This window comes from Glycine soja, chromosome 7 (genome assembly GCF_004193775.1).
Source record: "Glycine soja cultivar W05 chromosome 7, ASM419377v2, whole genome shotgun sequence".
Lineage (NCBI taxonomy): Eukaryota > Viridiplantae > Streptophyta > Magnoliopsida > Fabales > Fabaceae > Glycine > Glycine soja.
The window spans coordinates 10,741,002-10,801,949 of record NC_041008.1 but is presented as its reverse complement, the minus strand read 5'-3'; the positions used below and the strand labels follow the sequence as shown (position 1 = coordinate 10,801,949).

At 34.8% G+C, this 60,948-nt stretch overlaps 4 protein-coding genes across 6 annotated transcripts in view; 3 read left to right on the top strand and 1 right to left on the bottom strand.

The window, feature by feature from the left end:
- Positions 1-8,459: 8,459 nt before the first annotated feature.
- On the top strand, positions 8,460-28,598 carry LOC114418729 (CCR4-NOT transcription complex subunit 1-like). 2 transcript variants are annotated; one of them, XM_028384210.1, is made up of 51 exons: positions 8,460-8,716; positions 9,316-9,613; positions 9,764-9,992; positions 10,374-10,710; positions 10,828-10,941; positions 11,042-11,170; positions 11,247-11,438; positions 11,531-11,725; positions 11,944-12,081; positions 12,234-12,356; positions 12,447-12,700; positions 13,489-13,592; positions 14,488-14,582; positions 14,662-14,901; positions 15,748-15,939; positions 16,333-16,417; positions 16,536-16,603; positions 16,839-16,984; positions 17,723-17,831; positions 17,914-18,060; positions 18,144-18,191; positions 18,271-18,399; positions 18,547-18,786; positions 18,884-19,024; positions 19,126-19,211; positions 19,295-19,400; positions 19,664-19,759; positions 19,850-20,002; positions 20,790-20,972; positions 21,061-21,275; positions 21,359-21,488; positions 21,575-21,700; positions 21,789-21,833; positions 21,978-22,055; positions 22,226-22,342; positions 23,058-23,184; positions 23,280-23,380; positions 23,453-23,578; positions 23,703-23,786; positions 24,131-24,277; positions 24,366-24,494; positions 24,580-24,609; positions 24,746-24,892; positions 25,173-25,234; positions 26,001-26,154; positions 26,255-26,446; positions 26,539-26,643; positions 26,900-27,034; positions 27,663-27,899; positions 28,054-28,155; positions 28,277-28,598. In XM_028384210.1, exons 1-51 carry the CDS (start codon positions 8,600-8,602, stop codon positions 28,409-28,411), a joined length of 7,218 nt encoding a protein of 2,405 aa, XP_028240011.1. In that variant the 5' UTR covers positions 8,460-8,599; the 3' UTR covers positions 28,412-28,598. The 2 variants fall into 2 exon arrangements, with proteins under 2 accessions (XP_028240011.1, XP_028240012.1); XM_028384211.1 differs by having other exon boundaries at positions 8,461-8,716; positions 15,751-15,939.
- A 3,977-nt stretch (positions 28,599-32,575) lies between these two features.
- Positions 32,576-36,483, top strand: LOC114418728 (protein FATTY ACID EXPORT 3, chloroplastic-like). 2 transcript variants are annotated; one of them, XR_003668086.1, is made up of 6 exons: positions 32,576-33,200; positions 33,935-34,102; positions 34,201-34,250; positions 34,358-34,549; positions 35,253-35,357; positions 35,878-36,483. XR_003668086.1 is itself a non-coding variant. In XM_028384209.1 (6 exons), the coding sequence occupies exons 1-5, from the start codon at positions 32,690-32,692 to the stop codon at positions 35,341-35,343; spliced, it is 858 nt and encodes a 285-aa protein (XP_028240010.1). In that variant the 5' UTR covers positions 32,579-32,689; the 3' UTR covers positions 35,344-35,357; positions 35,878-36,483. The 2 variants fall into 2 exon arrangements, 1 of the variants encoding a protein (XP_028240010.1); XM_028384209.1 differs by having other exon boundaries at positions 32,579-33,200; positions 34,358-34,395.
- A 17,589-nt stretch (positions 36,484-54,072) lies between these two features.
- On the top strand, positions 54,073-57,301 carry LOC114418725 (putative receptor protein kinase ZmPK1). The gene is made up of 2 exons (XM_028384207.1): positions 54,073-55,018; positions 55,485-57,301. Exons 1-2 carry the CDS (start codon positions 54,076-54,078, stop codon positions 56,999-57,001), a joined length of 2,460 nt encoding a protein of 819 aa, XP_028240008.1. The 5' UTR covers positions 54,073-54,075; the 3' UTR covers positions 57,002-57,301.
- A 208-nt stretch (positions 57,302-57,509) lies between these two features.
- LOC114420347 (vacuolar-sorting receptor 1-like) overlaps positions 57,510-60,948 on the bottom strand; it is a 5,809-nt gene continuing 2,370 nt past the window's right edge. The window contains exons 3-12 of the mRNA XM_028386264.1: positions 60,925-60,948; positions 60,751-60,820; positions 60,584-60,667; positions 60,306-60,382; positions 60,118-60,199; positions 59,931-60,013; positions 59,762-59,828; positions 59,244-59,372; positions 58,807-58,913; positions 57,510-57,941 (exon numbers count right to left, since the gene is read on the bottom strand). The exon at positions 60,925-60,948 is cut by the window's right edge and continues 65 nt beyond it. Coding sequence (XP_028242065.1) covers positions 57,846-57,941; positions 58,807-58,913; positions 59,244-59,372; positions 59,762-59,828; positions 59,931-60,013; positions 60,118-60,199; positions 60,306-60,382; positions 60,584-60,667; positions 60,751-60,820; positions 60,925-60,948 — 819 coding nt within the window. The 3' untranslated portion in view covers positions 57,510-57,845. The remainder of the gene's footprint in view (positions 57,942-58,806; positions 58,914-59,243; positions 59,373-59,761; positions 59,829-59,930; positions 60,014-60,117; positions 60,200-60,305; positions 60,383-60,583; positions 60,668-60,750; positions 60,821-60,924) is intronic.

Here is a 60,948-nt window from a genome sequence, read left to right as displayed (position 1 = left end):
TTATGTAATATATTAATACTTTAATTTCTATTTCATCTTTCAGATAGGCTACACACTACCATCAAATAAGCGAACATTTTGAGATGTTTTGCAAAGGCAAACCAAATCTTTATCTGCTAACCGTTGTTCGAATGATGATTTCTAAATCACATTATGTGCTATTATTAATCTTTTATTTAGGATTTTTAAATTTTTGTTTGTAATATAATAAATTTGATCTGCATCTATGATTGTTGTTGTTTTTTATGATATGATTGTTCTTTGTAACACCTCAAATTCTTTTTCAAAAAAAACTTTAAAATTGTTTAAATAATAAATATTGCAGAATACACGACATTAAATTGAAAAATACCTCAACATGTGTATATTTTTTCTTTTGAAAAAAAAAGGAACACACACACACACATATACATATTGCGGTTGATTAACACATGTACATATAATTAAAATGCTCATGAATAAAAGGTATTGTCCAAATGTGTTCTCTATAAAAAAAACATTTTGAAAGTTGTGGCCCTTTTTTTTCATGTGTCCTTACACAACACTATAAAAAGTACGGATTAGAAAGAAATAACTTGCACAATAATTAAATGATGATAAGTTGGAAGAAATACATAAACACACATATTGAGCCTCGCGGTCCTTAAGATTTAAACATAGATGTATCGAGGTTACTACAACTGTTAGCAAGAAAATAAAATATACAGTCTCTCAAAATATCACATAGTATTGCCAAAAGGTTTAATATAACAAAATACCACGACATTAAGCATAAAAATCTTCTCACCCTAAATATACATTGAAAAGGGAAAATAGTCCTACAGTTAGAGCAACCATTACCCAAGACCCAAAAGTGATACATAGTGTATGCCTCTACGGTGGTCGGTGGTATCTAGAGCTCATCTAACAACAAAAAATGACATCTAATGTAACCAAAATACGCGTGGAGGCACGCCTCTCCCTCCACCATATAATGGTAGCGGTATCTACTGATCCACATGAGCATCCACTATGGATGTTACATGACCTCCCCCTGAAATTGGTATTTGCAAGGATGAGTCCTCTGCTCCACAAACGCCACAAACAATAGGCAATAACAAAACAAAATTTAAAACATACAATCTACATAACCACTGTGTGTGGTTATCTTAACCATCAACACTCTCACATCCTAAGCGTGTAATTATCACACTTAATTCACAATAGGTCCCAATCACTACCACCAATCCTCCCAGGTCTTGATGGTCTTATAAAATCGTATGGATGACTGCTGAGAGTGATCACTACATATGGATACATCGTACACCAACTCCTCACCTCTCAACTCAAAAAGCATGGTCTCAAAGCTGGTCAAGAGTAGCGAAGTGAGGCATGTGAGTTACCCTCAATAAATGGGTGCACCAAATGTCGGGTAGTCACCACTTTATAATTTCCATAAGTTCTTCGAACCTCTTTTTCCCACTATACCCTAGTGTATCTATGTCCATCATCCACTTCCTTAACATAACCTCACATTCTCATAGAAGGAAATAGAACCATTGGTTCCTTAATCTCTATCCAATCCTCTTGACTATTACTGTTGCATCACATGTGTAGCCCCCGTGCCATATGCATTAACAAATGCATACAAACAAACAAACAAGAAAGAGAGATGAGGCTTAGACCTAGTATTACTCTCTGGGAACCAATCATGATCTCTTATGCGGTAGAATCCACTTGTCACACAAACAAACGAACAACATAACAGTTATAATTATAGTTATCTAACCAAACATAGCAAGCAATTTGCCAAAGGTTAAACACCTCCGGACCTAAACCACAACATGTACAAATAAAAAGGACAATATGCAAACATATATATAATAGAAAATAAATTTGCATGTCACAGATAAAATTGTGGGAGTTCACACTATGTCGGTCTTATCATTCAATAATGATAATAATAAATATAGACACACATTTCAATAATTTTATCAGCAAAGAATCATCACAATTCCAGAACATGCATCAATCATCAGATCTTGTAGTTAGCTTGACAATATAATATCAAATAAATCAGCAATTCTAGAAAATAAATAATTCTAAGATAATTTACACAGAGGCACAGATTCCAAAGTTAACTTTTCTACTCTCTTAAATCACTATGTCGCTCGGGTTTTTTTCAAGGTTTCATTCCTAACTTATTTTTAGTGATCTCAGTGCTCTAGGAATCAAATTTTCGTAAATCTTATATGCTATCATACATTTTCAAACCTAACAAACTAATTTTTGAGGTCAAAACTTAAATAAAAAAATTTGTTCATACTATCGTAACACTTAGTCTAACTTTGTGACAAACTTTCATTTTTACAAAAGGTCCTTAAACTTGTGTTATTCGTAGCTTTAGTTAGGAAACTCCGATTTAAGTGAAATTTAAGGCTAACCCTGTGACACCCTCTACCTCATACATATATATACTAATAATAAAAGGAGAAGAAATCATAATTAATTAAAAGTTCTTAAAACACATTTAAATAAAATCCTTTCAACAGGATAAAAGGCTCACATTCACTTTTTTTGGCGTCATATTCAAACTTGTCCAAATAAATAATAAAGTCATCTCGGCTCAAACAAGGTCATCTAAGACTTCATACAATTAATATAGAAACCTATACCCCAATGTCGCATCCTATCAGGGCATTGTGTTCTCGCATCCTCTAGCGTGAGGTTCTCCATAGTCATTCACCTAACAATCTGCTCCCATGAATACAAAGTTCGAGATTATCACAGGTTCCAAACACAAATAGCACACAGGGAGTGAGTTATCACATTCCTAGCAATAGAGAAACAACACGACTATATATACATATCATATAAATGAGATACAACTTACTTAAATATAACTCACGTAATTCCACCACTTTGTCATTTAAAATTCACTTTTCAATCATCAATCACATTACACATGAATCACACATCAAGACATAATAACACTCATTAATTTCATACTAAACAATTAGCAAGTGTCATGCAACAATTATGCTAAGACTCAAGCCTATATGCAATGTGGTACCATATCAATGAAAAACCACCTTGGGGCTCTTAGGAGTACACAACAAGACACACCATAAAATGTGTATATCAGGTCACTCTCACTAAGTAAAATTATAGGGAGACCTGTCAGGATCACGTTGTTTTGCGAGAATGCTCCAACCATGTGGGATCGCCACATGCTTAAAGGAGCACTTAAACCGAGTGTATTTACCCCTAAGGCCTACACTTCGAAGAGTTCGTTAGGACCTCTCCCTCCTGATTCAGGTCCAACCCCTAAAACAATTTTTGCATGCAGACCTTGCTCATGAATTATACAATACTCATGACCTTACACTCGTGTTTTAAATACGTTCAACACATTGCGCTACAATTTAAAACTGGTTCCTAAATAGGAAACCTACACTTTCCCTTTAACACTGCGCATTAACACTTTTCTCAAGATAAATAATGGTCGGGTTATTGTATAATTCAAAGTTCACAACATAAGTAATGTCACATCAAGTGTTAACCACAAATTTATTCACAACTAAAACTCATGTTCACAATTTTACATCTTATAATGTCACAATCCACCATCACATGTATTTCAAAAATTAACACATGTTCAACTTTGCACTTATACTCAATCTCAATAACAATATTATAATTTCAAAGCAACATATTATTCCACAATTCATCACATATTCTATTTATACACACTGCTCATGAATTATACTATACCTACGACCTTACATTTGTGTTTCAAACACGTTTAACACATTGCGCTACAATTTAACATTGGTTCCTAAATAGGAAACCTACATTTTCCCTTTAACACTGCACATTAACACTTTTCTCAAGATAAACACTAGTCAGGTTGTTGTATAATTCACAACTCACAACATAAGTAATGCCACATCAAGTGTTAACCACACACTTACTCACAACTAAAACTCATGTTCACAATTTCACATCTAATTATGTCACAATCAACCATCTCATATTTACATGTATCTCACAAATTGACACATTTCACTTTGCGCTACTCAATCTCCATAACAATATTATAACCTCATTATAATAATTTATCATGCCTTATAACTCATATACATATCACACAGTAATAATATTTGCATGACACAACATATATATATATATATATATATAGTAAATCAAACTACATCAAAAGAAATTAATTTAAGATTACATCAAAAGAAATTACTACTAAGCATTAACCCTACAACTTTCTTAAATTTATTATTTTAGTATTACAATATACACACACACACATAACATGTTGATCATCATCATGGGAAAATTAGAACAAGGTAATAATTTGTATAAAATAAATTATTAAAGAATATTATTTAGAGTATAATTCACGAGAATAAAAAGAACTCAATTTTTTTAAGGGTTCACACTGAACACAAGAACACATCAATTTCATAGAAATTTCTCATTTGGGCATCAATTGGTTCGTCAAACATATATAATTCACATTTATAATTGTAAGGATAGAATCAAAAATTTCAAAAACACCCAAAAACTCATTCCAATGGATACTCTAAGGATCCCTACACATGTTCTCACTACTCCCCAATTGTGAATAACTCATCCCTTATATCTAAGCGGGCTCACGTGTGTATTGTGACAGCAATAGTGGCATCTCTAGTAGTTTCCTGGGATTCCTCAAGTTTTTTCTCTGATTACTCTGATAGGGTTCCCAAACATTAGAGAAAAGGAGAAGGGATTGAAGCCTCCATTCTACAGTCTATGTGCGATGGGTATTTCTCCCTTGACATATATGATTTTCAAATCCCAACGATGAAGATGTGCAAAAATGAATATCGACCCACATATCAAACTTTCACGACAATCAAGCGGTTAAAGAGTCCAGGATCGTAGTTTTACTGAGACAATTTTGGGTTTCTATGGAAAAAGAAAAAGCTATGATGCAAAGGATATTTCTCTTAGCTCCAACATGCTTTTGTAATTCCCAATGGTGAAAATATTTGAAAATGAGTTCCGATCCAGGTGCTCAAATTTTACGACAATCTAACGGTGAATGTGTTCGAGATCGTCATTTTTCTGAGACAGATTTGGTGGTATGCGAGAAAAAGAGAGGGTTTTGAAAGGAGGAGAATGGAAAATGAAATTGAGAGAAAGAGGAGGCATAGGGAGTATCGTCAGTCTAAAAATTGACTTAAGATGTCTCTATTTATAGCTAGGGTACTCATAGCCCGTTATTTACTCTATTTATTTATTTATTATTTTATAAAAAGAAACTCTATTTTATTTCCTATCAAATGAATAAATCAAATATTTTTTTCTTCAAATCATTATTTTAATACAATTATTTCTCTTTATTTATTTAATTATAAAAACCTCACCATTTTCTAAAACTTTATTTATTTATCTAATTATTTTTACTAAAAACCTTTTTAATTTATTTATGAAAAATGGGATGTTACAAATCCTATGTTTTAATATGCAAAGAACTCATTTGTGGCATCAACAAATCAAGGAAAATAGCTTAGCACACATATCCAGGACATGGTAGCAAGTACAAAAATTTCAAGAATAACATGTTCAAGGAAGTTTAACAACAAGTAAGAGTTGGAGAAATTCCCTTTACTTGTTGACGAACTCACAAAATCTTGAAGAAAGAATGAAAAATGTTTAGTTTTTAAGGTTTCCCTTCATGAGTAAAATAAAATGACAATTTCAAGTTATTAGAGAAGCTAGAACAAGAGAATGAAGATGAATCAAGTCCAGGATGAAGAATGGAACTTATTTACCTAAGCTTGATGGATCAATGGCTCAAGAACACTAGAAACAAGCTTGGAAGAAAAAGAAGCAAAACTAGACTCCCATCCCTCAATGTAGAACTCGTGCAAAAATGGTGAATGAAGGCTTCAAATTTTTTTTTCATAGTGAATAAGAAGATAAGGCATAGGCTTTAAGGTGACAAGGCTTTTTGACACTTGAGTTGTAGAAGCATATGCTGTATGAAGCTTTTGATGATGCCAAAAAGAGGAAAAACTATTCAAGATTCATCAAAGTCAAGATCAAGAATTCAAGAGAAACGATTAACAATTAGTCCATTGTATGTTAAGAGAATCCCTTAAAAGAGACTGCAAAGGTTTGACCTTAGGTTAATTCTTCAAAACATCTTACAAAAGTTTTTAAGTAAAACTCCTGTTTTTGAAAATATGTTTTTCTTTCTGGTAATTGATTACCAGGGGTTGTAATCGATTACCAGAAGCTAACATAAATTTTAAACTGTTTTAGAAAAAAATGAATTTGAATTTTTGAATGTGTAATCGATTACAAAGAGATTGTAATTGATTACTAGAGACAAAACTGTTTTAAACAGCTTTCAGAAAGTTTTGAATTGAAATTTTAAATCTGTAATTGATTACAACAGTTGTGTAATCAATTACCATTCATGAAATTTTGAAATTCAAATCTGAAAAGTCATAACTTCTCAAGATTAACTGTGTAATCAATTACCACATATCTATAATCGATTACCAGTGAAAAAATTTTAAAAATAACTCTAAAAAGTCACAACTGTTCACAAGTTTTTGAAAGGCTACCAAAGGCCTATAAATATGTGACTTGAGTTCGAAATTCTCGAGAGTTTTTTAGAACAATAATTGTCCTATCCTCTCAAAAGAAAGCCTTGGCCAAACACTTACAATATCATTAATGGTTTTTATAAAGATCTTCATCTTGTAACATTCTTCTTTACAAGAGAGAAATATTCTTCTTACTTTAAAGCAAACAATTGTTGTTCAAGAGACAATGAGTCTCTTGATTTGTAAGGATCTCTGAACACAAGGGAAGGGTATCCCTGTGTGGTTCAGAATTTGTAAAAGGAATTTACAAGTTAGTGGAAATCTCAAGTGGGTTACTTGAGGACTGGACGTAGGCACAGAGCGTGGCCGAACCAGTATAAAACTGAGTTTGCATTTCTCTCTTCCCTAAACTTCTTTAATTTATTGCATGTTATTTTTGCTTTGCTTATTTTAAAGAAGTATCAAATTCTTCACTTCGTTCATATTAAGTTTGCATATTCTATTTCAAGAGAGAATTAAAATTTGATTAGGGAAAATTTTTTAAACTTAATTCACCCCCTCTTAAGTCAATATTTACTATTCAAATAAGCATATGACTACATAACCCTAAATCCTAAACCCTAAACACTAACCCTAAACATCTACAAAATGTATAAATAGGAATAACATATGACTACTAACATTTTGGTCAGATCTTCATTCCATTACTAAACCACACAAATTCATCACAATATAATTAATAGGCTAAATATTTATCTAAAGTATCTGCTACACATTTAGTTTAGGTATCTCAATGAAATTCTCCATAACTACTTATAGCATAAGGAATTAAAAAGGTAAAAAGATTGACATTTCTTTAAAGTCATTTGGCTTAAGGTATTCACTTATTCAAACATGCGACAACACCATGGTATCCATTGAAGTAAAAAGTAATACAAACTAACCAAATTTCAAAGCAATATCAACTTGTTCAAAGAATTCAAACATAATACAATAGAAACCAAACTTTTGAGCATAATGAAATTTCAAAGCAATATCAACTTGTTCAAAGAATTAGAGGATAATTTTAAAGTTATTTGAATATTCATTTGTATTCTACTTCACCCTAAACCCTCAACAATAACCCTAAACCCTAATAAAAAACATTTTTAAAAAATTAAATACCTATTTTACATTTTTTTAATTAAAAAAGGGTCTTACGGATCAAGTTGATCCATATGAGTCTTAACGGATCAACTTCATCCGTAAGACTCATACGGATCTTGATCCGTATGAGACTAACGGATCAAGTTGATCCTTAAACCTCATACAGATCAACTAGATTTGTATGCACAAACCTAATTCCTACTTGATCCGAATGCATAAACCTATTTTCTACTTCTAATGCGAATCAACTACATCCGTATGAAAGACAAAACCAGGAGTAGAAGTGACAACCATTAACAGCGAAAAGAAGCTTACCTCGACGGTGGAATAGCCCGTTCAATGCACTTCCTCAATGCCGACACCCAATGGAGGAGAAGAAGCTCCAAAGGCCAACGAAAATGACATGGCGACACAAACGCAGAGAAGAAGAATAGCGGCGACGCAAATGGAGGTTGAGCTTCGTGTACGAAAAGCATGAATGGTGGATGGGTGCACCAAAATCTTTTAAATTAAAGCCATGGATATTTTTGACCTTTCAAATTAAATACTGGGCGCATCAATAATATTGCTGGATGCACCTGGCATCACCCTCAAAGTGGGCAAAGCCTAGGGTCTCATGCATCCGATCCAAGGACTTAACACTATCACATAAGATCATTTGGCATCTTCTTCCTGCAGTATAATGTTGAAATTGTGAAATTCTGCTGGGGGTAAAAAAAAAAAAAAAAGATAGGTGCACAGAGAAAACGCCATATCATTTTCACTTTACCCGTTTCCCATTTCTCATTTCCAACACCCAAAGCAACCTTCTTTTCACTCAAATCTCACGCATTCTGTGTACCAATTTCAGCTTCCCTGTGATGACACTTCTTCATTCCTTGCCCACCATGGCCAACTTCTCTTCCAACCAGATTCGCTTTCTCCTCAGCACCTTGAACGAAGTCAACTTTGACTCCATTTTCCATCAACTCTCTCAGGTCATTCTTTCATTTCCCTCTCTTCTTCCTCCTCCTCCTCAAAACCCCTATCTTCTTTTTCCGCACAATTTTTCTGGGTTTCTCTCGAATTTCGTGTTCGTGCTGTGTGATTGATAAAGTCTCTTTCTTTCTCATGTGGGGTTGCGGAAAATATCCTTTGACGGAATCGAATTTTAAATTGACTTCACCTGCTTGTGTGTGTGTGTGTGTGTCTGTTGAATGCTTTAATTTTGCGACCGTGGTGTGCGTTTGCTGAATATACTGTGTGCGGAAATGATTTTGTGGATTTGTGTAATTGGACGTGTTTAGGGTTTATAATACGACACGTTTGACTATTATTTGTGTATGCCATTTCTATGCTATTATTTTCTGAATGCTTTATAGACTTGCATCTTTGTTTATCTTCTGTCTCTTTTTGCATTTTGCTCTCCTGTGAATTACCCTAATTTGTGGAATAATAGGCAGAAGTTAGTCTTGGCAGACCTTAGTAGATTGCTTTGGGGTGCTCTTTAATTTTTAATTAATTCATATTTGGAACCTTCTCTGAATTGTCAGAATGATTGGATTGGTTATTGACGTGTAATTTCTTCCGCTGACAGTTTGCGGAATTTGGAACTACTGGGTGCATTTTGCTGCTTCAAACTTGCTTGGATCACTATGGCTATGCCAGAAGAGATATGAAAGACATCCAGCATGAGCCAATTCTTGGGGCAGTCATTAAGTACCTCTTGGACAAACCAAACTTCAGCACAGTGTTTTCTGAGTCGATGAAGAATATAGAAATTAATGAAAGTTTTTTAGAAAGTTTTTGCAATGGATTGCCGTTATCTTTATTGGAAAAAATTATCATCAGTCTTGCTTTATCTGATTCTGAGAATCCCGATGTCAGGCTGTGTGGTAAGTATGAAGTTAATTTCTTGTTTCAGTTCTTTCTCATTGTTTTTCCTACATGCATTTATTTTACTTGAAAAATATTGTTTTGTAAAGCTAATTTCATGGCCATCTGTGTGTATTATAAATTTGACTGGAAATGTTGCTCATGTATAGGCAAATTTTTTTGCATGGCTCGGATTGAGGAATTGTGTGCCAACCCTGGTTCTCTGAGTTTCCATGAGCAAATGCACAATGTTATCATGTTCCTAAAGCAGTCTGAGGGTTTTTCCAAGCATGTGGATTCCTTTATGCAGATATTGTCACTTGTGCAGTTCAAAGACACGCCACCTTTTGTCTTGACTCCATTGCTTCCTGATGAGATGCATGAGGCTGATTTTTTAAGGTGGTAACTTATTTAGATATCCTTTTTGAATTGTATGGTGACTGTGATACAGTTGTGGACAAAAAGTCATGGTAATCATAGATCACTTACTGATTACCATTTTATTAAGTTAAACTACTCATCATTCTGTCAATAATATTGAAAACATATTTGATTTAACGACTGAAATAAATGGTTAACACGAAACCTTTTGATCATTAATTTAAATTTAAAATGTTGGTAAAATAAAACTGACATCCACTTTTGAATATAATTGTATGTTTGTTTTATATTATTAACTATTAATAATATTTAATTCAATCATGAGATTATGATGTTGCTATATCTGCAATTTATGTTCAATCACATGCCTGCTTAGTAGCTTTCCCTGTCTCTTTACAGGAATATGGAGTTGTTCCATGACAGTGGAGAAAATGATTTTGATGCTATTTTGGCAGACATACAGAAGGAAATGAACATGGGTGATATCGTGAAGGAACTAGGCTATGGATGCACGGTTGATGTCTCACAGTGCAAGGAAATATTTTCACTCTTTTTACCTTTAACTGAAAATACACTCTCTAAATTACTTGGTGCAATTGCTTGCACCCGTACTGGGCTGGAGGACAGCCAAAACACATACTTAACTTTTCGTGCAGCCCATGGATACAATGTGTCTGAGTTGCCACCACTGAACTCTTGGAATATTGATGTCTTGATTGATACACTTATGCATCTTGTGAGTTTTCTTCAACAAAACTTAAAATTCCATCTTGTTATAAGCTTGTATTCCAGTTATTAGGATAAATGAAGTAAATGATCAAATGCTTTCGTTTTTCTGTGCTTTCTGGTACAGGCACCTCATACTAATTGGGTACGCGTTATTGAAAGCCTTGATCATGAAGGGTTTTTTCTTCCTAGTGAAGAAGCGTTCTCTTTTCTCATGTCTGTATATAAACATGCCTGTAAGGTATAATATTTGAACTTTACATATGCTTTTTCTGGAGCTTAATTGATCTACGTGCAAACTCTGGCATAAAATTCTGAATGTATGAAAATGATCCTTGCAGGAACCATTTCCTCTCCATGCCATCTGTGGGTCCATCTGGAAGAATACTGAGGGTCAGCTGTCTTTCCTTAAATATGCTGTATCAGCACCACCGGAAATTTTTACCTTTGCACACTCGGGAAGGCAGCTGGTATGATGATCTGTTTGCACATTGGCTGTTTCTTGTTCCCATCTCAAAATTTTTATGACAATAAATTGCTGTGCAGGCATATGTTGATGCAATTAATGGCCACAAGCTTCAAAATGGACATGCAAATCATGCATGGCTGTGTCTTGATCTTTTAGATGTCCTCTGCCAGCTAGCTGAGAAGGGTCATGCCAGTATTGTTCGATTAATCTTTGATTATCCCCTTAAACACTGTCCTGAAGTCTTGCTTCTTGGGCTGGCACATATTAATGTACAATTTAATAGATTCATATTTGCTGGTTCTCCACAGTAGCCCATTTTATGTCTTCTCTTGATATGAAGTTTGCATTGTTGTTCTTGCAGACTGCCTACAACCTCTTGCAGCAGGAAGTATCTCTGATTGTTTTTCCCATGATTTTAAAAAGTGCTGTAGGCAGTGGGATGATTCTTCACCTTTGGCATGTTAATCCCAATCTGGTATTGAGAGGGTTTATTGATTCTCAAAACAATGATGCAGGCAGTATTGTAAGAATTGTTGAAATCTGCCAGGAGCTAAAGGTTGTAAAGTGTGTATTTTTCATTTTGGATGTTTTCTTGATAGATAGATTTCATGATTTTTCTTTGAATCTAAATTTTGTTAAAATAAGCTGTTCTAACTTTCCTTGGGCCCCTTTAGTTACTTTGCAATAAGCTTTTAAGTTTGTTATCATGAATGCTAATCTCTTGTCTTTGTTATTGTTTTTTGCCTTTTTTAACTCGTTTTATTTGTTTTACAGATTCTATCATCTGTGGTGGAAATTATTCCCTATTATTATAGTATAAGGTTAGCAGCTGTTGCATCAAGAAAAGAATTTCTTGACCTTGAGAAGTGGTTGAGTAGCAACTTAACTACATACAAGGAAGCCTTTTTTGAGGTAATAATGCCTTCTCTCATGCCTTGATTTTAAATTTTTTAAAGACAGTAGTATTACAGATTTATGCAGTCTTTTGGCCTTGTGTATTTTTAGTTGTACTCTGAATCTATTGTAGCAGAAAAGTGGCTGACATTGTTAGGCTTATTCTGCAGGAGTGCCTCAAGTTCTTAAAGGATACCCATTTTGGTGGATCGCAGAACCTTTCTGGCAAATCATTTCATCAGTCTGGTGCTGTTCTGAGTCTATATGCCGAGGCAACTGCTACCATCTTGAAGGTCATACTTCAATCATTTGCTTTCTCTGCCTGTCCTAGCCTCATTTGATTTTCATTTTTTACTGTGGGATCTGACCTTTTCTGATTACAGGTTCTTAAATCTCATACTGACTTGGTTGCTTCTAGACAACTTTCTGAGGAGTTGGAGAGGCTTCATATATCTATGATAGATACAAATCCAAGGCTTCAGAATGGTGGGACAGCTGATTCATCTACTTCTGATGGATATGCGGATGACATTGAAGCTGAAGCAAACTCTTACTTCCATCAAATGTTTTCTGATCAGTTAACCATTAATGCAATGGTACAGATGCTTACACGATTCAAGGAATCTTCAGTGAAGAGGTGATGTTTTTTAAAATTTTCATCTGGCGAATCCATTACTGTAAATAACATTGTAGTGTTGTATTATTTTTTAAGCTCTAATAAACAAAAAAAAACTTAACTTTTTGTTGATGTAATAGGCAGTACCCTTTGTATCGAAGTTTTTTATGCTCACTCTATCTGTTAATGCTCCTTAGTTCTTACCTTAGTGAACATAAATTTAAACTTTCACGGTCAAATTCATATCTGTATGTTCTTGTCCCTTGTTTGCAAATTCTGTCAATGGCATCTAATGTATTTTTATTGCTACAACTTTAGATACTAGATATAGAACTATCTACTTTTTATATTTTTGCAAATCATTCATTAAAAAAATACAGTAATGTTTGATCCTTGAACCTGTTGAAGATCACAATTGTTAATCAATTTCTTTAAGTTTTCAACTTAATGTTATATATGATTGGACCAACTAAAATTCTATCATGTGGGCTGTAACAGATCTGTATATTCTTGTCCCATTGTAGTTTGTTACCACTGTGCTTGAGTTGAAAACGTGCACAAATTCTTTATAATAAGAAAGTTGATTCTTACTATGTGGGTTCATTTTTAATTGTATATATTATTATATTTAATATTAAAGGAAACTTTAATTGGGAGTTTTACAAGAATTATATATTGTTAAGGAAAAGGTGTGTAGGGAATGTTTATATGATCTCTTTTTTTGATATCCTTTGTTTCCAAATAATGTAATTATTGTTTGGTCTATGGTTAAGTGCTAAAATTGCGTCAATGTTGGTGTGAGTTAACAGGGAGAAATCAATTTTTGAATGCATGATTGCAAACTTGTTTGAGGAGTATAGATTTTTCCCAAAGTATCCTGAAAGACAACTCAAAATTGCTGCAGTTCTCTTTGGTAAGTTTGCTTTTGACATTGCAGATGGGTTTAAGTTCTTTTTATGATCACCAATGTATTTGGGTTTGTGATAATGTTTCAACTAGGCAACTGTTGATCGGAATTGGTAAATTGCAATTTATGGAAAATGTTTTGAATGGAAGGTTATGTTCGTATGTGTTCATCTTGTAATCATTTTAAACTTTGGGATTGAATCTATGTTGAGCTTGAACAAGAAATAACCGAATTTGATTATGAGCCATGCCTTTTTGAGCTTGATTTAGATTTGGAGATTTTCTAAAATTTTTAAGTAATTTAAGATGTTGGACTTTGAGTAATGAGTGAATGACTACTAATGAATCATGTCATTTAATTAGTAATATTAAATATCTGCATAACTTAATTTGTTATAAGGAATGTAGAAAATAAATTATATATAATTGCGCAAACTTGAGCTTAATACCATTGAGTATCAAATTGAGCCTTTTACCAAGCCTAGTGGAGCTCACCCATATTCATCCTTTTGAAATACTTCATTCCTGCACTGCTACTGTTTGACATTGCCTTCACTTATTTATTGAGGTGTTTTTATTAAACATATCTTCTTTGTAATTATTAGTGGCATACATTGAACTGAGGTGAAATATTATATGCATAAGGCAGCATAACTGCATTTAGATGATAATGTGTTTTAGTAATTCTGTTTGCATGTAAGTAAACATCTCTTGCATGTAGTGTGTACAAATTAAGAGGACTTCTTTATCATACTGGTGTGTATTATTAAACTTGATGTTTTTGAGCTTGCACACTGCTTGCTTTAGCTAACGTTATCTTTGCACAATTTTGGAATTATATGCATATTCTCTAAGACCTTTTTTTGAACCATTTTACAATGCTTTTTTTTTACATGTTTCAGGTTCTGTGATCAAGCATCAGCTTGTAACTCATCTATCTTTGGGGATTGCTCTTCGTTATGTTCTTGATGCATTGCGCAAGCCTGCAGATTCTAAAGTTTGTGTTGTTTTGAAGAATGAATTTCTTTCAAGTTTTCATTCAATATCAGGGTTGACCTTGCTTTCATATGTTACAGATGTTTTTGTTTGGAAGTCTGGCATTGGAGCAGTTTGTGGATCGTCTTATTGAGTGGCCTCAGTATTGCAATCATATTCTTCAAATTTCCCATTTGCGCAGTACACATTCAGAAATAGTTGCTTTCATTGAGCAGGCTCTTGCCAGGATTTCCTCTGGTCATTCAGATGTTGATGGGGCGAGTCATGCTTCTGTTATTAGTAACCATCATTCTGCACAGGCTTCATTAGGGCATGTAGAGGTAAAAGTAAATTCTTTTTTCCCTTTGTATTTTCTTTTCTAACTTATGGCTCAATATAAGATTTTGATTTTAATTTTACGCTTGAAGCTGTTGTGTTGTTTGATGTTAAATGAGTTCTGCCACCCATGACCCACCTTCAGTATATATTTTTTCTAATACTTACAATTTACAAACCATTAATTGTAAACATTTTATACTATCTTTGTTTTCTTATATATTCCTACTGCTATCTGAAACTCTCATTAAACTAACCTGGTTGTTGTGCAGACTGTTCTTTTTGTTTTTTTTTTTGGTTATTAACTCATCTGTTCTTTAGCTTGAGCATTAGGTAAGATTGGTGTGAGCTTTCTAAGTAAATTTGTATATCCATTATGTGTTTTTAATAAGATTAGATGTTGAGAGTATTACGTATTTCCTTCAGTAACTGATGTTTTCATTTGATTAGATATTGAGTATTGTGTATTTCATTCAGTGTGTAACTGGGTAACCGGAAAACTGTTTTATAATCTCGTTTATATTATAGGCTATGCTGCTTCTCTGAATAATAGTAATTTGCTGAACCTATGGCTGGAAGGTCAGCTACATAACTTTGAGGTGTTTTTGTTTCCCATTTACATGTGACTATATTATGATAGGTTGTTAATGATTATTCTGTGGGACCTATTGCAGTGGTATTTTTTCTGTGCTAATTGTAGGGAAAGAAACCTGTTATTAATAGATAAAGGTCATAGCAGAATAACAAGATTATGTTCCTCTTTATAATAGATAAGTTATTTGCTTATCCTTTCACTTCCTGTCTATTTATCTGTTTAAGGTAACATATTTGTTCATGCTGTATCCTTGTAGCAGCTCAGTGGCTCTAGCGTCATACAACCTGGGCAACAACATTTGTCAATGCAGCTTCAACAACGACGTGAAAATCCGTTGGATGATCGTCTCAAAGCTTCTGTTGGTTCATCTACGGATGTAAAACCATTGTTATCTTCTCTAGGGCAATCTTCAGTACTAACACCTACTGATGCTTCTAGTACCAATAAGGTATTATACTTCTTTATTGTTTTAAAAACATGACGTGAATGATGTGCCTCTCTCTCTCTCTCCCTCTCCCTCTCCCGTTGCCTCTCCCTCTTGTAGTCTTGTGTATTCTTGCTTTTATTGTGTTGGAGACATACATGGGTAGCTGAGAAGGCTACTCTACAGTTCAGTTAAAGAAGCTGTTAGTTTCAACTGTAACTCTTTGCTGTTGGTTGTTGCATACTCAGTGATTTTCATGTAGTCTCTATTGAACTGCAAAATTTGTATGTGATTTTCTCAAAGAATACACTCTGGTTTATACTAATTCAATTTCTCTGCTTCTCATGCTTTATTGTATTGCTATTGCTCATGCTCATTATTTTATACTGGGACTTAATTCTGTTGCTATAATTGCAGTTACATAGCACAGTCAGCACGTCATCAATGCTATCTTCGTCTTCTCCTGGTTTTGTTCGTCCTTCCCGTGGAACTACTTCTGCCAGTATATTTCTGTTACTCTTGAACAGTTTCTCTTGATTAGCATAAAGGCATTAGCCTTTATTTTTGCTTTCATTTTGTGAATACATGTCGTGCTCCTTTGAACTGTGCATCTGATGTAGGGTTTGGATCTGCCTTGAACATTGAAACTTTGGTTGCTGCTGCTGAGAAAAGAGAAATTCCTATTGAGGTGATCTAGCCTTTTACAATAAATTGATCGGTTTGGCTGCTTTCTTGAGTTTTGTTAATGGATTTGTTCAGTTGTTTAGATTCTCAATGATTTTACATATCTGCTTGCTTACAAATGGTTTTGGAGTGTTTCATGTTTTTCCTGGTCCCTGTTTTACTTTAATTTCTTATACAAATCTAAATTTAGATTTCATTTACTTGCTGTAATTTAACCTTCATTTTTATGCTGTTAACAGGCTCCAGGGTCAGAGGTTCAGGACAAGATATTATTTATAATTAATAATGTTTCTGCTGCTAATATTGAAGCTAAAGCAAAAGAGTTCACTGAAATTTTGAAAGAGCAGTACTATCCTTGGTTTGCACAGTATATGGTTATGAAAAGGTTAGATTGATTCAAAAGTTATGTATCATGTAATTGCTTAAAAAATTTGCATCCATGTAGATATGAGCAAGGGTATGTATACTGAAGTGTAGCAACAGCAGGGAAGTTTAAATGGACCGTTGGGGTAAATGGAGAAATAAAAAGCATAGGGCACTTAAAACAGATTTTAGAAACTCTGAAATTTGGTTTTGGATCTGTTCTAAGTCCTACTTTACTTTGTTAACCAGAGTATAATTAGGGTATAAAATCACATGTAGTATTCTTGCATCATGGATTATGTTGAGTTCAGTGTACTTTCAGTGTATAATTAGGGTATATTTTGCCATTTCTCTCAGTGAATTTTAAGTGTACTAAATTTGCCATGCAAAATATACTGAACCAAGAGTTAACTGATTTGTTGACTCAGCTTAAACATGGAAATAATGAGAGTATTAGATGAAAGAAACAACTCATTGTTAATATTTTGCCATTTCTCTCTCTAGAGTGAATTTTAAGAAAGAACTGAATGTTAGAAGTTGAGAGAGAACAGGAAGTCATTAAAACTGTGATCTGAAGGGAGTTGCTTGGGGAATTAAAGAGGGAGGAAGCTTTTGTTTTACTAGGTTTTCATTTGTATATAATAAATCCTTTTTTTTCTTTCAATTCCCTCTGTATCCTACAACACAGCTGCTATATTTATCCCTATCAAATTGATACCTCCACTTTCTTCCACTTATACCAATTGATACTTATTTCTAGAGCGAGCATTGAGCCAAATTTCCATGACTTGTACCTGAAATTCCTGGATAAAGTTAATTCAAAGGCTTTGAACAAAGAGATTGTCCAGGCAACTTATGAAAATTGCAAGGTTTGAGCCTTGTTACTGTTCCCTGCTTGATTGAAGTGAAGATGTGTCAAAATTTTGAAATAACTGTTTGCATATTCTTCAGGTTCTTTTAGGATCTGAGCTCATAAAATCAAGTTCAGAGGAACGTTCTTTGCTTAAAAATTTGGGGAGCTGGCTTGGAAAGTTAACAATTGGCCGGAATCAGGTTTTGAGAGCTCGTGAAATAGACCCAAAGTCTTTGATTATGGAGGTATTTTCCAAATTAAATATATTTCAGGAGCAGATGGCATTTCAAGTGATCATTTGCTCATTGAATTGTTTTCCATGTTGCAGGCATATGAGAAGGGGCTAATGATTGCTGTTATTCCATTTACGTCAAAGGTATATTTATGATGTGATTATTTGTTTCATTGGTGTTATTCAATAGCATGCTACATTATCATTCAATTTTGTTTTATAGGTCCTTGAACCATGCCAAAGCAGTCTTGCATATCAACCTCCTAATCCTTGGACTATGGGCATTTTGGGATTGCTTGCTGAGATTTATTCAATGCCAAACTTGAAAATGAACCTCAAATTTGACATAGAGGTCAGTTTTTTTGTTTGCTTGCTGGAGTGTCTTTGGCATAATTTTGTCTCATCGATTTATTTATTGTGTAATCTTTGTGCTATACAGGTTTTATTCAAAAATCTGTGTGTTGATATTTATTTATTGTGTAATCTTTGTGCTATACAGGTTTTATTCAAAAATCTGTGTGTTGATATGAAGGATGTCACACCAACTTCTCTCCTGAAGGATAGAAAAAGAGAAATTGAAGGAAATCCTGATTTCTCTAATAAAGATGTTGGGGCATCTCAATCACAAATAATTACTGATATAAAATCTGGCCTTGTACCTCCGGTAAATCAAGTGGAATTACCACTTGAAGTCACCAATCCATCCAACACAGGGGCTCATCCACATATACTGTCTCAGGTTTGTTCTTACATTCTTTTGGGCTTTTTTGATGATCCCCTTTTTTTGTTAAATTATAAATTGTAAATTATTTATTGGAATATTTCTGGGTGGATAGTATGGTGGTCCTCTTCATATTTCCTCGGGAGCATTGATGGAAGATGAAAAGGTTACACCTCTGGGATTGTCTGATCAACTTCCCTCTGCTCAAGGACTGTTACAAGCAAATCCTGCCCCAGCACCTTTTTCTATTAGCCAGGTTTGGATCTCAAAACTTGTTTCCTCTCTTTGATGGACCAATTTTAGCTTAGTTGCATACTACTTTTAAGCATAACCAATTACTACTTCTTGTGTTTATAGCTTCCAACACAGATACCTAATATTGGGACTCACGTTATTATCAATCAAAAGCTCAGTGGTTTTGGGCTGCAAATGCATTTTCAGAGGTATGGTGCTCACTTTAATGTTCTGCTTGTTTTTTGAATCTATATGTCTGAGTTACTATTTCCTATTTTTATTTTTTTTACAGAGCGGTACCCATTGCAATGGACAGAGCTATCAAAGAGATAGTGTCTAGTATTGTGCAGCGTAGTGTTTCCATAGCAACACAAACAACCAAGGAGCTTGTTTTAAAGGTTTACATATCAGTGAAGCCTTGCTGTTAAATGCTTGGTTATTTGTATTTCCTATTTTAATCTTTGCTACAGTGGACATGTCTAGGATGTTATGGTTTATAAAGTCACATTTTTTAATCTTGTCTATATCGTTTTTACTGCTTGATTAATTGTGTTAATCTAGAAATGACTGTTGTAGTCTTGTTTTAACTGGATGACTTCAACTGGCAAAGCTTGTACCCAGTTTGTTTTGCTTGATTTTAATTTATGTAATTAATTTGTAGGACTATGCCATGGAATCTGATGAGACACGCATATTAAATGCGGCACACTTGATGGTTGCTAGTCTGGCTGGAAGTTTGGCTCATGTTACGTGCAAAGTAATGCCTTTAATAAATTCTTTTAGGATTATATACTTTTAGGCTCGGTTTTGTTTTATTTTCTTTTCCCTAATGTATCATCTCTTCTAGGAACCATTACGGGCATCAATATCTGGTCAACTGAGGACTTCACTTCAGAACTTAAATATTGCTAATGAAATTTTGGAACAAGCTGTGCAACTTGTCACCAATGATAATCTTGATCTAGGCTGTGCAGTCATTGAACAGGCTGCTACTGACAAGGTTAGTAGCTAAATTTGTTTGTGGTTATAGCTATTTGTGGCAGTGGGGAAAATGAGTTTTTGTTGCTTCTTTTATTTGGTAATATAACAATAACAATTAATTTTATTAGCTTATTTTAGATGTTTCTGTTGTTTTAATTACTGTAGTGTATAGTACTGGTATATGTGAACTATCAATTGGTCACCTCTGTAAAATTTTTGCGTTTGTAAGAATGAGTATCTATCAAATTGTATCCTTTCTTGTATGTGATTATTTGATTACTTTGTGAAACACTTTCTGCTTGGGAAAGTGAAAGTGCATCCATAGGTCACAATTTATTTTGACCTTCTCTTGTTTAAATGTATTAAAGTGCACTAAACTAAAAAGAATTGCAAGGCTGCTAAATTAAGAATATGAATAGTAAACAAAAAGAGGCACAATATCAATGTACATTGTGTAGGTTATGGATTTCTTTTGATATGTACTATTTGCTATTTGGGTCTATCTATAAGGTAGTTTAAATCCACTATTGAAGGAAATATAGTATTTTTTAGGTTTAATTCTTCTATAATTCTGATAATACATCCTATTTATGTGTTTTTTAATTTTATATTTGCATATTATATTTGGTGTAACCTTGGAGTTTTGTTCAATGACTGGTGGCTACAAATGCCGTTTCTCTTCTGATTATAAATTTACAGTGATAAACATTGGTTGTTAATAATACAAGTTTTTCTTAGTAAGTCTTGATTTGTTTAATCCGATATTAACTAGCTTGTTGTCATTGATGCCATATACTATTTTATAGGCAATAAACACCATCGATACAGAGATTGGTCAACAACTCTCTTTGAGAAGGAAGCATCGAGAAGGTATGGGTTCTACATTTTTTGATGCAAATTTGTATCCACAAGGTTCTATGGGTGGTGTTCCAGAGCCTCTTCGCCCCAAGCCTGGTCAGTTGTCTCTCTCACAACAACGTGTCTATGAGGTATGCATTTGTCTTTTGTTAAATGTTTGGTGGGATTTATCACTAAGAAGAGCACTACAGAGTTTAATTTCTGTTCATTTATATTTAGGACTTCGTTCGGCTTCCCTGGCAAAACCAGTCTAGCCAGAGCTCACATTCTATGTCTGCTGGTGTCGCTGTTCAATCTGGCAATACTGGTCTTACTGGCACTAATGGTTCTGTATCAGGGCAGATTAACCCTGGATACCCTGTGACCACAGGGTATGAAGGAGTATCTAGACCATTAGATGATATGACAGAATCTAATTTGGCTCCACATTTTAGGTCCCCACTTTTTGTTCCCTATGCCTATGTCTTTGTCGGTCTATAATTATAATTTTATTCACAATCTGCATTTAATGTTTCAGTGCTTCCTCGATTAACATTAGAGCAGCTGATAGTGTTTCCCAGCACAGTATGGAGAAAGACTCTGTTGCCTCATTTCCTTCGGCTGCTTCCACCCCTGAATTGCATGCAGTGGATTCTTCTGAAGTGAAAGTGAGAATTTTACATGAACATCATTATTGCTCTTGCTTCTACTTTGTCATGATTGGTGTCTAAATGTGTTTCTTAATTATGGCAAGGAATCTGGAACTTCTCCACAGCCACTAGTTACATCAGGTGCTGTGGAGCGCCTTGGAAGTAGTTTTTTGGAGCCTTCTCTCACAACAAGAGATGCCCTAGATAAATTCCAAATTGTTGCGCAAAAGGTTGTTATGGATCTTTAGATTCTTGTGATATTAATCTGTGTATCCCATTGTAGAAGGTTATTGACAGCCTTTATGCTATTGGTTTCAGTTGGAAGCTATGGTCAGCAATGATTCCAGGGATGGAGAAATACAGGTATAATGCTGTGGTTCACACTTTTTCAAATTATACAGTCTTTACTGTTATGCCTAATATGAATTGTTATTACTTCTATTGTTTTTTTACCTCAGTAATTTTTTTCCACATGTTTTAATATCTGTTTTGGGTTCTTATGTTTAGGGTGTCATTTCTGAGGTTCCTGAGATCATACTTAGATGTGTTAGTCGAGATGAGGCAGCTTTAGCTGTGGCTCAAAAGGTGCACTTTCTTCTGCTGGGAATTTTATGATTCATAAATTTTACTGAATGTCTAATGCCATATGTATTATCATAAATTGGATTACTTCAGTAGTTTTATACTTATCGGCTATCCTATGTTTGATACCACTTTCAATTGAAGGGATTGACAATTAATAATTTTTTAAACAGGTTTTCAGGGGTTTGTATGATAATGCATCAAACAATATTCATGTCTCTGCTCATCTTGCTATCCTGACTGCCATTCGTGATGTTTGCAAGCTTGCTGTCAAGGAGCTTACTAGTTGGGTATGTTTCGTTTAACTGACAAAAGTCACATATTCTGTATACTTGAAGTTTTTTTTAATAAAATTGCATATTCGGAAAAAAATTATTCATTCTCATTCCTTAAATTTGATGGTTTAGGTGTATCTTCTGTTTTCAGATAAATAACAAAATATTTCAAGATGAGAAACAGTTAATGATTGTTACTCTTTCCTTTGGTTTTTTATACAAGAAACAAAAAACTAATTCATCAAAACCAATGAAAGTAGTTAATAAATTTTAATTAATAATGTCAATTTTAATTTTTATTCACAATATAGCCATAGAATTAATTGTTTTAGTAGTGATTATGGTTAATGACACTACACATAATCAAGAGATAATTTTTTCTACCAATGAATGGCTTGTATTGTTAATAGGCCTATGAATGCATCCACTTGTATGGGAAAGAGTTAGTGCCTCATTAGTAGATTTCCAAATAAATTAAGGATATAAAAGGAAATTAGCAATTAATATATCTAAAAGTGGGTTATTTTTCTTATAATTAGGCCAAAAAGATGCATTCATTTTTCTCTTATACAAAGGACTGGAGGGAGTACCATCTAGAAACATTGATGCGTTAGTTATATTATGGATATGATCAATCAATGAGCAAATATAACCAGCTAACAACTAATATTCGAACAGTAACATTTGCTCGTGATTTGTTTATAAGTTGTGTATTGCGTACTCCTTGCAGGTAATTTACTCGGAAGAAGAAAGGAAATATAACAAAGAAATTACTGTTGGCCTCATCCGTAGTGAATTGCTAAATCTTACTGAGTACAATGTTCATATGGCCAAACTTATTGATGGAGGAAGGAACAGTATGTCCAAAGAAGATATCTTTTATGATTATACCTTTTTTATATTATATTATATTATAATTATAGTGAAACAACTTCTCTGGATGAATGTGCAGAGGCTGCAACCGAATTTTCCATTTCCCTTCTTCAAACCCTGGTTGTCGAGGAACCTAAAGTTATTTCAGAACTTCACAATCTTGTTGATGCTTTGGCAAAGGTTTGTATTTGTACTTGAGTCTCTGCATTCCTTACCGTGCCTTCAATTCCTTACAATAATTTTATTTTTCAGCTTGCTACAAAGCCTGGATGCCCTGAGTCATTACCACAGCTTCTTGACATGATCAAGAATCCTGGTGCTCTATCTTCTAGTAATGCTGGAAAGGAGGATAAGGCAAGACAATCAAGAGACAATAAGGTCATAAGAAAAATGTGGTTCAGCTACCACTTCTGTTCATGCTAATTTTGTCTTCTGATTTGTTATCCGTGATTGTTTTTGGTTTTTCTGAAATCTGAATTTTTTTGTCACCTAAAAAAAACAGGGTTCTGGTCTGTTACCTGCAAACAGGGAAGAGTTCAACAGCGTCGATTCTATTGAACCAGATCCTGCTGGGTTCCGGGAGCAGGTATCCTGAACTTGAAATTGATTATAAGTTTGAATTTTGTTGTATTGCTTGTTGAGATAATCTGGAATTGTTGCTAAATAATTGGAGTCATAAAAGAAAACATTGAATATATTTGCAAGATATGGCTATTGTAAGAATAATCTTGTTCTGAATGCCAAGAATATGTCCATATAGTTTCAGAATGATACTTGAAATTTAATAGTTTTTTTCTTTATTGCTTGCCTTTTATTTTTCCTTTGTTTAGCAAAGGGATATTAGTGTAACTTTCTTCTTTAATTATCTCTATGTTGGACCAGAGACTAAATTTGAACTCCTAATGATTACTTATTATGCACATATTGTAGGTTTCCATGTTGTTTACAGAATGGTATAGGATATGTGAACTTCCTGGTGGCTATGATACAGCTTCTACCCACTTTACATTACAATTGCATCAGAATGGGCTGCTTAAGGGGGATGATCTTACAGATCGCTTTTTCCGACTATTGATGGTGGCATTTCTTTCTTTATGCTGGTTACTCTTTTTCACTGATGATCAGGATGGTCAATTTAACCTCTTTCATTGATTTTTTCCCCCAGGAACTAGCTGTTGCACATTGCTTATCCACTGAGATGATTAATTCTGGGTCACTACAGTCTCAACCGCTGCAGACAATGTCATTTCTTGCAATTGATATTTATGCAAAGCTTGTCTTCTCAATCTTGAAGGTTGTCAGCTGTATATCTTTTCATTTCTCTTATTTTCTTTTGGGTAGCTTTAGCATCTTAGCTGTTTGGTTGGTTGTTGGAACAGGGATCAAACAAACTCTTTCTTCTTTCCAAGGTGTGTAATAAACTAAAGTTTGAATGCATTCTCTCTGTCTCTCTCTCTCTCTCTCTTGCTATTTTTTTTGACAGCTTCTTTTGTGCTTTATTAATTATATTGTTGAGGTCTAATATTTCCCATTGCTTTATGACAGATTCTGGCAGTTACTGTCAGATTCATTATAAAAGATGCAGAGGAGAAGAAGGCCTCTTTTAATCCAAGGCCACTTTTCAGATTATTCATCAACTGGCTTCTAGATCTTGGTTCACTTGAGCCTGTTACTGATGGTGCAAATCTTCAGGTGTTTGTCACTTTCATTTACTTCTGCAATAGTATTTTATTTGTTTAAATTTTGGGTACAAAAGTGGGTTCAACTTGTTAATATGCAATAACATTGTTAATACTTGTTTTGTGAGTTTGAAATTGTTGAATTTTGTCAGTACTCAGTAGATGATTTTATGATTGACCAGTAATCACCTGGTGATTAGGCTGGTTTTTTTTGGCAATGCATTTCAGTCCAGTACCCAACAAGTTAATATTACAGGCATGCGTGTTTGACTAATACCACTTCATATTTGCAGATTTTAACTGCTTTTGCCAATGCATTTCATGCTTTGCAGCCCCTCAAAGTTCCTGCATTCAGGTTAGGATTTTCTACATGTGATTCATAGTTGGCTGTATTGTGGTTTAGTTTAACAAAAATGTTATTTGATTATAATGTAGACTTGTTAAGTGTTTATATGTTATGTTATCATGGAATTGCTGATGTTGCTGGATTCATTTAGAATTCGAATTCCTATTTGTCGAAAGATGAAAATATTGTTGTTAGAGATCATTTACTTCTAGTTTACTTTGTCAGATCTTTCCTTGCTAAATCCATGCATCTTTTTGCTTGATGTCCTTGTAGAGATACCTTAGTTAGAGTTCTTCTTTAGCATGCTTTCAGGAGGTTTCAGTTAAGGTTATGGTGGCTCTTATCTAGGAATTGTAATAATAGAATTTGAAACTTTTGCATTTATGTTGTGGTGCACAATGATAATTTGACAACACATTCTCTTTCTACCTAGATGTGAGAAATACAAAATGCAGTACTTTGTTACCTGTATATGTATACTAAAGTCCATAAAGTATTTTGTTTTCACTGGCTTTGCATATATACTACTATATTGGAATGATTATGTATGTTAATTGTCCTGATGCTAAATTTATCATTGTTTGGGGTAAGTATCTTTTATTAAGTTTATTTGATTATTTTTGTCTTTAATAAATTGAACCTAATGGCTCTCTTTTAACGATTCTTTGTCTGTGAAGTCTACAAATCACTTTTTATCTTGTATATCCATTTTTAATACTTGTTTTGTTTGATATTGTTTTATAAACTCGGTTCCTTTGTGGAAATGTTTCTTCAGTTTTGCATGGCTTGAGTTGATTAGTCACAGGAGCTTCATGCCTAAAATGTTGACTGGTAATGGTCAAAAAGGTTGGCCTTATATCCAAAGGTTGCTTGTAGATCTGTTCCAATTTATGGAGCCTTTTCTGAGGCATGCTGAACTTGGAGAACCGGTTTGTCTATATCTCGGTCTCAATTATTTGCTTCCAACTGGGTCTATGCACAATAATGCTTCTTACATCTACATTTTTTTTAAAATCTTTTTATGACCAGGTTCGTGTCCTCTATAAAGGAACACTTAGGGTGCTCTTAGTGCTACTTCATGACTTCCCTGAGTTTCTATGTGACTATCACTTTACCTTTTGTGATGTTATTCCTCCAAGTTGCATACAGATGAGGAATATCATTCTAAGTGCATTTCCACGTAGTATGAGGCTGCCAGATCCATCTACTCCTAATCTGAAGGTCTTATAATCTCATACTTTTATCGTTTTGTTATGGTTAAGGAGCATTAAGTTGGCGTAGTTGATATGACTGCCTTGTGCTTCTTTATGCAGATTGATTTGCTTCAAGAAATAACCCAATCGCCTCGCATTCTTTCGGAGGTTGATGCAGCACTCAAAGCAAAGCAGATGAAGGTTGATGTAGATGAATACCTTAAGGTCTGTTGCAATCCCTCTTAGAATTGGTTTTTGTTATTAATTGATGGTTTGTTATTATAATTCAGTAGAATGGATTATGTTTGTTGCTTGTCTATCACTTGTGAATTCATTTTGCTGAAGATTTTCTTCCTTTCATTTCTTAAACTGTTCACTCCAATCTATTTTGTTCTCTACATATTGTCTTGCTTAGCTTATTTATTTCTATGTTCATTTTTCTTGCTGTTTTATTTACAAGTGTTCAATCAAATTTCTGCAGACAAGGCAACAGAGTTCGCCGTTTTTATCTGAACTGAAGGATAAGCTGCTTCTCTCACCCAATGAAGCAGCTTCTGCTGGGACTCGATATAATGTGCCGTTAATTAACTCACTTGTGCTATATGTTGGAATGCAGGTACTTTAAATTGGAAACTTTTAATATTTGCCTCTGCATTAATGCCTGTTAGAGCATAATACTATAAATCTTGATTGACTGGAGCATATTTATATCCTTTCGTCTTTTTCATTTTTTTAATATGTAGACTTGTGTCACAATGCAGTTATCTAAATAATGCATAAAAAATTTGTTTTTTAGTGTTTATATTAGTAAATGTGTCATGAACCAACAACTTCTTCCATTAGGAGAATGATTAAACATTGAAGATTTGTGTTGAGTTTATGTCTAGTTTCCATTCTTCAAGAGTAATTTCTTACTGCAGTTTATAAGCTTGTGAAAACCACAGGAAATGAGAGAAAATACTGGAAAGCATATGATGGATCCGAGATCTTATAAAGAAAAAAGATGGATCCGAGAAAGAAAAAGCTACTAGAAAATAGAGAAGTTCTGATGTATGAAATATTGAAATTGTGATTTTATTCCGTTGTTTAAAAAAACACAACAGAAAGATATTTATACAAGCTATTTGTAACTGGTAATTACCAGTTTAGACTAGAAGGCTAACACAAATTAGTAACTGAATTGTGATTAACTATAAGTTGCAGCTGTAACTAGTTACATAACAAATTTTTATGTTTTGGTATAGGCAATCCATCAGCTTCAGGGACGAACTCCCCATACTCAAACATCAGCAAATGCTTTCCCCTTAGCCGTATTTTCTGTTGGTGCTGCATTGGATATTTTCCAGACCCTAATTGTGGACTTGGATACTGAAGGGCGCTACCTTTTCCTAAATGCTATTGCCAACCAACTGCGTTATCCTAATACTAATACACACTACTTTTCCTTCATCCTTCTGTACTTGTTTGCTGAATCAAACCAGGTACATCTAAACTTGTGGCATGTTTTTTTATTTAGTTCAATCTAACAAATTCTAGTCAAACCTGTTTTGTGCTTCTGATCTTGTGTTTCCAATTATGTTTTATATGGTCTGGATAGCATATATTTAATTGGATATTCTTGTTTTGACATAGCAGGAAGTTATCCAAGAACAAATTACTAGAGTCTTGTTAGAACGCCTAATTGTTAACCGTCCTCATCCCTGGGGTCTCCTCATTACTTTTATTGAGCTGATCAAGGTACATTCTTTATTTTGCTCGTGTAATTTTCTCTTTTTGATACAGATTATGGGTATCCTTCACAGGTTATTAACCAAATCTCTTTTCTTTTCTCTCTGCAATTTTTCTTTTTGTTTGCCAGAATCCTAGGTACAATTTCTGGAACCGGAGTTTCATAAGATGTGCACCGGAGATTGAAAAACTTTTTGAATCAGTGTCAAGATCTTGTGGAGGTCCAAAACCAGTGGATGATAGCATGGTTTCGGGTTGGGTCTGATTTCCCGTAGTCTTTTGTGGTTGTTAGTCCTGTGTAGGTTAGCCAACCATGTTAGTTAGGACTATTTATACTGTTGTTAATCTAGCAGTGTTGTTTTTACATTGTAAATTATGTTTTAGTGAAACTCTCTTCTTTCAGATGTTATGACCATGTACTTGTTTATATTGCAGCATGAGTCTTAATTCCAGATCATGCGTACTTGTTTCTATAGGTTTCAATAAGACATCCTCATATAAACGGATAAAAGAAACTGAGGGCTAAAGAGTATTTGTTAGGGGAAGCGTTTGCTATAAATAAGCTCGTTAGTAAAATATCTAAAAAAGGTTCAGTATGGGATGCGTATGTGTTATTATAGAGCGAAATAGAACACAATAAGGCAAAATTGGATTGGACAATTCAGTTAAAAGTTAAAATTCCAACAGAAGAAAACTTGCTACATTCTGTTCTTTCCTGTATTACTATATACTACTAGACTTTTCATCGGATGCAGATAATATAATAATACGACATCACGGCAACTGATATTAAATTGGATGACTACTGATAGTGAATCTACTATGACTACAGATATTTCTAACTGAAAAAGGCCCAAAGTTTATACCTGCTTTATTGCAAAATCTAAACCTTTTACCATGGCCGGAGACCAAGTTAAAAGTTCAAAATATAAGTGAAAACCCAGAAGAGAAAAATCTAACTCACGAAGAACATTATTCAACCCAATTTGTTAACTGGAGAAGCAACAGTTACTATTCACAAAAAGGTCGAAGAAGCTGTAACAGTTTCCCTCGTCCTCCAACCCTTGAGAGTAGCATCATCAGTTTCTTTGCTAAAAGCTAATTTTCACACATAAAAATTGCCCAATGTGGTTTGTCGTTTGTGTCATGGACCAACCAAGGGAAAATGACCATCACTCTTTTCAGCATCACCATTTGATCATATGTAAACTCTAACCAACGATTTTCTACACAATGAGCAACAACGCTCTAGTTGGAAGGTAGTAAACAAGGGACAATCTGTGCGTTAATGCTGCATGGATTTAACATAATGGTAGGCGTGAACCCCAAGAAATTTCTGAAGGGGAACGAGTCTTAGAAGTTTGAATCTGTTGAAATCTTTTCATTGCTGATCGCCTCAACTTAAGCTTTTGCTTCTCTGCCTTTTCCCTCACTAGGCATATTTTCTTCTGGGTCCTGGCTGAAGCCTTAAATTGTTTTCTCTCCAGCTCATTCTGCAATCACGAGAGGAATGATTAATGAAAAAAAAGGTACAATGAAGACATGCATTTTGCTCAATGTGGCATACAGTGACATAGTCCTTATCAAAATCATGCCATTGACTAACAAAAAACTAACAATACTAACAACAAATATTTGTCAATAATAATAAAAAAGCATGCCATGGACTTTGTTCTCCAGAGTTATAAAAAAAACAGGTCAAAACATATGAGAAAAGATTGTTAAACTCAGGTTCTTGCTGCTTATGATCATCATGCGAAACTTGCAACTTTTTACCGGTTACCAAGAGTTCAAGTTTGCATTATGTTTAACCTTCACAGCATTTGAGGGGTGATGTACACGTCCAATGTAAAGTAAGCGGTTTAATCTTGTAAAATCAGTGGAGGCTTGTGCTTTTCCCTCTATCTTCTCTAAGGATATAACTTATGTTCAATATACATATACAAATATCATATAGATGGAATAAGCTTACATGCCTCTATTGCTTGTGCTTTGTTCTTCTATCTTCTCAAAGGGTATAACTTATGTTCAGTATACATATTTAAATATCATTTAGATGGAATAAGCTTACATGCCTGAATTTTATCCATCTTGTCCATAGCTTTTCTTGTTTGCTGCAATTCCCAATCATTTAAAGCGTTTTCCTTCCTTCTCAACCTAATAACAGATTTATCATAAAAACTTGCCTTGTTAGTGCCTCAAATCTCAATCACAATCACACACAAACAGAAATTAGAGGTTTGAGAGTTTTCTGCTTTGTTCTCACTCACTTGAGTATAAGTTCAACATGCTTGGCCTTCTTACGTGCATCTCTTTCAGCTTCCTGTTTCCTCCTTCTGATATCATCCAAAAACTCATCATAAGGTCCCATCAGTCTTGTGCGTTCATAGCCTCCAAATTTTGGGGGTTTGCATGTGCAGGAAATGCAGCTCTGGCCTTGGAAAACAGAACTGTCTTCTCTAACACAGGGTAATGTTATGTTGTGAAGTTCATGTTCTTGAGCTGCAAGGTAGGTGCTGCATATTGCTGAGAGTCTCGAGTCTTCTTCTTCTGGGCTTCCACTTTGCCCCGAATGAACAGATTCTGATCAAAACATTAGATTAGGCATTATGAGTAGTATTCAGTGAGTATTTACAAAATTGATTTTGAATACAATTAATTTTGTAAAGTGGATTTAAGTTAAAATTGATTTTGAAGTAATATAATTGATGTTTTATTTTTTATATTTTTAAAAGTTAGTTGTAAAACTTAGTATGAATTTTTTATCTAAAGAAAAATTTATTTGAAGTTGTTTCAATTCAATCAATTTTGGACTTAAAATTAATTTTTAGATGTAGAACCAAACATGTTATAAAGTATTTCAACACGTGAATTTAGATTATGCAAAGTGAATCCAAACATGCTATAGAAAGTAGATATCTACCAGCTGGTAGACATGAGGTGACATAACAAACCTGTAAGATGGATAGAGGATTTGCAGAACTTATTGGAATGTTCCAACCATTCATCAATATCTGAGAGGCAAGTGGACGAGTTATTGTTGTTGTCAACATTGCAGGCAGATAGTGGAGAACTCAGTGGCATGGTATGTTCCAAACATGCTATACGAACCTGGTCTCTTGGAGTGGAGAACTCAGTGGCATGGTGTGAGTAGTTTGTTGTGTATGAATAACGGGAGTGGCTGCAAATAGTGGAGGGAGATTCTTCCAGAGCAGTCATGAGGGAACTCATGCTCCATGCAGAGTTTTTGAAGCTTCTTGCTAAACAAGAAGAAGAAGAATCAGATTTGGACATGTTGGCTTCCTTGTGTTGCGACGTGTGTGTGTTTGCTTTGTTTCCTACATTGCCAATTCAAAATAGTTTCTGTCGTGCCTCTATAAACGAGTTTAGTTTACATGACTTCAAATGTTTTAGGAAGTAGAGTGTACATAAATGTGGTTATTTAATTATTATTTTGTAAATGGATTGAATAAGATGGTGTTTGGAGCAATACTTGGTATAATTCTTAGGATGGTGATGCCAAGTATGATTATTGTCTATATCGTAGAAATTCTTTACAATCAATGCATAAATTTTAAATTATTAATGTAGTTAATTTAATATGAAAGTATCAAATAAAATAGTAGTTCTAATTAGACATGGCATGACTTTGACGGGTAATACTCAAGTTGATCGGGTATGAGTTCGGGTTCAAGTTTTTCTCGATAATCAAAAGTCGGGTACAAATACGAGTATGAGATTACTAGATCCGTCCCGATCCCAAATTCAAACCCGTTCCGTCCCATTATCATGTCTAGTCCTAATAAATGATTTAGAAGATAATTATTAGATAAAATGATATAAAAAAAATTCGAGACTAAAGAGAGGTATTCTTACTTTCTTTATTATAGTAATGATTATAAATTTTTTTATCTGTAATAGTTGATGAAAATAGTTTAAAACAATTTAAGCTGGAGTTGTTATAGATTACAATCACAAAAATATAAAGTTATTGAAAACCGTAAGTCATGAGTAAAGCTTTATTAAATAAGATATGTAATTCATTAAATTTTATAATTTTTAATAAATTTCTATTAATAATAGAAAAATATTTTAAAAATTGTGTTAAAAAGTGTTCCTCAACATTTTCCTATATCAATGTATGAAGTTATATAATTTTATTGTTAACAAAATATTACTCTAATTAAACATGAGAATTGTATTGGATTGTAATAGCAATGACACTAAATAGTTTTAATTTAAAGATTAATTTATTATTAAATTTCTGCCGGATTAATTTATTATACATTTTGTACAATTAAAACTGAATTTGATTTTTTTTATTTGTCATAAACTAATTTATCAACCCCTCACTCCTTTTAAGTTTACTATTTACCCTAATAATAATAACTGTTAGCTGCGAATTTTGACCTTCTAGAATCATAAGGTCCCATATCTGAGAAACACTTTCCATTCTATTCATTTTCACCTGATTCGAAGCTTAGTGTGTTGCTGGAAAAGAAAGAAAAAAACAATTTTAGTGTAGCGGTGTGTGTTTGGTGCAATGACTTTGAGGTTTGAATCAGTAGTGTGGGCTTTAAACCCTAAGCTAAGTCACCACCGTTTCTCCATCCCCAATCTTCGTCGGAATCCCCACTCTCTATTCGCACCTCCTCCTCCTCCTCGCATTCGCACTTCCTTCCTCGCATTCGAAGAAGGAGGAGGAGGAGAAATCGAACCGGAGAAAAACGAAAACAACAACGATAACCGTACCGGTGCCGAAGAATCGTGGAAGCAAGCTCTGGACACGTTCCGAGAACAGGCCTCGAAGATTCGAGATGCTTCTCAAGAAGCGTACGAGCTGTACTCCGAGAAGGCGATTGCGGTGTTGAAGGACGCCACGGAGGAGCTGAGAGTGGCCGCCAAGGAAATCGGCGACGAAGGCAAACAGTATCTCACCGTAGTTGCCGAGAATTCGCCGGAGGTCAAGGAAGTCGTTGAATCATTCACCTCTCCAAGTCGTGACCTCAGCGAGATTTCTCAATTGCGCGATTTCTACGTCGGTGTACCTTACGGTATGTAATATGAGAGCATCCATTGTAGTTATAAAGAACTTATAGTTATAAAGAAGAAAATAAGATGAACTAGGTCACTTTGAAAGAGCTTTATTTACAGTTTATTTGGTCTTATCTTATGACCAAGGTTTTAAATATCGGTCGCGGTCCGGGTCATGTTGCGGTTGTTTGTTGATATCGTAGCAAATCGCGGACAAATGTGGTTGATGCTGTCCCAGTTGCAGCGGCATTCTGGTCACAGACCGTTAAAAAACCTGTTGCGGCCCAAATCACGGGCGCAGACCGTTTTTTATAACCTTGCTTATGACATACATAAGTACTTGTGCAAATGTATAGGCGAGTTTATGAAAATAGATTATATTGTGTCGATAAATTGTATTTAGCTTATTTTAATAAATTTTCTAGTTCAGATTGCACCTTACAACTGATAATAAATTTAACTCAATTTTTTTCTTCAATTTTACAAACAACTTATATATAAGTGTTCGATTAAGTTGTTTAGTTCTTAATCTTCTTTTATAAGTTAAAAATTAATTTATGCACTTCAATTTTTAATAGAAGTTGTGTCATCTAAAGGTGTGTATATGTTGATTTTAACTTATAGATGTTTAATTCACTTTACGTTTTTATTTTCTTTTCTCTTAATAAGTATTTGTTGAGAAGTTTATCCACACAGATCATGTCATCACCATAGCTAATGAATTGCGTAGTTTAATGTTTCTTTGCAATTGCAGGTTTAGTTCTTTCTGTAGGGGGGTTTGTTTCCTTCATGGTTACAGGTAGCATTGCAGCACTAAGGTTTGGGATAGTGTTAGGTAGCGTCCTTTTGGCTCTAGGTGTTTCAAGTCTCCGGGCATACAAAAGAGGACAACCTTCTTCTTTAATGCTCAAAGGCCAAACTGGTAACATTGCGGCCTTATGATTATTGGTCTAACATGTGAAATTTATTCATTCTGTTTTTGGGAATTTGATGGTTTTTGTGTGTTTGTCGGACTTGCAGCAATAGCAAGTATATTGTTTTTGCGGGAGATAAGATTGCTAGCTGCAGAGGTTAGACAATTCTATTTATTTATTTTTCAGTTTGTACTTTGTATTAAAATTTATCAAGTAAGTTTAACATTTCTAATGGTTTTCTGTTACTGTCTTCCTTTTACCAGGGGTCACCACTTGTAACTTATTTCACTTCATTGATCAGGTTCTTGAAAACTTGCTGTTATTTACATGAATGGTTTTATATAACATAACACTTCTGGGGAGTGGCTTGGTTATGAGGTGAAACCTGCTATGATGTTCTACAGGCACAGAATGTTGAAAATTACATTTTGGTCTGAAGCTTAAAAGTTGACAAGGTTCTTGCAAAAACCAAATTGAAAACTTAGCCAATCTTATTTTTGAATTTGACCTATGGAATTCTGATTAGATTAGAATGTCATTCATCCCATTGCTGTTCTCTGTTCCAATGCTATGATCTTTTACAATACTTAAAGAGTGAAATTAGGAATCTGATTTTCAGTTTCATAACTTGCTATTAATTCAGCTTTTCATGTGCTCTTTAAACAAATATCCTAAAATAAGATTTTGATACGTAGTGTGAAGAAGGAAATGTTATGCTAGGTGATTTGAATTTCCTATCCTTGGGTTTACTTCCATTTCTAAATGTTTTTTTAAATTAGGAATATAAGGAAGTTAGGCATATTATTTGTCTGGGATTTGTCTCCGGTGGAAAATTGGCAATGCAAATGGCAACTTTAGCCTATGTAGATTAGAAGATGTAATAAGTTTTCTTTGGTAGCTTTGAGCCTGTGCTGACCACACTTAATGTGTCATTTGATTGTTGTATGGTATATTTGATAGTTTTTGTGTTGTACCAGCAGCACATGCAATTGATGATGACTCTTTTTCCATTGATAATGACTTTGAATTTTTTTTTCTTTGAATCACTTTAAGTGTCAGCTTTCCTTAGTCAATTTCCCTATGCTCTTCTTGAAGCTAGATTAGTTCTTTCATAGGGATTAAGATTTTGTGAAGTAACAACTTTGTTTACATCTGCAGTGGTGCAGTAGTGGCATTTTATGTCTACAGATTGGTACTGGAACATAAACAAAAAAATGCATCAAACTTGGAAAATGGTGCAGAAAATTAGTTAAATCATACAAGGTTAGCCTATTAAAGTTCAAGAGTATTGTATTCTATCCAAAATAATATATAATGAGAAATATTATGCCTTTACATCATATGAATAGTTTTGCAGTGTCACTGTAATTGATTCCTATTTGGAAAAAATTGATTATTTTGTAATACTCAAATATTGGATTAGCTTTTAGTAGTTTATGGGAACTTTTCAATTGTTAAACTCTATTAGACTTTTCTAAAGCATGAATTTTGAACTCTCCTTAGTTTATTAGGTGCTTATGGAAAGGTTAAACGATTGAACTTTTAAAAATTTGTGCCGAAGTTGATTTTAGTTTATTTGAGAAGTTTGATTCATTTTATTTTCTTCTCTTATCAATACTTATTGAAAAACTTGATCAAAATGCCTTACTTTTTATGGTTATTTGTTTCCTTCATGTAATTGTTTAAGGGCCTGGTGACATTCATATATGGTGTGATGCATGGAAGAATTTAACTTGGAAATTTATATCTAATTTCATGTTTATGTATTATTGTGATTTGTCAGGATACTAAAACTTCCTGTGGTGTACGTCCTTCCTCTGAAGTGGCGTATCATGAACTGGTTTTACCTTTCATTGACCTCTCTAGTACCCTTTCCATTTGCAAATGGTTCTTTAGAGAGAAACCCATGCTTGGTAGGTTGCAGGTCCTATTATACAGCTAAGAGCTTGTTGATAGTTCAAATAGGGTCTTGAATTCTGTCTTTTCCCACCAAAAAATAATTAAAAAAATAGAAGCAGCCCTCGAGTTTTTGTTCACCCTTACAGGAGGGGGAATTTGCGCTTCTTTTGGCGAATGAAGGTTTTGTGAGACTTTCCTCTTTTGAAGTCTAAGAAACAATTTTAACGTTGATGAGGAGTTACAGAGGAAATATAAACAGTCTGTAGAAAATCACAAATTCAAGTTATGAAGTTGTCATGAATCAAAGGTTGATATTTTACCCATTAGTTAGCTTTTGGAATTTAGTTTGATCCAAGTTTTTTTGTTTCAAAGGAGTAAAGGTCCTCCTTGGCCTCAACAAAGGTTGTATAAAAATATAGGTAAAAACTGCACAATTATAAATCTATTTGCTTTCCTTAACATAATTAAGTGGATATATTTTGTTGTACAATATTGATTTGTTGCCATTTTAGACATCCTTCTGTCTACCTAAGTCATTGGTAATAACTAATATGATAAGAGGCTCCTGAGTCGGTTAGCCACGTAGATTCATGAAGCATAGATTGACGCAGGGGCGAAGGAACCTATAACATGCATGTTTATGCAGTAGTACCTACCACCTTTTTTCCCTCGGAATTAGCACTCGAGGTGAATTAGTTATACCTTGCCATTCGTAATGAGATGATAAATTATTAGAGGGTTTTTCACAACCAGGTTGAGTGTTGATGGCAATAAGATATGGGCTCGATTATTAACTTAACTTGTAAATGAATTAGATTGGCCGTTCGCGGACCTTTCCTTTCACCAAAGGTCAGTAAAATCAAGTTTATTCATTAAAAATTCAAAGTAGTAGATTTTAATAACTTGGTGGTAGTTTATTATACATGCATATCATCTTTGTAAATGAATTAGCCTATATCTTTAAGAATAAATATATCTTTAGTTATACTTCCTTTTACACATGCGGCTTCATCCTTAATTTCATTTAAAATTTCAAATATTCCTAATCTATAAAGTTTTTATAATTTTAACTGTTGTATAAACACACATCGTAGTTCCCTATTCTCCACACTTGTCTTCCCCTTAACATCGAGTAGTCTTCTTCATGATAGTAGACTGATGACTTATGACGATTAGTTAGCTAATATACATCATTAACAAAGAGTGGTTTTAACTTAATCCTGTCTAAGTTTTGGGACATGGAACAGCAGAAGTGATGAGATGATCAGTACTTATCCACATTGCTGAGGTTCGAAACTACCAATGAAGACAAAAAAAAGGTAGGAATAAAATAATTTGAGTACAATTGATCCAACGGAAAAAGGAAGACAGGAACTGAAACTATATATCAGAAATCTGAAACTTGATAAATTAGAGATATTGTTATCTATATATTCAAATTTCTAGTCTTATTCCTTACAACTTTTGGGAAACAACATACAAACTAGTTTTACGTACTAATTTGATTGTACTACTTAACAAGAGAAGCAGCTACAAAGAAATAAAAATAACACTCCCTAACTGAACTGAAAATATTAGTTGCACTATTCATTATAAGGAACTGGAACCGAGCATGATAAACAAGGGAAGTGATGGTTATTCTTTGTGCAAACCATCAAGAATCGTGTTCATGACTATGCGCAGCTTCTCGGCAACTTGACTCATGCTGGGTCTCGCGTTTCTTTAGTCAATTTCCCTCTGCTCTTCTTGAAGCTAGATTACTTCTTTCATAGTGATTAAGATTTTGTGAAGTAACAACTTCATTTACATTTCGGTGGTGCAGTAGTGAAATTTATGTCTACAGATTGGTGCTGAAACATAAACAACAAATACCTCAAACTTGGAAAATGGTGCAGAAAATTAGTTAAGTCATAAACAACAAAATACCACGGTATTTTTTGTCGGTAGATTCGTAAGGTATATACACATTTTTTATCTACACGAGCTGCATGTAGGTTGCAACTGATTGAAGGAGGAACGAAGGAACCTGTTGTCAAAATATCAAGAGACCAGAAAACATTTTATAGTATGATAAGAACTTTTTGTTTTTGGAAAAACATATCTGTCTTCTACGGTCTTTCTTTCTTAAATAGACAGCAAAATATATGTTCTTCAAGGAGATGAGAGATTATAGGAGTTATACAAGGAAGGGAGGGATTCTAAGAGATTTCCTATTTTGGAGATATACATGGAAATGAGAGATTATCGGAGATTTCCTAACAACTATAAACCTATTAAAACAGGTAATAAATTACAACAATAAACCTATTAAAACAAGTAATAAATTACATTAATATACATTAACATCCCCCCTCAAATTGATGTCGGTAATTCAACCAGCAACAATTTGTCAACAAGAAACTGATGGTGTTGTCTAGTCATATCTTTGGTAAAGATATCAGCTACTTGAAGATCTGTGGAGATGTAAGGAAATGAGATAACTTTATTGGTCAAGGCTTCCCTGATATAATGACAATCAACCTCAATATGCTTGGTTCATTCATGAAACACAAGATTTGCAGGAATCTGAATAACACTTGTATTATCAGCATGAAGAGGGGTAGAGTTAGGCTGTGAAAATCCAAGCTCCTCCAAAAGACCGTGTAACCACACAATTTCAAAACAAGCAAAAGACATTGAATGATATTCAGCCTCAGTAGAAGATTTAGAAACGCAATCCTACTTCTTACATTTCCAAGAAATAAGGGCACCGCCGAGAAACATACGCCAACCTGTAGTAGATCGACAGTTATCTGAACACCTTGCCCAATCAGCATTGCTATATGCCATAAGCTATAAAGTTGAGCCTCGAGGAAAGAATAACCCACGTGTAAGGGACCCTATAAGATATCGAATAATGCGACGAACAACAACAAGATGAAGATGTCTAGGAGAAGACATAAACTAGTTGACTTGGTGAACAACATATGATATGTCAGGTCGAGTTGTCGTTAGGTAGATAAGACTTCCTACCAAACGCCGATAGAGAGTTGGATTAGCCAAAAGATCCCCTTCATCTTTCCTGTATTTGACGTTTACTTCCATAGGAGTATCAACTGAAGTAGTGCCTTCCAAACCAGCCAAAGTTATCAAATCTTGCATGTACTTATGCTGGTTTAAAAATATGCCATTGGATCGATGATGTACCTCCAATCCTAAAAAATATGTGAGTTGGCCAAGATCTTTCATGCGGAATGTTGCATGTAGCACGGCTTGAAGCTTAGTAATCAACCCATTATCAGTTCCCATAATGATTAGATCATCCACATAAACCAAGATGAGAACTATACCCGAGGGAGACTTGTGGAAGAAGAGAGAATAATCATATTGACTTTGTGTGAAGGAGAAATTAAGAAGTGTAGTACGAAACTTCTCAAACCAAGCCTGGGAGCCTGTTTAAGCCCATACAGAGAACTTCGTAGTTTACAAACATCATTAGGAAATGAAGTAGTCATTCCAGATGGAAGCTTCATGTAGATTTCTTTTTTGAGATCACCGTGAAGAAAGACATTCTTCACATTCATTTGATGCAGCGGCCAAGATTTAGAAGCAGCAATGGCGAGGATGGTCCGAACGCTAGTCATCTTGGCAACATGAGCAAATGTCTCTTCATAATCTACCCCATATTCCTGTTTATTACCAAGGGCTACTAATCGAGCTTTATAGCGGTCCAAAGAGCCATCAGAAAGAAGCTCGATAGAGAGAACCCATTTACTCCCAATAGGTTTAACCGTGGGAGGGCAAGAAACAATGTCCCAAGTGTGATTCTCTTGAAGTGCTCGTAGTTCTTCTTGCATTGCTTGTTTCCAACATTCATGTTCCATAGCCTGTGTGTAACAAGAGGGAATGCAAATAGAAGACAAGGTAGTTGATAGAGATACAGGTGTATAAAAACCATACTAGTCAGGGGGTTTACACGATCGAGTGGACCGACGAAGAGGTATGACATGAGTGATAGGATCTAGTGCCAAGGCAAAATCATGAAGGGAACTAGGATCAGCTGGACGATGTCTTTTATATAGAAAACTAGGCTTGAACTGTTCAACAATTATGGAAGAATCTGAAAAGTGTGGCATAGGAAATAAAGAGAAAGATGGTGGGTCAATAAACGATGGAAAAAAATATTGATTTTCAAAGAAAACCACATTCCTAGAGATTCTAATACGACGAGATTGTGGATCATAACAAACATACCTTTTTTGAGTAATAACATATCCTAGAAAAGCACACTTAACAAATTGGGCAGTAAATTTGTTACATTCATGAGCAGGAAGATGCACAAAACAAACACAACCAAAAGTACGAAGATCAGAGTATGAAGGAGAATGCCCAAACAACTTTAAAAAAGGAAAAACATTTTGTAATGTAGGAGAAGGTAACCGATTTATTAAATGAACAACTGTAGAAAATGCTTCACACCAAAAACGAGGAGGAACAGATGATTCAAGCAAAAGTGTTCTTACTACGTCAAGAAGGTGACGATTCTTTCTTTCGGCAACACCATTTTGTTGCGGTGTGGATGGACAAGAACGCTGAGATATGATCCCTTGATTTTGAAGAAAACTTTGAAATTCATGAAACATATATTCTCCTCCAGAATCAGATCTTAAAATTTTTATGTGGGCAGAGAATTGAGTCTCAATAAGTGCGACAAAACGTTGAAAAATAGAGAAAACTTATGCCTTAGATCGAAGAAAGTATACCCAAGTAAATCGACTATAGTCATCTATGAAAGTAACAAAATACTTATAACATAAATGAGAAAAAACAGGTGAAATCCCCCAAACATCACTATGAATAATGTCAAAATAGTGGGTTGCACGAGATGAATTATTTGGAAATGGTAAAACTTTACTTCTGCCAAGTTTGCATGTAGTACAATCAAAATGAACAGAAAAATTTTTATTGCCCAATGAACCAGATTTTAATAAAGTACATGAGCATTTGTATGCCCTAAACGATTATGCCACATTTTATTTATTTGTCTATCATCAATACAAACTAGAGAAAGTAAAGGAAAAGTGGGACAAATTGTGAAAGAAGATAAGTGTAGCGGAAAAAGTCGTCCCACTTTAGGTCCCTTCAGGATTATCTTCCTAGACACTTGATCCTACACAATACAACTAAAACGAGAAAATTGGACATTATAATCATGATCAACCAATTGGCCAACAAAAATAAGATTTGTGGAAAGACTGGGAGACACAAGAACATTAGTCAAGGAAGGGGAAATATCACCAATAGCACTGATAGGCAAAGAGTTGCCATCAGTTGTGTGAATTTTCTGATTTCCATTATAATTTTGCACATTGGAAAGAGACACAGAAGAATTGGTCATATGGTTAGAAGCTCCAGAATCAAGGTACCAAGGTTTAGAAGAAAAATTAGGATTACCTGTGAGCCCAAATGCAAAAAATGCAGAGAGAATCATTTGTTGTACCATTTCAGGAGTAAGTGTGTTTGCAGGTGGTGTAGGAACAGAAGTTGAAACAAGTAATGTAGTAGAGCGGGAGGCACCAATAGAGGCATGATAAGCAGTTCTTTGCTTCCTTTCAGGTCGAATCGGGCAAGCTGTGATGATATGCCCTCGCTACTTGCAGCAGTTATAGAATTTTTGTGGGCAATCCTTTGCAATATGAACAAATCTTTTAAAGCTGTAGCATTGTGAGTCTTCCCTGCCCTTGAGAAACTGACCTTTTTTATGCTTTCCAAGGATACAATGTTCACAAGCACCAACATCAACATGCTTGAGGCTTGATAGCTTACCCTTTGCCGCCATAAGCTTCATTCCTTTTTCACTCATGTGTCCAAGTCTTTGATGCCACATGGCTGATTTATTGACAGCCTCACTAACTACTACCATATCCTCATTTGCAATCATGTAAAGAGATCCTCGCTTCTTTCCACGAGCCACAACAAGATTGCCTTTTGTTACCTTCCAAGCTCCATCTCCAAAAGTGGTGTGATGTCCCTCATCATCCAACTGCCCTATAGATATTAAATTTCTCTTTAAGGCAGGAATATGTCTGACATTGTACAATGTCCATAGGGATCCACTGGAGGTCTTGATGTTGATATCACCTCTTCCGACAATGTCAAGAGATTGTCCATCTGCAAGGTAAACTTTTCCAAATCTTCCAGAAACATAGTTAGACAATAAATCTTTAGAGGGAGTAGTGTGGAATGATGCACCTGAGTCCATGATCCATGAATCAACAGGACTATCCAAACTGCAAATTAATGCATCATCAAGTTCATCAGTTGTTGCATTTGCGGATTCATCATCATCGCGCTTCTTGTTTTTGTGCGACTTGTTCTTCTTTGGTGCCTTGCACTGATTGCTAAAGTGACCTCTCTTGTCACAATTCCAGAAAGTAACATCACTTTGAAATTTTCTCTGGTTTCAGCTTTTGGAAGATCGAGAAGTTCGATGGCTGAGATTTCAGCTTTTGGAAGATGCAGATAGAGGATTATCTATATCAGAAGAAGTTGTATCAGCCCTTATCAGGGGTTAAGCCAGAAGACATGAAGCAAGAAGAATGGAACTTGCTAGATCGACAGGCTCTTGGCGTGATCAGATTGACATTAGCCAAGAACGTCGCGTTCAACATCGTGAACGAGAAGACTACTGTAGGCTTAATGAAGGCGCTATCAGATATGTACGAGAAGCTATCGGCAGCCAACAAAGTATACTTGATGCGCCGGTTGTTCAACCTCAAGATGGGAGAAGGTATCTCTGTAACTGATCATATTAATGAATTTCATACTATTCTTGCCCAGTTGGAATCAGTGCAGATTAAATTTGAGGATGAGGTGAAGGCATTGATTCTATTGTCATCACTACCGGATAGTTGGGCTGCAACTGTTACTGCAGTTAGTAGTTCTACAAGGGAGAACGCATTAAAGCTTAGTGACATCCGTGACTTGATCTTAAGCGAAGATGTTCGCAAGAGAGATTCTGGAGAATCTTCTAGTCATGTTTCCAATTCAACATTGAATACTGAAGGCAGGGGAAGGACTACCCAGAAGGGTCAGAATGGTCGAGGAAGATCAAAGTCAAGAAGGAAAGGTTTTGGGTTAGAGTGTGGTGTCAGGCTTCCTTATGTGGTGGCTCGTGGTCCACAGGTGTACCCCTCGAATCTCTCCAACAATTGGTATCAGAGTCGATGGTTCAAGTTGGTGACCGACTCAGACGAGTATGCAAGTACCGCATGTGGCCAGAATGGCTAGCGGCACAGCGTGCCCCGCAGGAGAAGCAGGGTGGCCAGAATGGCTAGTGGGCAGGGCAAGTACCGCAGGTGGCCATGGCTATACTCGTGAATGATAAAGACTTCCGCTCGAGGGGGAGACTACCATGTGGAAGAGACTCACACTTGAGGGGGGAATGTGTTGGGTTACAAGTGTGAGGTGAAGTCCCACATCGGGTAGAAGTGGAAAGGTTGAGCACCATATAAGTGAGGAGAAGACCCATAAACCTGAGCCTTAAGGTTTTGGGTTAGAGTGTGGTGTCAGGCTTCCTTATGTGATGGCTCGTGATCCACAAGTGTACCCCTCGAATCTCCCCAACATTGGATAGAACGCATATCTTGCTCTTATTCCTTCCTTGTGCCACATATGCCACATTAACAGAAGCACTAGTATTGGTTGTGTTCCATAGCTGCTTGAGTTGCTATGTGTTGTTCTTCTCAAAGGAGTTCACTCAAGCAAGCAACCAAAGTTGGTATTGGGTCACTGTTCATCAGATTAGAACGAGTGACTTTAAAGTTAGATTGCAACTTCATCAAGAATTAGTCTCTCTTGCAGGTTTCATGCACTTTTTGGACAACAGAGAGGGCTTCGTCAGAGATTCCAGCATAAATAATGTTTGAATATTCAGTCCAAAGATTTTGAAAACCAAAAAAATATTCCTCAATTGAGAGACTCCCTTGTGTAAAATTAGCCATCTCATATTCCAATTGAAATCTCCTAACTGTGTTCTCTTGATTATACACCTTTTTAAATAATCCCACATTTCCTTAGCAATTTTGTAAGGCCTCAGATTAAGTATAAAGTGAGCCTCAACTGAGCTAAGTATCCAGGTCATGATTTGAGCATCTTTGATTTCCCGTTTTGCCAAATCCTCTGGACTAGTAGGTGCTGGTTTTTTTCCATCAATATGACCCCATAAATCTTTCCCTTTGACAAATAATTTGAATTGAAACTCACATGCAGAATAATTTTTTCCATTGAACCGAACAAGAAAGGAATCAGACTTTTCATAAGACATGATGGAGTAATAAGGTTCAACAATTGAAGTAATGACAGAACACAACAAAAAAATCAGCAACCTATGAAAATGCACAAACAGAAGGCTTAAGACTTTGAAACAAAACCTAATTGCAAATCACTTTGCTTGCTCTAGATCTCCAATGAAGATAAGTCACAATGACACCCACAAGATCACAAGACAAGAATAACATTTTCTATGGACCAGAAGACAAGAGTTGACCACGGTTCAGAGTTATAGCTCTGATACCATGTCAAAATATCAAGAGACCATAAAACATTTTATAGTATGATAAGAGTTTTTGTTTTTGGAAAAACATATATGCCTTCTACGGTCTTTCTTTCTTAAATAGATAGCAAAATATATGCTATTCAAGGAGATGAGAGATTACAAAAGTTATACAAGGAAGGGAGGGATTCTAAGAGATTTCCTATTATCGGAGATATACAGGGAAAGGAGAGACTATCGAAGATTTCCTAACAGCTATAAACCTATTAAAACAGGTAATAAATTACATTAATATACATTAACACCTGTAACATGCATGTTTATGCGGCATACCTTTGCTTCCACGGGAATTGGCACGCAAGAGGTAAATTAGTACCTTGCCACTCTGAATGAGATGAGACATTATGAGTGTTAGACATAATTAGAAGTGGTGGGGAAACATGGTAGAAGAGCATTTCAAAGTCAACTAATTTTTGAAATAGATCGTCAAATTGATGACAATAAGAAATGGACTCGATTATTAACTTGCAAATAAATTATATGGGCAGAAGAGCATTTCAAAGTCAACAGTGTTTTTTTTTCAAATGTATATGCCACTCATCCAACTCCTGAATCTTGTTATCCTCTGTGCAGTTCCACCGATATATCCCCACATTAGTACTGATTTTGTGCTACTGTTGTAATTTCATGTTGATATTAAGCTTGTCCATGGATCATTAAACCAACAATATAAGGAATACTTCAGCACACCTTTGGAAAATAGCCATTGCCAGAACATGATTTAAACCATTTCCACCATATCTTCCAGGGATTGATCCTTGTCTGAAAACACAAATAAATTTATGCTCTTCCAGATTACCCAAATCACAACAAACTAGACCACATATACCTTATGTGTGCGTTTTTCCATGAATAGGACAACAAACCTCTAAATTGTGCGCAGGGCCGAACATTTAACAAGGCAACTAAGGTCATGGCCTAGAGCTCCCAAATTTATAAGGCCCTCAAAATTTTTTTAATAGTAGTATTTATCAATATAAATTACTTTTTAAAAGTCCACGGTCCATTTTTTAGTTTCTGCAAATGAAAAGTCACTTAAGAGTTACTCAGTAAGTTTTTCAACAGCTGAACATATAATCCTTATTGGCTACTTGTACGGTTCCAACATTAATGCAATTTAATTTTCTTTTGACAAAAAAAAGTCATTTTTGGATCAACCTCTCTGTTTCCTCTCTAGTCTCTCTCATTCTCATTGTCTATATTTTCAATTCTCTACTAATATATTCAAGCTATTATTTGACTTTTCAACTTTCATATAATCATATTCTAATTTGTGAATTGGTATCCCCCACACCAAGTGAAATAAAAGTTCGAGTGTCGAGTTCACATGGACTTTGTTTGTACTTAGATTGGTGCAAACCCAATCTTGAGTCAATAGAAAAGATAAGGAATGAAGAATTGTAAATGTAAAATTTGGAGAAAGTCAAGAATAATAAAGATAAGGAATTTAAAATAAAAGATAAAGAGAGGTAGAAGATAAGATAAATAGTTAAAGTAAAAGATGATAAAGATAGAAGATACAGGTGATGATGATGCATTTGAAAGCTTAAAGGTAAATACAGAATTTAAAATGCGTTAGGGCCTAGCATGCCAAAGCTACTTGTGATGCAATGTTTATAATTTTTCTCTATCTAATGTTATCCCAGTTTCCACCCACATCTACTATGATACTCTATCTTTGGTTTCCCGCATGAAGAGTCTAATTTATATATTTTTCTCTCCCAAATTTCTTTGCAAAGATAAAAACAGTAAATTGCATTAAGATTAAAGATGCATAAAATAGGCTAAACAAATCTCATTATTTCTAGCAATGATTTCATTTAGATGTCCTTTCCCAGTTCTTAGAAAATAACCATTTTTCAATGCATTATCTCCTAAACAATACATGAGCATGGGAGATCAGACCATAATCAATAAACAAATAAGCACAAAAAAAGCAATAGAAACTAGATTGCATTAAATAGATAATAGGAAATAATTACATTACAAGAGTTGGCCTGGAGGTTCCCAACAATGGGGGTTTAGCCTCTCATTGTTAGAGAGACTTTACACTTTACGGGTTGATGTGGATAGAAGAAGAAAAGGGATAGATAAAGGAAAAGAAGGGAAGAATGGCTATAGAAGGAGGGTTTTCCCTTATTAGAGATGTTCAGGCTTTAGATGTATTCATTAGAGAGCTCCAAGTCTCGTTGTATCTTTCTCTTTTGCTTCATACTCTTTTTATAAGTCTAAGGTAGCTTAAAATTCATGCGACCTCACGCTAAGTGGGTCTTCTAGGCTTATCAAGTATGGCGGTGATCACGCGCTTAGCCCGGGATTTTTGCTAAGCGCGCCTTTGGGCCTTCTTCGCGCTAAGCTTATGTTGTCCCAATCTTCAACTTTTTCTTCAAGTTTTTGCATCAATTTTTCCTCCAAAGCCCTTGTAATCTCCTTCTTTTGAATCTTGCTGGTAAAAAATTAAAATGATATTAAAATCATCATTATTTCATTAAAAATAATAGTAAAGTAGAGGAATTTTAATCATTCTTAGTCAAAATTGACTATCAATTAAACCCAAATTTCACAATTATCATATAACAAACTCAACTTAGCATAATTCGCATCATTTTACCACTCATTTTGTAACATCACTTGTCCTAAGGATTTAATCACAAAATCACATCCCACACCTTCACATCAATTATGTGTTCAGAACAACAAATCTCAAGTACAAACAACATCTCACATTTTCACAATTCATTACCCACCATCACGAGCAAGTCACAAATATCATTACACAGATGTTATGCAACATATTTATTAAGACTTAATCTTATATGCAATGTGGTACCATGTTAGTGAAAAACCTCGTTAGGCGCCTAGGAGTACATGACAGGACAAACCACACATTGATAAGTCAGGTCACTCTCACTAGGTAAAATCATAGGGAGACCAGTTAGGGTCATGTTGTTTTGCGAGAATGCTCCAATCAAGTGGGATCGACACAAGCTTAAAGGAGCACTCAAACTGGGTGTATTTAGCCCCAAGGCCTAGACTCCAAAGAGTCCGTCAGGGCCTCTCCCTGCTGATTCAGGTCCAACCCAGAAAATATTTTAACACGTAGACTCTATCTATGAACTATACAAAACACACGACTCCTCAATTGTTCTCAAAATAATTTTAACTCGTCATGCCTCAAAGTGATTATACTTGTTGAGTTCCCATAGTGGATCCCATCACAATACTCGTCGCACATTAACTCGTTTCCCGTAAAGGGTCTTACAATGGTGTGATTGTACGATTCATAACTTATAACTCAATGCACATAACATGTCAATACATGTGTGATCTCACAATATAACACATACACAACTTATCACATACACCCAATCTCCTTCACTATATTATAATGTCAAAGTAACATGTTATCACATCTCATGAATCATATACACATCACACATTATTAATATATACATGGCACATACAAATACTTTACCTATGATGCAATACACACAATCACTCAATTGTTTTCAAAATCATTTTAACTCGTCATGCAAAAACTCGTCGCCCTTAAAGGGTCTTACAATTGTGTGATTGTATAGTTCATAACTCACATCTTAATATCATCACTTTACACTTCATAATAACATGTATAATCACATTGAGGAACGTATTAATCCCACACTTGTTCACAACATATGTCTCATCACACCTTCTCACTAACACATTATTACTTCTTATACATCATATATATATATATATATATATATATATATATATATATATATATATATATATATATAGCAATCTTCCAACATTTAAGACATATAATCACTAACTTATTCATTCAATTAATAGCATAGAACATGCGATCACATCATGGGAAACAAAACCCCTCAATCAATTTCAAGAAAACATGCAAGAATTAAGAATTCCCAAATTTCAAGGTTTCTAACATTCAAAGTCAAACACTCAATTAAACCATCCAATTCGCATCAGGGTATCAATTGACCAGTCAAACATGAGCAATTCTTAGTTATCATCGTATAAGAAAAATTAAAATATATAAAACACCCCAAAATTAACCTCAATTTGATCCTTTAAGGATCCATATACATGTTCACTCTAACCCAAACATAATAAACTCATCATTTACCTCTAAGCGGGCTTGCATGTGTAGTTAGGCAATGATAGCAACGTCTCTAGCAGTTCCCATAAGATTCCTCAAGCTTTTCCTTTGGTTGCTCTGCTAGAGTTTCTAAACATTGAGAGAACGAGAAGGAATTAAAGCTTCAATTTCACTGTTTCCATGCCAGGGGAATTTCTCTCTCTACAGACATTGTTTCGCAAATCCCAATGTTGAGAATGTACAAACATGAGTTCCAAAGGAGGTGTCCGAATTTCAGGATGATCCAACGATTAACGATTCCTGAATTGTAGTTTTAGTGAGATATATTTTGATATATGCGAGAAAAAGATAGAGTTTTAGGAGAGGAAGAAGAGAAAATGGATTTGGGAGGAAGAGAAAGCGTAGAAAGATATTGTAAATGTAAAAAATGACATAATATGTCTCTATTTATAGTTAGGGTACTTTGAGTTTATTATTTACTCTATTTTTCTTTATTTTATTATTTTATAAAAATGAACTCTATTTTAAAATTTCATTAAATAAACAACCAATGAAAACATTCCTTTATTTTCTAAAACATCATTTTACTTTATTTATTTTCTAACACTATGAAACCCTTATTTTCATTAACAAAAACCTTTTTCTCTCACTTGTTTAATTTATAAAAACTCTATTAATTTGTTTATAAATTATTTTTAGTTGTTTTAAAAAAATGGGGTGTTACAAGGGAGCTATAGGGGCAATAACCAACACATAATATGAGATAATTCAAAATATCCAACAGATAAAGTAAATTGTTTTGCAAGATTAAAGTACAATCTCATTGACAAAGAAAAGGACAATGGAAGCATGGAGGGGAGGCCAAATGTTGGCATAGAAGCGCTGCTGAGGTGCGAGGGTTAGGAGCCAATGTGAACTTGCCAAGTTTAAAAACAAAAGTGTGATGCATAAAAGAAGTTTGAATTGCTTCCTGGGTCAAAAGCTAATGGAACTCTTCATGGTCTAGAGGTGGGCTTGGTAGAAGTGTCCAAGCAAAAATTATTGGAATTGGTTGTTAACTTTGATACACAGAAGCTGCGCTTTTTGGCATTTTTTTATGGAGGATATTATGAGATTCCTAAGAAAGTTCCATTCTCAGAGGGTCTTTCCTAGGGGTTGTAACTCCTCTTTTATTTCTCTAATTTCAAAATTTGGAGATCCACAACACTTGGGGAAATTTAGGCCAATATCCCTTGTTGGCTGCATGTACAAGATATTGGCGAAAGTTCTTCCTAATAGGATGAAAGGAGTTTTCAGTAAAGTCATTGACCAAAGACAGAGTATGTTTTTGGGAGAAAAATACTTATTTCATAGTGCCTTGGTGGTTAATGAGGTGATTGACGAAGCTAAGAGGTTGAAAAAGGGTTATTTGTTCTTCAAAATTGATTATGAAAAAGCTTATGACTCGGTCAATTGAGAATTCTTGATCTACATGTTTGGAAGATTGAGATTCAATGAGATATGGGTCAAATGGATTAAGGGGTGCTTGATGTCTACTAGGGTATCAATCTTTGTTAATGGAAGCCCAATGTTGGAATTTATGGTATCAAAAGGATTGAGACAAGGAGATCCTTTAGATCCCTTCTTGTTCAATGTGGTTGTGGAAGGCTTATGTGGGTTGATGAGGAAAGCATTAGACAAAAAATTAGATTCTAGTTTCAATGTGGGGAACAAAGGAGTGAAGATAAATATCCTTCAATAGGAGGACAACACAATCTTCATGGGAGAGGCTACCTTGGATAATGTCCTAACCATCAAAAGCATTCTTTGATGCTTTGAATTGGTTTCTGGCCTTAGAGTAAATTTTTTCAAGAGCAAACATGTAGTGATGGACGAGGAGGAAGGTGTCTTGGAGAGGTATGCAAATATGTTAAACTCTAAGTTGATGCACATTTCCTTTGTGTACTTAGGCATACCAATAGCAACTAACCCTAGGAAAGTTGAGACTTGGAAACTAATCAATGATAAGTTTGCAAAAATGTTGTTGGCATGGGTTGAAAACACAAGGTTTTGTCTTTTGCGGGTAGGATGAGTCTCATTAACTCAGTTTTGTCATCATTATCTTTGTTTTTTCACTCCTTTTTAAATTACTAAAGCTAGTGGGAAAGTCTCTAATTTCTATTCAAAGAAATTTTTTGTGGGGTAGTGGTGAGGGAGAAAGGAAGATTTGTTGGGAAAGTTGGAATGATGTTTGTAAACCAAAAACAAATAGAGGCTTAGGGGTAAAAAACCATTTTTGTGTTTAATGATGCGTTATTGACAAAATGGAGATGGGAGTTATTGAATGAGAGTGGGCTTTGTGGTGTGAAGTGTTAAAGCCAAAATATGGGGGGTGGAGAGGGATTGAGAGATGAGGTATCAGAAACCCTGTCTATTTGGTGGAGAGAGATATATAAGTCGTGTGGAGGGGCTAATGATCTAAAGTGGTTTGATGAGTCGGTTGAGAGGTGTATGGGGAATAGGGATGACATTTTGTTTTGGAGGGATGTGTGGTTGGGCCAGCAATCAATGGTAGATAAATATCCAAGACTTCTAATTTCTAAATTCTATACATAAGGATGAGTCTATTGGAAAGTTCATTAGGTGGGTAGGGGATAGTTGGTTTTGGAACATGCAGTGGGTAGACCATGGTTGTTTTTGGGAACAAGAATTGCTCCAAAATTTGCAGAGGGATTGGGAAGGGGTTACGTTGCAAAGATCCGTGTGTGATGCTTGGCGGTGGACACATACAGCTTCTGGAGTGTTTACATTTAACTCGGCATATAGTGCACTGTATGGTCATTTGTTTGTATCAAATCCCAATCCCATTTTCCATCATATGTGGGATATTAAAGTTCCACCTAAAATCCAAATTTTCTTGTGGCGAGTGATGAGAAACGGGCTCCCAACTCGGCTTAACTTGGGTGAATCGGATATCTGCAGGGAGGGGGAGGAAATCTTGTCGCATGTTTGTTTGAATGTTCTAAATATCTTTATCTGGAAAGTATGTCATAACTGGGTTGGAGTTTATTCTGTATTGCCATCATCTCCACAGATGCACTTTGAGCAACATGTTCTTTCGGTCAGCACACTAATTAACTTGAGATGGCAAGTTATTTATTTATTTGGTGCAGTTTGGCCTGGGTGCTATGGAACTTCAAGTATAACATGATTTTTAGAGACAAATTATTTTGTAGGGATGAAATTCTGCAACAGGTTTTGATTGGACAACTTTGATGTTTTGGAATTATACTGCATTGATTCGGTCTCAAAATGTGCAGAGGCAATTTATGTCGATAGGATTGGGTGGGATACACGTGAAAAACACAACTTGGATCAGAGAGGGAGAGTGGTTGCATTTTATTTATGAGAATGTGCTTATAAATAGGATGGAACCATTTCTACAATTATAGTGGATCTTAGTATTGGGCTATGCTGATCGACCCAGGAGGATAGACATTTTGTAATTTGTTTTTTATATGTACAAATATATTTTTGCTGACAAAAAAAAAAGAATTCATAATGAAAAATATAAAAACGAACGACCAACGCCCATGGTCAGTTTTATCTGTGCACTCTCTAAGAGTCATTTTCCTTAAAAAAAACTCTCTAAGAGAACTTGTCTTTCTTCTCTTAAATAAAAAAGCAGCACTTGTCTTTCTTTTATATTCATAGGAGAATAAAATTGAAAGGATATGTGATGACATAAAAATTAAAAACTGTATTTTTTGTTGAATATATATTATTTTTTATTTTTGAGTCTTTCATGTCTTAAAATATCACATTTTCAGAACGTTGAAAACAGGAAAGCATATGAAAAGTGCAAACAAGACCAGAATGGTGATTGAGTGATTCGCACGATTCACGTACTAGGCTACGTTGTTGCTCAATGTCAGCCTTTTAGAACATAGAGATGATATATAAGAAAATAAGATTTAGACATATATATAATCTTTTTTTTTTTTTACTGCAGACATATATATAATCTTGTGTATGTGTTCTTCTGTTATCTATTCATATATCTATTTACATCAGGAAAAGGCGAAAATTAAAGATGAAATTAGGAAACAATTCACATATCTATTATTAGGAAAAGGAAAAAAGATGATAAAATTAAGAAGCAAGTTAAGAGACATGTTTTATCTCGTTTTCTAATTCACAGAAATAAAAAATTCTTATTAAGTAGACTCCACTTGCTTTTTCTTCCTCTTCCTAGTTTTCCTTAACTAAAAAATAGCTAAGCATAATATTTATTATGTAAAAATATAAACATTATTAAATATGTAAAGAAATCATTTCCTTTGTATTAAAGATTTTTTCCTTCTCTATTTCTTATAACTCTAGATAAAAACATAACATGTGTGGATAGAGAAAAAAAAGGCTTAATTATATTTTTAGTCTTAATTATAATTATACAATTTTGTACTCTTAAATTTAAAAGAATTGTTTAATTAACTTTACTTCTTCATTTTATGATTTTTTTTCCTTTTCCTAATGTAAGTAGATATATGCATAGACAATAGTCAATAGATAATCGAAAAACATACAAGATTATATGTCTAAATCTTAGTTCTTATCTTCTTATATATATATATATATATATATATATATATATATATATATATATATATATATATATATATATATATATATTATATTCAAAAGCTTGACATCGACCAACAACGTAGACTGACATGTGTATCACTCGTCTATTTGATCTTGTTTTCACTTTCCCCGTGATTTCCTATTGTCAATATTCTGGAAGTGTTATACATATTTTAAGAGGTCAAAGATTAAACTTGTCAAAGACTCAAAAATAAAATAAAAGTCCATTCAAAGAAATAAAATGATGTTTTAGTTATGCATACTAATTTTTTATTATTAATATTCAAATTAGATATTTTTTACCACAAGTGCCTTTTTATATTTTTCATTTTAATTACTTACATATCAGTGCATCACCATGCCGCGTTTCATGTTAGGGAAAAAATAATTTTTAAACAATCTTGAGTTGATAAATGATGTAATATAATAAGAAAAAAGATTAAAAAAAATTATTAACTGAATGTTTAATTTTTTTTATCAAAATATAATCACTTTTATATTTTTTAATTCTTTCATTTTGAATACTTAACATGATCATGGGCGTTTGAGCACAGCACAAGTTACGTAAAAGCCATAGAGTGACTGAGAGCACTAGCATAGTCGCATTGCATGTCAAAATGGCCTCGTCAACACTCTTTTTGGCTTTTCTTACTTGGCTGATTTTCAGAATTCAAGGCCATTGACTTGGTCTTCAAAATTGAAATGCTCTTTCGTTTTTATTTTATCATTTTGAATACTTACATGACCATAGTATGCGAATGGGTTTTTCCACATTTTTACTCCCTCTTCTCGTTTCTCTAATTTTCCATAATTTTCAGCACTCATCTTCATTCTCCCTCTCCGTGGAGAAATTCAAAGAAGATGTAATAGTGTCATCACCAAAGGGCAAATTCACTGCTGGGTTTTACCCTGTAGGGGATAACGCATACTGCTTTGCCATATGGTACACACAACCACCTCACACCCTTGTTTGGATGGCCAACCGGGACCAGCCGGTCAACGGAAAACGCTCTACCCTTTCCCTTCTCACTACCGGTAACCTCGTACTAACCGATGCCGCTCAGTTCATGGTATGGTCCACAAACACCGCCACCTCATCCAAACAAGTCCAGTTACATTTCTACGATACCGGTAACCTCGTTCTCCTCGACAACTCCGACAACGTTGTTGTTCTGTGGCAAAGCTTCGATTACCCAACGGACACGCTTCTTCCTGATCAAACTCTCACCAAGAACTCCAACCTTATTTCCTCGAGAAGCGGAACCAACTATTCTTCTGGTTTCTACAAGCTCTTCTTCGACTCCGATAATGTTCTCCGCCTCATGTACCAAGGTCCACGTGTTTCAAGCGTTTACTGGCCAGACCCTTGGCTTCTTAACAATAATTTAGGTATTGGTGGTACGGGTAATGGTAGAACCTCTTACAACGATAGCAGGGTTGCTGTACTAGATGAGTTTGGCCACTTTGTTTCTTCGGATAACTTCACTTTCAAAACAAGTGATTATAGGACGGTGCTCCAACGTAGATTGACGCTTGATCCCGACGGTAGCGTGAGGGTGTACAGCAAGAACGATGGAGAAGACAAGTGGTCCATGTCAGGGGAATTCAAGTTACATCCCTGTTATGCTCATGGGATTTGTGGATCCAATAGTTATTGCAGATACGAGCCAACAACCGGTAGAAAGTGTTTGTGTCTTCCAGGTATAAGAGGAAAATTATGGGCTCAATGATAAGTGTCTTTTATTAGGGGAGAAATTTTTCATGTTTGGGAATCATTCTTAATAAAAAAAAGTAAAATTTTTACATTTTCGTGTGAAAGTTTTTATGAAAAATTGATTAAAAACATTTTCAAGAAAATATTATTTCTTAAAAATGTTATTTTAAAATGCATATTAAACCTTCAACCTATGATTTTTGAAAAATTAAAAATTTCTCTCCTATCAAAGTCCCTTTAATGTAAAATGAAACTTTGTTCAATAAGTTTCAATTTATGTGTCATTTTAATTTCTTGATATATTTTTTATTCCTATAAATCAAATAATATTAAAAATTTATAATAACTTAGACAACTTTTTCAATTCACATTGAGACTTTCTTGATATCTTTTACTATAAAATCATATTATTTTCTTTTTTTAAAATATTTATTTAGAAATTTATCTAAACAGATCATACCTTGGTTGATAATCAAGACTGGTCTCAAGGTTGCACACCAAATTTCCAACATTTGTGCAACGACAACAACACCAAGTATGAGTCTCGCTTCCTGGGCATGTCCCTTGTTAGTTTCTATGGATACGACTATGGTTACTTTGCAAATTACACCTACAAACAATGTGAGAATCTGTGTTCGCGATTGTGCCAATGCAAAGGGTTTCTACACATATTTTCAGAGGAAAATGCTTTCTTTGAGTGCTACCCAAAGACGCAGTTACTAAATGGGAATAGACAAATGGATTTCAAGGGATCATTCTTCCTGCGACTGCCTTTGTCCCATGAAGAGTATGAGAACCCTGTCCAAAATAACGACAATGGCGGCTTGGTTTGTGGGGGAGAAGGTGGAGGAGCGAAACTACTGGAGAGACAGTACGCGGAAGAAAAAGAAAATGGATCGGTGAAGCTCATGTTGTGGTTTGCGAGTGCCTTGGGAGGAATTGAGGTTGTGTGCATCTTTCTGGTGTGGTGTTTCTTGTTTAGGAACAAAAATCGGAAATTACACTCCGGTGCTGACAAACAAGGCTATGTTATTGCAACAGCTGCAGGGTTTCGGAAATTCAGTTACTCTGAGCTGAAACAAGCCACCAAAGGCTTCAGTGAAGAGATTGGAAGGGGTGGTGGAGGTACTGTGTATAAGGGTGTCTTGTCTGATAATCGAGTTGTGGCAATAAAGCGACTGCATGAAGTAGCAAACCAAGGAGAAAGTGAGTTCCTAGCTGAAGTAAGGATAATTGGAAGGCTTAACCACATGAACTTAATTGGCATGTTGGGGTATTGTGCAGAGGGTAAGCATAGGTTGTTGGTTTATGAGCACATGGAGAATGGTTCTTTAGCTCAAAACCTCTCATCGAGTTCAAATGTTCTTGATTGGAGTAAGAGATATAGCATTGCTCTTGGAACGGCAAAGGGTCTGGCCTACTTGCATGAAGAATGTCTGGAGTGGATTTTGCATTGTGATATTAAGCCCCAAAATATACTTCTTGACTCTGATTACCAACCCAAGGTAGCGGATTTTGGCTTGTCTAAGCTACTTAACCGGAACAGCAACCTCAACAATTCAAGTTTCTCAAGGATAAGAGGAACAAGAGGTTACATGGCACCGGAATGGGTTTTCAACTTGCCAATCACTTCCAAGGTGGATGTCTACAGCTATGGCATTGTTGTCTTGGAGATGATAACTGGAAGGAGCCCAACAGCAGGTATCCAAATCACAGAATTAGAAGCAGCATCACATCATCATGAGAGGTTGGTGACATGGGTGAGGGACAAAAGGAGAACAAGATCAAAAATGGGATCATCATGGGTGGATCAAATCGTTGACCCTGCTTTGGGATCAAAAAACTATGACAGGAATGAAATGGAGATATTGGCAACGGTGGCTTTGGAATGTGTAGAGGATGAGAAAGATGCGAGACCTAGCATGAGTCAAGTTGCTGAGAGGCTCCAAAATCATGAACCCTATACGTGATGGTTTGAACAAAGAATAGCCATCTCTCCCATGTCCGTCACTTCCCTTGTTTATCATCCATGGTTCCAGCTCCTCTAATTTTTTGGTTGGTTTTGTCTATCATAAATTGTTTGTTTGTGCCTTGTGGAAAATCTTCAGTTGTTGTGCAGTTTAATGCTGCTGTTGTATCAGATTCTAGTGTTTGGCAACCTATGTTGTTACAGTTGCAGGAATTATTCTGTAGTAGTACCCCCCTTGTATTACAATATTTGCATCAATTGCAACCTATTTATTATGATACTGATACAAAGCATTTATCTCTATCGATAGTTAGATTTACCTAAGTTCTCTCTTGAAACTAACATGATAGATTCCATTAACAGGCAAGAACTTTGTTCAAAGTTTAAGTTTGGTCCCGACGCCTGAGAGCTTTAGAATTATTTAGTAGGTCCATCGGCAGTGACAAACTAAGGATATTATTCATAACATTTACAAATTGGTATAAAAAATAAATAATAAAAGCTTGCAAAATTGATAGTCTCTACCAAAGTCTCTTTCCATGCCATATCTAACATCCTCAGTTGAATAGAAATATGGTGCTAACTTTAAGTGGCCTAAATTAGTAAAAGGACATGCTCCCACTCTGAATGATACTTCCTCATAAAAAACAAACCATTCATTTTGAGGGAAGAAAAGGAGAACAAAATAAGAAAAAGAAATGGACAGAGAAAGACACTCAGGCTAAGGATGGTACTAACTAAGCCTCGGGTTAAACAGCTTGTCTCCATGTCAATAACTAAACAACTGTAGAGGATGTCCCATTTATCTAATTCATCTTTGAATAGAAATGGCATTCCCTGACCTTCTAGACATCTTCATGAGCTTGACTAGAAATCTCCGGTTGATTATCCAAGGGCATGTATTGGGCCATAATTGCCCTTATCTCAGAGTCCATATATCTCTGCAGAAAATTATTTTCTCATGTAATTAAAAGAGTTTAGGATGTCAATGCCCAAATTATACCTTTGTATAATAACTATAATATCAGGATAAAAAAAGACAAAAAAAATGATTGTCATTTAACCAAATTGCAAATCAGAAGAACATAACACATGTACTTGATCTGTTTAAAATATTTGCTACTTAGAAGTCTGAATTTATTTTAAGTTGTTTGTTACTTTTAAAATATTATTAATTGTTTTTAAAATTCTATTAGTATTTTGTAGTATGCTCACTAAATGGCATGAGAAAGTATTAATGAAGTGAAGGTATTGTATGACTTCATTAATTCTTATATAAAACTTCAGACAGTTATCTTGAGACACTATTTCATATGTGCTTCACCTAAACTTCTTTGTAGTGCTTGTTCAGACACTTAAACTTGATGCCACCAGACCCTATGTGGGCTGCATCTTGTTCATATATTGTACACCCTTCTTGGAAAAAAACCTTATATACCACTTAGGGAGTGCTGCATCAGCTTGTGACACTTTGGTCTCTAATTTTAACTGCTAAGTTGAATTTTTTTATATTAACCATGGTTAGTTGGCATACATGACACATATCGAGTATTGCAGTGTAACAATATTGTCTTAAACTAGGTGTATCAAGGAAACTCTCATCCTTCTTGACTCTAATCGAAGAGCCTTACGCCAATACAACATGCTACTTCACTTCAACTTTGGGAAAAAGGGATTTTTATATTTTGAAGACTATAAAATTGAAATTATTCAAATTAACATAATAGTTTTTTAGCTATCTGCCTTAAGGAATTTTTTTGTCGAAGCCACACTGTTAAAGGACAACCAAATCAGCAAGAATTATACCTGGATTCTGTACTTGTAAAATGCATATCCACTGGTACCAGCAATACCCAAGACCAGAATAACCATCCAAACAATGCCCCCACCAGCCACTGAAGCAGCATATTTACCTGCATATTTGTAAATGTAACGTGTGAAATTTGGTTAAATTATTTATTTTTAATACTCTCAATAGTTATGCAAATAGTATCAGCATAGATAGTTAGAAAGGACAGAATAAAGTTTAGAAACCTTTAGGAGCCTACATATAGGATAAATAGAGATGAAATGCCAAAGTGAGCACTATCGAGTGACAAGGGCACAGTCATGTTTTCCGTGAAGAATAATCTATCAAATTTTAATGAGTGCACAAAATCTGCTAATGAAGTAAGGCAGTCTTAAAAAGTGGCATACAAAAAGAATTAGAAAAACTTAAAAAAATAAATAAAAAAAACCCTCACCAATACACATGTCATTTTCTCGCGTGTAGAACAAATCATCACTACACGTGCATTCATAACTTCCCCAGGTATTTTTGCATTGGCACTCTGGGCACTGGCACACCAATTTCTCTTTGCACTCATCCACATCTACAACATAATCAAAACGAAAAATATTAAGAGAAAAAACCTTGTCAGATTTGCAGAATAGCTAACTATATGATCACATTCAAGCATTCTGAAAAAGTTCATTAAGATAAGTAAACTTCTCTGATGTATTTTTCATTCAAAGGGAGGTACCAGAAGAGTAATGTTCTACATATATCCTCTTACACTAACCTATTGATTCTCCAAATACCAAATAAAACATTAAGTGAAATGTAAATATATTTGATATCTTGGAAACATAAGAAACAACATTCAAATATTCAATACCTTCTTTATCAAATAAGTTTGGAGGTTTTATAGGAAGATGTTGTAGGAAGATTTAGAATTATTTGTATTAGAACAGTTCAAACAAATTTTGGACGTCAATGTACCTTCACAGGAGTGGACACCATCACCCCTGAATCCAGGTGGACACTTGCAACCTTTTGTGTGGTCATCCTGCATAATCATTTAAGCAACAAGGAAACATTTATCAGCATTAAAAAAGAAAAAGAGCATACAAGCAAGATCATGTAAAAGAGGAAGCAAAGGATTACTTACAATACAAGCAGAGTAGGACCTGCTTCCTTGGGTTTCCTTCCAACAACCTCCATTGTTGATTGCACACCTCAAGGCGCCTGTAGCTGCTTAGAAATACAAATATGTAAAGGTGGGTTTATGTTTTGAAATTTATAGCATGGAGATGACTTGATGAAGCAAATAATCTAGATTAAAGAAAGTGATTTACCTTCACAGTGGGTGTATCCATCCCCAACAAACTGCACATTTTGTATAATAGGGCATTCACATACTCTTCCTCTGAAAGTGTCCTATAATTGGGAAAACAATTAACCAGAAGAGCCTGATCCCGCATGTATTATAGTAATATAAACATTTCACAAAAATATGGCTGACACGATTGAGTTAACTAAATACCCTGCATGCAGTAATGTTAGCAGCTTTGTCCTGCCAACAACCACCATTGTTTTGCAAGCACTCATTTGTTTCCATGTCTGCAAAGAATAATCAATGGTACCTGATATCAATTCTTTTATCCAAAATAAGGGAAGATAACGCACATTACACATTGCCAGGTGAAAGATGAGTTGCTTGTAAAAGGCACATAACTAAGGAGGTAGATGAGATTTAATTTTTTGATCTTCTCCTAGGATTTTTGGTAGGTAGGGGGAGAAAAGAAGAAATGGAAAAAGGACCTGGAGTTAAACAAATTGATGGCTCAGTGGTCTCTTGGAAACCTGAACAGATTGCCTTGAGTACTGCTGCTTTTGACAGCTTACCTAAAAGCAGTTAAAAATAAAAATTATACAGCAGAACAAAGATAAAAAAAACCATCAAGATGTCCAGAAAGTTTGTCTCAGACCTCTATATTGTCTGCTGTTTATAATAAGAGTAGGTAGTATAGTAACATCCCCACGATCGTTGTTGCCAATCTGAAACCAAAGTCATAAACCAACAGAATGGCCTAATTAGAGAACAAGAACAACCCTAATAGAATGCCATCAGAATTAAGAATTTCTCCTCCTGTAAGACCAACCTGTGCATCCTGTTCAGCATTAAG

Coding starts and splice junctions, on each gene's coding strand:
- LOC114418729 (XM_028384210.1), top strand. CDS start 8,600: ATGACACTTCTTCATTCCTTGCCCACCATGGCCAACTTCTCTTCCAAC. Junction 24,495..24,579: donor TTGTCTTCTCAATCTTGAAG/GTTGTCAGCTGT, acceptor TTGTTGGAACAG/GGATCAAACAAACTCTTTCT. Junction 28,156..28,276: donor CTTTTATTGAGCTGATCAAG/GTACATTCTTTA, acceptor TTTGTTTGCCAG/AATCCTAGGTACAATTTCTG.
- LOC114418728 (XM_028384209.1), top strand. CDS start 32,690: ATGACTTTGAGGTTTGAATCAGTAGTGTGGGCTTTAAACCCTAAGCTA. Junction 33,201..33,934: donor CTACGTCGGTGTACCTTACG/GTATGTAATATG, acceptor TTGCAATTGCAG/GTTTAGTTCTTTCTGTAGGG. Junction 34,103..34,200: donor AATGCTCAAAGGCCAAACTG/GTAACATTGCGG, acceptor TCGGACTTGCAG/CAATAGCAAGTATATTGTTT.
- LOC114418725 (XM_028384207.1), top strand. CDS start 54,076: ATGGGTTTTTCCACATTTTTACTCCCTCTTCTCGTTTCTCTAATTTTC. Junction 55,019..55,484: donor AAAGTGTTTGTGTCTTCCAG/GTATAAGAGGAA, acceptor TTATCTAAACAG/ATCATACCTTGGTTGATAAT.